Source organism: Cavia porcellus, unplaced genomic scaffold, assembly GCF_034190915.1.
Source record: "Cavia porcellus strain 051 isolate PalLab524CR breed Dunkin Hartley unplaced genomic scaffold, mCavPor4.1 scaffold_2, whole genome shotgun sequence".
NCBI classification, from domain to species: domain Eukaryota; kingdom Metazoa; phylum Chordata; class Mammalia; order Rodentia; family Caviidae; genus Cavia; species Cavia porcellus.
The window spans coordinates 42,846,660-42,918,748 of record NW_026947485.1 but is presented as its reverse complement, the minus strand read 5'-3'; the positions used below and the strand labels follow the sequence as shown (position 1 = coordinate 42,918,748).

Below are 72,089 nucleotides of genomic sequence, written 5' to 3'. Positions count from 1 at the left end.
TCAAGGTATATCCACTTTCCTTCAAATGTCTCAAGTTTATCTTTCTTTATGTCACAGTAATACTTTTTATGTAGAAATACCACATATTCTTTACACATTCATCTTTTGGAGAACATAAGGGCTGCTTCCAAGATTTAGCTATTATAAACTATCCTGCTGTAGACAGAGTACACATGTACAACTTTAATAGGATGCTTTTAATTCTTTCAGTGGATATGTAGGAGAATGTGTGAAAAGGGATTTCTAGTTTTAGTTTTTGAGGCATATGTTATTATTTGATTTCTTGACGATAGTCTTTTTGAGTAAGATGGAATCTCAGTATTTTAATTTGCATTTCTGTAAGTACTGGAAATGTTGACAATTTAATTATGTAATTATTGGCCATGTATACTTCTTTTGTGAAGTATCCATTTACTTTGTTAGGCTACTTTTTGATAGAATCTTTTAAATTTTGAGTTGTCATTTTTGTAGTGTTTGATGTTTCAGAAATGACTTAGCTGAAGATACTTTGTAAGTTAACCTAACCCATATTAAAAAGTTATTATTACAAATATTACAAAATGTTTCCTATAATATACTAAAACTGAGTGATACATTTGATGAATCATTTTGTAAATCATATGTCAATGAAATTCTTTTAAACAGGAAAGCTTGAATGAATATACCTGTGAAAAATTAAGAAAAAAAAACCCTAAACTAATGATCAGAGTTTAATATTTTTATAATACTTGACAAGTCTATGTGTTTTGGAATATGTCAAACTGGAAAATATATTTAGTAGTTTTTCAAATTTTAATTGAATATGTTGATGATCTGTGCCTTTAATGACATCAACAGCTATACTCAGTGTCTATCATCAATAATCTAAAAACTGATATCCATTGAAATATTAAAATTATTATACAGGAAAAACATATTTCATGAATTTTCCTTTATGAAAAAATTCACTGAAGAAATATACTCTAATTTAAAATGAAAAGTTGAAGATACATTTTATAAACTATTTAAAGCCTAGTAGAAGTTTCAGCACTCAAAGAAAATATTTCCATAATTTAAAACTGTCAAATTTGTTAATATTTTATATAAAATGACTATAAAATACTCTATTTCTAGTATGATTACTAAGTTTATTGGTAAAAGGGTTTACAGAGTCATCATATTCAGCATAGGGCATTCATGTCTGTACACGATATATCTTGATTTATCTTTTTTTCCCATTCCCCTCCCTTCACTTCCATCTTTCTTTCCCTCCTTAATTGCAAAGTGTTTTCATTTTTCTTTTTTTCTCATTGTTTTCTTTTTCCATCCCTCCTTCCCCCTTCCTCCTCCCTAGTTTCCATTTCCTTTTGGACAGTTTCTTCCTACTTCACACTATGTATTGTGCATTTTAATACTTATTTACACTTTCAGTTTCTCACACCAGAGAGACAATATAATATTTACACATGTATCCCCTTGATTTCACTTAAGAATATGATCTCAGGATGCATGCATTTACCTAGAAATTTCTCAAATTTATCCTTCTTTATGGCTGAGCAGTACTCTATTATATTTAAAAATTATATATATATATATATATATATATATATATATATATATATATATGTATATATTACTTATTCTGTAATCAATGTCTATTTGGGTTGTTTCCAAAATATAGCTGTTACAAACTATTCTTCTATAAATGTTGGTGTGCATATATCTCTTTGGTATGATGTTTTTAGTTCTTTGGGAAGAAACCAAGAAAGAGAATAGCAAGCCAAACAGAAACTCTAGCCCTAGTTTTTTGAGGAATCCTCACACTGACTTCCACAGTAGTTGCACCAGTCAACACTCCCACCAACAGTGGAGAAGGGTTCCTTTTCCCCAGTCCCACCAGCACTGTACATATTACTTACTGTTGTAAAAATTATAATTGCAAGATCTTACTCTTTTTCTATTGCTCAAATAATTCAAAGATTTTTTTCTCATTTCATTAGTATCATATTTTCTATTTTAGAACACAAACATCCTCATTTGTTTTAATATAATCCAGGTTGCAAACTGCTGTTCTCATGGAAGTTATTCAGTTTTTCAAAGAATAAGTGAGATTGATTCTTTAATTCCGTATTAATATTTCATAATCAAATCTTGTCCAGTTCAATAACTTAGCAGTTGACCTATATCTCTCTAATTTAATTTCATTTTTCCTTGATATTGTGAATCATTATTTTCCATGAAACAAAGGAATATTCCATTTTCATCATGAGCTTTTTTTACATAAGACAATTCATGTGATAGAAGGGGAATTAGCATCGTAATATAGAATTTTTAACATTTTTCTCTTTTATGGTCATTAAAGATTGTTATCAGTGAGTAATTTATTTTATCTACACATTGATTTTAGTGTAATTTTTCAAAAGCTAAGCAATTCTAACATTAGTGAGATTTCTTAATATCTTAAATATCTGAGAAGGCAAGTTATTTCTACTTAAGCAAGTACAGTAAGAACCCTCAGGAAAACACTGTTTAATTCATCTTGTTTTATACAAGGAGTACCCGAATTTCTAATTTTTTCTTGAGAATTTCTTAAACTAATATATTTTATATGAAACTTAATTGTAGACAGTTTATTGCACTGTAAGCTTTCAAATATTTTATATTTTAAACAAAAGTCTTACCTAGAAAAAGTGTTATCAAAATATACTATATTTATAAATTTGATTTTCAAAATGAATGACATCTGAGTTTTTACTTTTTTTAGATTTAAAAATTTATGTAATAATGCTACTATTACCATAGTGCATATTTTTATGGTAATTATACCCTTTTAATTTTACTAATTGTATAACTATGCTGTCTAGAGTTTTAAAACTCTTTCTTACTCATCAGATTCAGAATTTCAGGTACAGGAGCAGAAAAACTAGCAGCCCCAATTTCTCCTATAGAATTGGATTTATAGGGCTGATACTCTGTTAGAACAGTTGTAACTACATAGTGATGAATTTATTATAAACAAACTTATCTCTAGTAATTTTGTAAACCTTTTGTGATATTTGTGTCTTTCTTTCCATTGAGATATTTACAAGACCAGCTGTATATTCTTGGAAATTACCTAGTGTCTCAAACATTATTTTAAATTAGTGATATATGGTATAATATCCTTCACATTCTTCTCGCAATTTAATTACTATGGCTACAGTCATAGGATGGAAACACAGAATCTGAAAATAGCCTAAGCCCAAAGCTATTTCTAGGTAGACATGTCACTAGTAAAGCCATGGAGAAAGAAATTGCAGCCAACAGTTTAGCCAAGACCAGGTTACAGATAAGGGACAAATTCAGAATTTATTAAAAAAAAAATTGACTCATGAGAGGAACACTTGAGAGAGGAAAATATATAGCTGAACATCAGTAAAATAGGAGCCAAGACATGAACATTATTAGAAGATAATGCAACAAATCATGCCATACACACCTTTGTGATTTGGGGAATATTCTTCCTTTTTAAAGCATGGTTCAAATTCTTTCTGAAATATGATTTCAAGATGATGATATTCTGGATATCTGTTTTATATTTTATATAGGATACGCATATTTTATATTTATAGGGGGTATATATAACAATAATGGGAACTGGATCTAGTTATGTTGAAGATATCAGTCTAAATGCTGCAGAAGAAACTAATAGCTTCCGTTAATTTTCACTTTTTATGACTCCTATGCTCTAAGTATCATTCAATACACCACAGGCCCTGGCTTGCTCATTGTCTATTTGAGAAGTTTCTCTTGTTTGATATTTTTTGTCACGTAGATTTGCCCTTGTTTATCTAAAGGGCAATGAACATTTAAATTGTCCCCACTTTTTGTCCATTGTGAATAAAGCTACTGCGAATATTCATGTATAAGTTTTTATGTGCACATGTATTTTAATTTTTTTGTTAAATACTTAGGAAGAAATGATTGGTCTTAAGCAGCTATTTTTTTTTAACTCAAAGGAAAAAAAACCCACCAAAATAAACCTTTGAAGCAGTTTTCATTTTGCATTCCTAAAAAGCAATAAGTATTCTAGTTCATTTACATACTTTAATTATCATTGGAAAGATCTTTTATCTAAATCTTTGCGCATTTTTAAGTTGATATTTTTGTCTTTTTAGCATTAAGCTATATAAAATCTTTAATATTCTGAATATTACAAAGTCATACAATATATGATTTTTAAATATTTTCTCCCATTCCATAGATTTCTTTTTTACTTCCTTGGTTTTATCATTATAAGTACACTTTTAATTTTATCAATGACTAATTTATATATTTTCTTAGTTTCATAATAGCAGATTTCATTTCTTCTAGAATTTTAACTTCTTTGCTCTTACGCCTGGGTCAAGAACCCATTCTGAATTATGTTTCATTATAGCATAAACAGTGTAATTTTATATTTTTAAATATAATTATCTAATTTGTCTAGCACTATTTGAAGAAAACTATCTTTTTCCTATTAATTGCTCATATAAAATTTAAAAAAGAGGAAAAAAGGAGAAAAAAGAGCTAAATTAAAGCAGAAATCAATGAATGTCAGAACAGGAAATAATTAAAAAAAATTAGGGGAAGTCAAAACCAAAAGATAAGTAAGTCAAATGATAAATAAATAGTATGAAAATTCCAATTATCAATAGTGAGGGGAAAAAGTGCAGACCCCATTAAAGTAAAAAGATAAATAAAATCACACCTAATACATCAAAAGATTTTTAAAAATTTATTAAAAGACCAAAGTTATGTAAGCTTATTAAAGAATATAGTGAAATTTAGTTTTCTACATAAATCACAAACAATTAAAAATTATAATGTGAACCTAACTTCATTTAGAAAATTCATGGTACAGTGGACTTTACTAAGGAATTCTACCAAGCAATTGTGAGACATGCTAGTAATGCCACACAAATTAGGAAATTGTACTGGACGAAACACTTTTTACATCATTTTATGAAATCTATAGAACCTCTTTCCAAAAATCAGGCAAAGCCATTTTTAGAGAAGAAAATTACAGAAAACTAAGTACCTTTCATGAGTATAGCTGGAGGAGACACTCAGAAGAATTTTCTGTACAACTGTACCTGTTTTGCTGTCTCCATGATGGAGTCCTAGTCTGATTTTCCATTGGGAGTCAGAATCAATTAGTCCTCCCTTTTAGTTTTTTTTTGTTTGTTTGTTTGTTTGTTTTTTGTTTTGTTTTGTTTTGTTTGTTTTTGGTCTTTTTCGTTTTTATCAGTACCTGGGATTGAACTCATAACTGCCTGCTTGCAAGGCAGGCATTTATGTCGCTGAGCTAAATCCTCAGCCAAACCCTTTTAGTTTTTGATTCAAAAGTTTGGGTTGCTCTTTGAGATTTTCTTACACCCATGAAGCAGCTTCTCTGAGTCCTCAATAACTGAATTTAAGCTGTAGTCTGGTGAAACTCTTAGTATTCAGTTCAGTATAATCTGTAGTTACTAATCCATTTTCTTGTGAAAGCATTCTTCCTTTTTGAACTAAAACCATTAGATCCTAATTTTATTTGTTTCTATATGCCCTCAAATAGGCAATCTAAATAAGAAGTTTAAAAAATAACGATACATTTAAAGTAATATCTATTATGGTTTATATCTAAAATGTCCCACAAATCTCATGTACTGATAGATGTTTTTTTTTTTTTTTTTTTCAGGTGACCAGGTCACAGATGTGTGATACTGAATTGGCCAACTGATAGGTAATAGTTGAGTGGATATTTAGAGTTAGGATGAGATGGATCACTGTGGGTATGGTCTGGAAGATTCTATCATCTATCTATCTATCTATCTATCTATCTATCTATCTATCTATTTATGTATCTATCTATGTATCTATGTATGTATGTATGTATGTATGTATGTATGTATGTATGTATCTATCTATCTATCTGTCTGTCTGTCTGTCAGTCTATCTACCCATCTCTCATCTTTTCTTCTCTCTTGCCCTCTCTTCCTGCTTGCTACCTGATTTGCCAAGAACTTTTTCTTTGTTTCCATTCCCCTTTTCCACACATCCCTGGATTGGAGCCAACCAACTGCATACTGAAACCTCTTCAAATTTTGAGATAAAATAAACCTAACATCCTTTAACTTGTGAGTGTCAGGTATTTTGTTTAGCAACAAGGAAGTAACAAAAACAACATACAGAATAATAAAATACCTACGAATACATTTAACCAAGAGATGAGTTACACACTGACAAAAAACAAAACAAAAAACCATCAAATACTGGAAGAAACTGAGGAACAACTAATTAAGGAAAGACAATCTATGTTAATGGCTGGGAAGTCAGTGTATTTTTAAAAATGGTTTCAGTCTCAAAGCAAGTTTCTCATTCAACAAAATCACTATTAAAATTTCAGCGACCTGTGGCAGAAAAACTTGTTCTCAAATTCCTACAGAAATAGAAGGGTCCCTGTGTGGGACAAATATTAAAAACAAATCTGATAAACTTTGTAAAAAACTATAAACTCTGAAACTTTAGTAATTCAACTATATAAAACCATAAAACTTTAGTAATTAACTTTGAAACTTTAGTAATTAAAACAATATAACATGAACATAGAATAGACCAGATAGAGGATTAGAATAAGATGATTAGCTCAGAAGTACATTCAAACATCCATTGATGTTTGCCTGCAATTGATTTTTGACAAAAGTGCCAAGACTACTTAATGGGGAAAGGTTAAACTATTCATCAAATGTTTTAAAAGAGCTAGATAATAATTTGCAAAAGAATGGAATTAGACCATTATCTTATGTAGTAAGCAAAAGAACTTGAAGTGGACCAACGACCTAAACATAATAACTATAACTAAAAAATTCTTGTTGATTTTTATAGGGTTGCCTAGCTAAGAATTTACTTTCAGGAAATTCTTTGTACTGGTGTATTTTAGTAATACTGGAAGTGTTAAGACTTTGGTTTATTTTATGGATGCACCAAAACCATTTTGCATAATGAGCCTTTTGGAAGACTTAGTGGAATAATATGTTCAGATCTAAAATCCCCACCCCAAGTGTCAAGTGCTTATAGGTGAAGCTTTTCGAAAATGATTGAATTATATGGGATCACCGAAGTCATCAGCAGAATCACTGATTGACAAGTTTCTAGCTGTTAGGAGACCTAGCTCCTTCCTGAATGTAAAAAAAAATATATATAAAAAAAAAAACAGTTTTAAAAAGAAATCTAATATACTTCCAACATGCTTCCCCTATATGATTTCCTAATATGTCTCGCCCCTCTGTCACTGACCCTCCGTTACTCTCTCTTTCTCTCCTTCCTGCTGCCACAGGGTGCATGCATCCTGACCTGTACTGTGTCTTGCCACTATGTTATTTTCCCTGGGATCCAGCTGACTGTGAATAGTGCCCTCTCACTGAATCCTGTGAGAGTGTGAGCCAAAATATACCTTTTCTCATAAGGTTTATCAGTCCGTTTGTTCCATCAATATGAAAGTGACTAATACTGTTTCTTGCCTTCATTTTTAGTTATCTATAATGTATTTCCTGCTTATTTAAGTATTTATTCCATTAAAAGTTAATTTATGTTAAAAAGTGGTTTAATTTAGACTTATCACTTTATACTTTGTCTTCAGTTCATTCCTTGTTCTCCACTCTATCTGGTCTTTCTGCTTTCTTTTGGATACTTTGAATATTATTTTGCAGCTTCTATATATGTTATGTGTGGGACATTTAGTATCTTTGCTTTATAGAGACATTAATATATCCTTAAAATTTTATTTTTTGTTTAATGGAATTTTTCAGAAAATATATGCCTTATATATGTGCTAATGATTATCATATACATCTAAAATTCCTTGGATTAGTAATGTTGCAACAGAATATTATGACTTCAAAAGCAATCCATTATTAAAAATGAATTAAGAAAAAATCATGCTTCATACTTTATCACATATTTACCATTCTGAAGATTCAGAATTTCCAATTATATATAAATTTGTCTTTATGAGTCATATCCCTCTATCTGAAGAAATTCATTTAAAAATTGTTTTGTTGCCAGTCAATGCAAGACAAATCGCTTCACGTTTTCTTAAGTGTGCTAGTTTTATTTTTTTTTTCTTTTCATTCTTTTTTACCCTTTATTCTTGAAAGATCGGGTGTCTGGATTTACAGTCTTATTCCTGCATCTGTTTGGAGATCATTTCTCTGCATTCTAATCATCATAGCTTTAATGACAAGTCCACATTCAAATCATTGTATGCAAGGTACTCCTTTTTGTAGCTGTTATAAGAAAGAAATGCAGATCAGAGACACTTCATGCCCTGTCACTTTTCTCTTAGTCTGTCTCTGAGTTTGTTTCATTAGACGGTTTTCCCACACAGAGGCCAAGGACACAGGCGCACCTCTGGTGCTCAAGGCTGTGCCTTCCTTTGCCTTAGGGCTCCAGAGGCATAATGGTTCAGTCTGTAGGACTGCAAGTGCATCATGGAGGTGCCAGAAGCTTGCAGATAGTGGAAAGAATTACCTCAATTTAATATCATTTAAGGAAAAATTCTTTTTTTGTTTGTTTGTTTTATCGGTACCGGGGATCGAACTCACGACTCCTTGCTTGCAAGGCAGGTGCTTATACCTCTGAGCTAAATCCCCAGCCCCAAGGAAAAAATTCTTAAAGTCAATTCAATTTCTCCAATCCAGTCATAATGAGCCCCAGGTGCACACAGCGATGACCACCTGAACAAGCCACGTTTATTTATTTATTCTATTTTCTTCCACTTCTTATTTTGTCTGATGTCTTTTTTAAAAAATTTACTTTTATTAAAGCATGTTTGCAGGACATACTATTTACACTCTGTGTGTTGAGTTGATACTTGTAAATAAGACATCTTAATTCCTTTTTCATTCTCTTTCCTTCTTCTTCTGCACCCTTCTCCTTCTCTTGATTTGAGAAAGATCTCCCTGTATTTTTCCTATAAGAGAACCATTCAAAATTTAAATTCATAGGTTTGATTTATTTCACTTAACACTGTGATCTCAAGGTGCATCCAATTTCCTAAAAATGCCTCATATATCTTTTTAATGGCACAGTAGTACTCTACTAGGGTAAACACCACATTTTATTTTTTCCACTGGAGTTTTAGGACTATTTGCCAAATAATCTATCTGCAAGTAAAGTTTGTCATAGGCTCCGTTGATAGAGGATTTCAAGCCAACAGTGACTGGACTCATCTTGTCCCCATTTTGAAAGAATTGATTTAACACGAGAACAAATATATTCTGAGGCCCACTCCACCACAGGAGATGGGAGGTTCTTTTTTGTGTGTTATCTACTTGACCTCTGTCACAACACATTTGAAATATGTACTATGTTGTGTTTTATTTCTTTCATACAACATAACTTTTTTTTGGTACCAGGGGTCAAACTCACGACCTAACGCTTGCCATGCAGGTGCTTATGCCACTGAGCTAAATCCTCAAAGCTCATTAAATGCAACGTAATGTTTTTGAGATGAATTCACATTATCATGTTTATATTACTTTTATATGTTTGTATAGTACACCACAACAAAGATAAGTCATTATCTAAGTAGTAATTATGTTACTACCTGTTGGACTTTTGAATTACTTTTGTGACTAGTATGAATGAAATATCTATGGACCTTAGTTAAATACCTAGTAGAACAATTGCTATACTTAATAATATATATATATTTAACCTTTAAAGTATTTGTTTGATCTCCTCATAACTTGTGACTTTATTAGTCTTCTCTTAAAAATTGATGCTTCTTTTGGTTGGGAAAAAATGTAATGGTTAGTCAGTGAAAATTATGTACCAAAGTATATTTCACCAGAAAATAATAGACTCTTACTGATGAGACTTGAAACAACCTGAAGAGTAATGTTTTTCCCCTAGACTGTGCTATATAAATATGTATTTATTGCCAGATGCTGGATAAATATGCATTTGTCATGTACTTTTAATTTTTAAATATTTTATCATCAAATTATTGTAAAAGCAATCTCATGATAAATATACCCCAATGCACATCATACTACATATTATGTTAGAAAAATTTCAAAATGGTGCTCAGTGATGATTCTGAGTCGGTGTGCATGTCAATATGTGAGTTTCTGCGTGTGATTCCAAATTAAGTATATTCACATATTTTAATTGTTAGAGACTTAGTTTTGAAAGCAAAATTTTCTGAGGTTCTAAAGGTATGTGGTCTTTTATGTGACTATACTGATTCATAATGTAGTAGGTGAGGCGATCCAGTTCATGTTATGCCCATGTAACTGGGAAATCATCTCCTTTGCCTCACAATCCAGTGGTAACAAGCTCTTCTCTACAGGGCTGTGTGTTTTAGCTTATTAGCTGACCCTAGGAAGAAAGTGAACTGGGTGAAGTCTGTCTTCATTCCATATTTATTTTATTCCTTGAATTATACTTTCTCTCTTCCCTTTATGAAAACCTTTATTGGAGAAATACTATGAGGAGATTATCTCACTAATCTCCTCAATTATTATTCTACTAAGGGAAATGTTAATTTAACTGAGGTTAAAGGAATACAGCAGTAGTAATTATAGAATTTTAGTACTTTTAAATTAGTTGAAGATGCTTTCCTGGGTAAAAAGAGTATAAAAAGGGGGAAAGTAAAAGATGTCCTTCAAATGATGCCAGTTATAAAATTCCTCCAGCTGATAAAGCTTATTTAAAAGGATCATTATATTGAAATATTTGCTTTGATTTTTGCTTTTCCTTAAAACAAAAAAGACAAATCAGAATATATGAAAAATTAAATGAGATTCACAATAATTATACCTTTTTAAATTTGTCAATGAAGGGTCTTGAATCAGAAAGAATTGGCTATAGTATTTATGTTAGTACTGTATCTGTTCTAAGACTATTCATTCTTGATTCAGGGAAACAATGGACTGGCTATGACATTTTAGATATCAAAGAACTGAAAAAAATCAGAATGGAAGACAGAATCAGATCATAATGTGCTGATCCAACTCATTTTCTTCACCCCAGAACAATGCTATTTGAGAATAGTCTGACAAATATAAATACATGATTTTGTGTTACTTAGAAATATCAATATTGAGACTTCTGACAGTTCATTGTGGCAGAGAGAATAACTCAATGCAGGACTAGATAACAATCCCTTAAATTATGTTTACCAAACAATAGAGGAATGCTTGTGTTAATAGATAAGTTTTAATGTATCAGAACAGAAGGTGGAAATTTATAAAACTCCTGTGGTCTGTGTCACTCAGAGACAGGAGAAAAACTTGTTCAGGTACCAAGTAGAAGACTTGGTATGAGTATATTGAAAAATAAATTCTGGCATTTCATTTAACTTCTCTTTTAAAAATAATGTAAAATTGAGATGCATACACCTTCCAGATATGTATGGACTGACTGATCATCAGTAAATCTCCATGAGCCAGCTATAGAGTTTTTAGATTGAAAACTCTAAAAATTTTCAGCAAAAGTAAAATATAACAAACATATAACAATTTTAATAATATACATAAAAATTACACTTTATTACATATGAAATGAGTAAACTGCATTTATGTTTTCTTTGTCAATATACATGATAGCTAATTGTTTGACGACAGAGACAGTACTCTATAAAAAATTTAAAGACTGATTTAAATTTACTGATGTGTGAACTGTGAGACATTTGTGGTTTTCCTGACGTGTTAATCTCTTGAAGTCCAGTAGTGAAATGTATATGAAAGGAATTGCTGTTTATAAATGATGACACCTTGAAGATTAAATGATTATAATGACCAGTCTCTAGTCATGAATCACTTAACAAAAGAATTGATGTCTAGTCATAAAGTTAATGTATAAGAGATCAATATCGCCCAGACTTTTGCTTTGGTAGATTTTGGCAATAGTTTATTAATTACAAAAAGTCTATCTGTGGTAAAGGAATGACCCAAAGTATGACAATACTGTCAGTTCCTGAAGATCTTATAAGGGTGGTGTCTACAACATCTACATTACCTCATGCTCATTTTATACATGTGAAGATACCAAAATGGGTACTTAGCTAACAACATATGTGATTTTTTTTTGTCTTTTTTGAGACAGGAACTCTATACAGTTTGGGCAGGCCTTGAGCTCACTTTGTAGCCCAGAGTGGTCTCGAACTCACGACCATCCTCCTGCCTCAGCCTCCCAAGTGCTGGGATTACAGGTGTGAGCCACCATACCCAGCCGATATGAGATTTTTTTTTTTAAGTTCATTAGATTTACAGTGACTCTAAAAGGAAAAGTAGTAGACAAAATTCCAAACTTGGGCTTTGGAGAAAACAGATTGTCCTTGCTACTCTGATTTGATTGGTTTACTATCAGATTATTTTGGTAATAAAATATATTAGTTAATCTCCCCAGAAGGAAAAATCATGTAATAGTAGAATAATGCTATGTAATATTCAAATGTATTCTTATTTTAAACATTTGATGGGCTTGCCTCACACTGTCTGTATATTTATTGTCAGGACAGAGGAAATATAGAATGCAAGCTAAAATGTGTTCTGACTAGTTATAATTCACATGTATCTTGGCTATACTTCACTAATATTATAATTCTACACACAGAATGTCTACTCATCTGGGAACAGTCTCTAAGTTTGCACTTAGAATTAACAGTTCTGAATTAATTGCCTAATACTTCTTAGATACATGAGCTAAGACTTGATCTGTAGTCCTGATTATTGAATTTACCAAGAGTCAAACTAAGAAAATGTTCATAGTCTCAGTTTTCTCAGAAATATAGGTAATCCCCATCCTGAAGATAAAAGCACCACAACAGATTAGAAAAGTTTTTTGTACAGAAAGGGAATATGCAAATGTAAGTTTTTATCATCATCATGTATCAGCTGACAGGAACATTTCATGTCAGCTACTTAGTAGTTATTCAGAAGTCTCCTATTTCCTTTTAGTACTAATAAATTCTCATAGTCGTGGCATAAATTTCCAACAGAGACCACCATACTTGGGTAAAGACATTATGATATGGGATTTACTGTGTCTGGGTTTAGGCATAGTGTGGTGATATCTTCTGTCCTAAACAAAGAGAAGTGTGTGCCTTTTGTAGGGATGGAGGGAAGGCAGCGGGTATAAGGTGAGAAGATCCCAATGATCATCTGTGGTCAAAGGTTTTTGGTTATCTTGCATCTCAGTGGGCAGAGTCCTTGAAAGTGTCCATTTTAAGTTCTTGAGTGCCTCCAGATGTCTCCTGCGAACTCACTTGTCCCGTCGATGTCTTTTCCTGTGTTTGCCAAGGACAGTCTCAGTGTTGAGCTGAATTCCTTGCAGAGAGCAGCACTTCTGCTGGCAACCGGGCTGGTGGCTGGTTGAGTGAGGCCAGATTGGAGACTTGCAGCAGTGCATAACTTCAGGGACGTTATCTTTCACATGAGAGGCTGGGATAATTTCTTTGATGTGGCATGGTATGGTCTAATAAGTAATCTTTGGTTGGAGTCGACAAGCAGAAAATGGAGACATCCTCAGTTTCCCACGGTCTCAAAAATTGAGACTTTGCCTTTCTATCTTTAGTGTTGAATCCCTTTATGTAGGGAAAATTTGATGAAGAAATATGCTGAAGAGAAACTAGGAGGATGCTTAGCACTGATAATTCCTATTACAAAGTGTTACTTGCTTACAAAGTGTCTGAAAAAAAATCAACTACCCTGTATCTGTTGACTAGAAGACATCTGAGTAATGAAACCCATAGGTGTTGCAAGCCAGAATGAAGAACCCAATAACCTGTGGAAAGTTGAACTTTGCAGCCTTCTAGCTGGAGCAATAAGGAATCCCCTGAAATCTACTCGTTTGTTGCCCCAGAATTGCAAAGACAGTAGCCAAGGTCTTTTTTTTTACGTATTTCTGATTCATGTATAATGCTGAATCACTATTCATTTTTCTCCAATAAAATACTGTTTCACTTTTTAATTCCTCAAAACTAGATCTGTCAGAAATCCTCTCCATATTCTGCATCTTTCTCAACCATCACATTTCTGCTTCCTTCATAACTTGTATTTTGGCATACAAAATAAGAGTGCATGGGCTCTTGAGTCACGTTCCAGAACTCAAATCCTAGCTCATCTGCTTTGATCTCTGCTTATGAGATCTTTAGCACGTTACTAGTTCTGTGCCTAATTTTACTCATTTGTAAAGTACAAATAGCAGAAATGTCTATCTCATAGATTATTATGGACATTAAATAATTGAACATTTTAAAGCTCTGAAGAAGACAGCTCTTGTATATTAAGTACTCAATGAAAGTTCTTTTTTAAGGACCTATGCAAATTGACCACTAAGCATTAAATGTATTTTGAAAAAAAGTTATACTTGCTGACTGGAGAAAGAGAAGGTACTTTCCATGTATTGATTACATATATTGATCCTCTGTACTGTGCCAAGTATTTAATACTCAAATAGTCAGTTTCATCCTTTGTTCACAGATGATACTGTGAGCAACTATCTGAGATTATACAGTAGGCAGCAGAAGGAGATCTCAGGACCTCTGACCCTAAGGATCTAGGTGTTTTCTGATGGTGTCAGAATCAATGTTTGCCCTTTAGTTTTCTGCCTCATTTATTTTCCAGTAGGAATAATTTTAAAGTGCACTGGTTCTCATGTGATTGCCTAGAGGCGATCAGAGAGATATTCAGAAAATAAAAATGTGAGTACCTTCTTTCTACAGTCCTCTGCAAACTACAAAGAAAAACAGTTCTTCACAAACACATATATTTCTTTCAATCCTTAAATCCTAATAGTGGAAATTCACTAATCAATGCAAACATGGCATCTGTCACCTCATTAATATGCACATACATCAACATATTAGACACTGTGACTGAGGAGAGCTGACATATAACACCATGGTTGATAATTTCATGTGAAGTAAAGCTCAAAGAATATATAAAACCTAAACTTGGTTATTAAGGCTAGTCATGAAAATTTAATTTTGAATCTGCTTTGCTGCTTGAATTTTGAGAGAAATACGCAGCCGATAACTGCAGGAAGTAGGAATAAAAGTTGGTTTCTAGGGGAGACAATGCAGGGATTCTGTGTAGGGCAATGAAGCAGAAGAACAGACATTGCCTCCTGTCTTGAGAAGAAGCAATGGCAGCCTTAATAACTTCAAAATCTCCAAAACAACATCAGGAAAACAACTCCAAAAAGCTTGTCTGTAGCAAGATATTTTCTGATGTGGAACTGAAGTGTAATTTTTTGAGTAAGTTTTTTGCTATGGGATGAGGAGAAAGGAAATGTGGGTAAGAGCACAGCGCATCTGTGCACAGAGAGCTCGGTGAACTGTCCTGGCAGTCTCATCCCAGCAGGACACAGGGTATGTGAGTCTCAGAGCCAATGGCGCAAGCACTGCTATAGGAATCCAGGACAAAAATTAGCCCTCCTAATCATTCCTGCACCTTGCAGGTCTAACACAGTGGCCTTTTGGATGCTATCTCCCAATTCATATGAAAGAGCTTCTAAGAAAATATAACAATTTTCTGCACTATTCATCAACCAGAAACTAAGTAAAGGACAGAACTGGGTCAGTTTGATATTCCTCGGGCCCAAACGAAAATCAAGATTTTAAAAATTGTCAGTATAATGACTATACATTCAGAGACATTTTTTAAAAAAGTAAAATCACATCACATCACACATATATTTTACTAGCACTAAGGAGGAATCTTCTACCAAGATACAGAAATCATTGATGGAGGGCGATAGCCTTTATTTGAGTTTCAGAATGGGGGACAGAATGACATTTTACCATGAGTGGCTTCCTTTATGATCCTATGTATTTAATTTAATATAGCTAAAAATCAATACTTTTTTTTTTTTTTTTTTTTTGTCTTTTTGAGACAGGGACTCGCTATGCGGTTCAGGCTGGCCTTGGGCTCACTTTGTAGCCCAGGCTGGTCTCAAACTTGCCACAATCCGCCTTCCTCTGCCTCCCACGTGCTGGAATTACAAAAGTGTGCCACCATGCCCAGCAAAATCAATATTGTGATAATGAATCTATAGGCTTTATTCAACTCTCTACAAATAATAGCAAGAAATACATTAAGTTGTCTCTTCTAGGAGATCCTGCTGAAAACAGGAAGGCTTGGCAAGTACTATGGATGCACATAATATTTGGTAATGAGGAAGTCAGGATTTTTAACCACGATAGGCACACATCATATTAATACACTATTTCCTTTAAAATGAGGACTGTTTCACTGTAAGTGCAAGAGCCTTCTATGTTTTTTAAACGATTTTTGGTTCTGGGATGGAACCCATGCCTTCAATTATAGCAAGCATTCTCTCTACTACTGTATTGTGTCGTTATCTTTTTTATATGATTCTTTAGAATAGTGTGCATGCCATATATATTCTGATATCTCTTGAATATATATTGTAAAATGAATATTTTATTTGTTTCAAGTAAAACACTTTAAAAACATCACATTATTTGTATTAGCATAGTATTTGTATTATTACATTTGTAATAGCTCTCACGAGATGGTTAAAAATATCCGTGAGATTAATTTTAGTATGTACTATTTTTCACACATGTCAAAATAAGTTATATCAGGAAAAATAATGCATATTTCTCACCTCATTATAATTTCCAGGCTCATGTATCATCTTCAGTGAATACTAATTGCTACTAACTGGCATTTGATTGAAGCAGTAAAAAAGGTGTTTCCTTTCTGTTTTCACTAATTGATTCAAGTTGAATCATGGCCAAGTCTTATAACCTAGATGTCCAATAATAAGGAAATGATTCATTGAACCTTAGCATTTCCATATGACAGAATATTGTGAAGCCATTAAAATGGTATTTTAGGAGATTCTTTGGTTAAATTGGGAACTGCTTTTAATAAATTTACAGTCAGCACACAGAGAATGAATTCCAGGTTCATCATCCTAGACTTTAGTCTGATCATTACATAAATTATGAATCTTATTTTAAAATTCCCTGCTGTTTTGTTTTATATTTGGATGACCCTTCCCCCAAGCTTCACGCAATCATGGAGGCAGTTGAATCTAGCATTTGTGATTGATTTGTTGTCCAGCACTCGGATTGGCGGGGTGAGTGCTGCACTCACCCAGGGATGGTAGCCAACATACAATATAAGAGAGGGAAGAGGGCATGCTTTACCCCTTTTCACCCTTTTTAATCTTGTTGCTTGTGGCAATCATGACCAGCTGTCCCTGAGCCATGCCACCTTCCCTTTGAACCAGCTGAGTATGCACTGAAAGCTGTAAAAACTGTAAGCTAAATAACCTTTCCTTCATTAATTTGGAGTATCAGGTAATTTATCTCAGCAATGAGAGAAAAGTTACCAAGATGATCTCTCTCATACATTGCATCTTATCCACATGGTCTTTGTTTTACTCTGTCACATCTCAAAACTCTCACTATCAGAATTTACATCAGCTGATCCTGATGCCTGGAAGGCTCTTTTCTACAGTGTCACATGAACAGTGGCTTTCTGTCACTTAAGCAGAACTTTCTTAATTATCTAATCATTTTTATGACATCTTTTTATTATTACTTCTCACTGTCTAATGGTACCTTATTTATTTTAGTGTATTTTTCTATACTTCCTAATAGAATGCAAGCTCTTTGCAAGTAAGGACATTGTTTATTTCATTTACTATTTTATCCCAGGGCCTGGAATTGTACCTGTCATTTGGTGGAGTTCTAACATTTGTTTACTGATTGAATAAACAAATAAACAGATAATATTTTTATAAATAAAATAATTTTTATAAATTTTTATTTCAGATTTTAAAGCAGAAACAAGTAAAAAGGATTTTAAATGATCAATAATGACATTATTAGTCATTATGAGTAAAGAAAAAATTATAATTTAAATACCTATATACAAATATATAATGACAAAATCCAACATAAACCAGAATATATATGCAATGAGTCCCTGCTTGGTACAGTGATTTTTACACTGTGGAGCAGAGGAGAAATTTGAGAGGGATAGGGGACAATACAGAGAGACAAAAGAAGAGAAATACAGTACAGTGGAAGCAAGCCTTGAGGACAAAAGATGAATACCTGAGCTGTGGGAAACTGGAGCAGGGAACAGGAAAGAAAGAATGAAGCAGAAAGCAAAAGAATATCAATGAGAACCAGAAAGACTAGAGGTAATGTTCACTCACATGAAAATATCAAAAAGTCAAGCATTATAGTTGAGGAAAGAGAAAGAAGACAAACAGAATAAAACACAATAAAAACCTAAACAACCAAAACATGAGAAAAAAGAAGAAAGAAAGAAGAAAGAAGAAAGAAAGAAAGAAAGAAGAAAGAAAGAAAGAAAGAAAGAAAGAAAGAAAGAAAGAAAGAAAGAAAGAAAGAAAGACAAACTAGGCAGAAAAATGAGAATGAAACAAAGAGGGAAAACTTAATAAAATTCCTCAAATGTCCAGAGTTCTGTAGTTGTGTCCAGATCAGAACCCAAAACTGTGCTGGGGAATCACACCAATCTGCAGCATGATTAGATCTGGGTGTGGGACTGATTTGGCCTCCAGGAGTGGGAGTTGGCCAGCAGCAACTTTCTGTATATCCTGTGGCACCCCAAACAGATACAGTCTGGGGCTGCTTCCAGTCCCATGTACAGTTGGCTCCTGCTAGTAGACCTTGAACAGCCTCCTCTGTTTACAATTGTATCCTGTCATGCCACCTGGTTTGTCCTAGTGTAGGGAGGTTCCTGTCATGCTGCAAAGACAGTCCATGTCTTGTCTGTCCTACTCATTGCTCAGCAGCATCCCAGGCTCCTCTAGTCCTTTACATGAGCTTCCCTCTCTCTCTCAAGCAAAAATCCTCAGCAAGATACTGGTAAACAGAATGCAGCAAATCATCAAGATTATGCATCATGAGCAAGTGATATTCATATATGAATCAATAAATGTAAAACATCATATCAGCAAATCCAAAGACAAAAACCATATGATCATCTCAGTAGATGTGGAAAAGCATTTGACAAAGTCCAACACTCATTCACAATAAAAACCCTTCAGAAAATCGGAATAGCTGGTATTTACCACAATCTGGTAAAGCCCATCTATAACAAACCCACACCAACATCACACTTGATCAACAAAAATTGAAAGCTTTTACTGTAAAATTAGGAACAAGACAAAGATATCCACTGTCACTACTCCTATTCTATATAACTCTGTAAACATTAGGCATAGCAATTTTAAGAGAAAAAAAATAAAAGAAATATAGAAAGTAAGAAGATAAGTTATCATTTTATCCAGATGACAAGATACTATACAGAGAAGATCCCAAAAAACTTCTAGATTTAATAAACAAACTCAATCGCATAACTGGATACAAAGCCAACACTCAAAAATCAAAGGCATTTGTTTATACATAACAAACTCATTGAGAGAGAAATTAGGGAAACAATATCTTTCGTAAAAGCACTGAAAAATTTATTAACTTAGGGATCAATCTAACAAAAGAAATAAAATATCTTTACATTGAGAGGATTTTGTAAAAGGAAACTGAAGAGGATATCAGAAAATGGAAAGCTACTCCTTGTTGTTGGGTGGGAAGAAATAACAGTGAAAATGGTCATATTTTCTAAATTATTATGCAGATTTAACACCATCATAATCAAAATATGAATAGTACGCTTCACACAACAAGAGAAAATTTTCCGAAAATTCATTTGGGACCAGAAGTGAGACAAAAATAGCAAAAACAATTCTGGGCAACAAGACAAGGCAGGGGAGTCATAATGCCTGACCTGAAATTATACTACAGAGCTACTGTGATTTAAATAAAAACAAAACAGAGAATCAATAGAACAGAAGAGACTAGAAGATGCAAAAACAATGCCAGTCACCACCTTATCTTTGCCAAAACAGCCAAACATTCACTGGAAGAAGCATCGTCTCTTTAATGAATGGTTCTGGAAAAACTAGCTTTCCACCAGCCAAAGACTAAAATTAGACCCATGTCTTTTAGCATATACTATATTAAAATTAAAATGTATCAAAGATCTACACACCAAAACAAAAATATTAAATATGCAGGGAGAGAGAATAGGTAAAAGTCTTGAAGACATAAGTGTAGGAGAAGACTTCATGAGCAAAACCTTGATCACATGGAAAATATTACAAAATAAGTAAAAATTGGGATCTCATCTAGTTAAAAGTTTTCACAGCAAAAGAAATCACCAACAGAATGAAAAGAAAATCTGGAGTGGAAAAAAATTTACCAGTTGTTCATCAACAAAAGACTAATACTTAGAACATACAGAGAATTTAAAAACTCAGAACACCCCAGATTTAAATATCCAGTCCAAAAATAGTCATCTGAGATGAATACACACTTATTAGATAAAGAATTACAAATGGAAAATAAATATGCATTAAAAAATGTTCAACATCATTGGTCATTTGAGAGATGCAAATTAAAAGGACGCTGATATTCCATCTCACTCCAGAAACATTGGCTACTATCTAGAAATAAAACAATAACAAAATACTGGCAGGGCTGTGAGGAAAAGAAATCCCCTTTTCACTGTAGATGGGAGAGTTGATTGGTCCAAACACTGTGGAAATCAGTGTGGAGATTCCTCAAAAAATTAGAATCAAAAGTTTCATCCAAACCAGCTATTCCTCTTATTGGCATCTCCCCTACCCTTGTTTACAGTATTGTATAATAGCTAAATCTTGAAAACAACCCAAATGCCTACATACTATTGAATGGATAAAGATGTGCCGTCTTAAACAATGGAGTACTACTCAGCTATAAAGAAGAATAAACATGAGAGATTTCTAGATAGATGGATGTACCTAAAGACCACACTCTTAAATGAAGTAAACCGGGCATATTAGTAAACATCACATTGTATCTCTTGTGTGAGAATCCGAAAATGCAAATAAGGACCTAAATGTACAATAGATATTGTGAAATAAGAAGAAATTTTTCAAAAGAAAATTGGGGCTGGGGATATAGTTTAGGCTGAGGATATAGCTCAGTGGCATAAGCAGCTGTCTGGCAAATACAAGGTCATGAGTTCTATTCCCAATATACCTCTCCCCCAAAACGGGAAGTAGATCTAGGAAGGTGGGAGAGGGAAGAAAGGAAGGGAAAAGAAAAAAAATGAGAAAAAAGGATGAAATGGAATTAGCTTGTAAATAAGGAGGGAAAGAGGGATTGAAAGGAGGGAGGAGGAATGGGAAAAAAAGAATTAAAATATGCCTTGTATGGGTACGAATTCCCTATGATGAATGTGATGATTATGTAAAATGCACCAATAAATATAATTAGAAAACAAAAAACCCACAAAATATATAATTAATATCTTTCCTAACTCACATAAGACAGGTCTTACATGTTTATGGATTTACTTAAATAATTTAAGTATCCAGTCATAGAAATAGGAAATTGAAATGTGTCCTTGTTAATTCCTTGTACTGAAACTAAATATACCTGTTTTAAAAGACAGCAGTACTTGCTAAAAGGCTTTCACTAAGTTAAGTAGAATGGACCACAAGGATTCACTGGGCATGCTGGATATCCTGAGGGGCCTCGAAACAATGTCATTTCATATCAAGATCTTACCCAGATTTCTTTTTCTTGATAGTCATTCTGTATGACACCACTAAGATCTCTACATCAAATCTTATCTCATCTTGTTTAAACAATGTGCTTTCTCATGTTCCATTTTCCATAGTTCAAAGAAACTTCCTTCCTTCCTTCCTTCCTTCCTTCCTTCCTTCCTTCCTTCCTTCCTTTCTCTCTCTCTCTCTCTCTCTCTCTCTCTCTCTCTCTCTCTTTCTTTCTTGCACATAATCAAGCACTTTACAAGTAATAATTGGAAGTGGACCGATTTTTTCTCTATTTTCTATTCTATGAATTTCAACTTTCAGAATTTATTGGCTCTCTCTACACTGGTGTCTTCTCTGTTTTTTATACCTATTTTGAATTTCTCTCCTCTCCATTCTTATGACCATTCATTTAGTTTTTTTCAAGATTATGAGTTTATGTACATAGAAAAAGAGTTTTAAAAGGAATAAGGCAAGAAGCAAAAGTTGTGTATGAGTTAGACATTTCAGAAATTTAGTTTTAAAAGTGTAGAGTGATGGTGTGTGTATTTTTAGGTGACTTATAGCCTTTTGTAATCCCTCAACTATTTGTTGACCTTCACAGAAAATAATTAATATTTACATTATTATAATTAACATTTTTGTATAATTTTCACCCATAAAATAAGGAAGAACCAAAGACATGAAAAACTCTCTTTTTAAAAAAAAACAAACCTAATCCTGTTTTGAGGCTCATTTCCTCCCTAATTGCTGCTCAAAATCTCTACTAATTTTACTATTCCTATTTTGTGTTATTTTCCTGTTATAGTTATAACAAATTATATGAAATTAATAAATTTTTTAAAATGCAAATTTATTAACTTCCCCTTCCAGAAATAAGGATTATCAGATAGGTATTACATGATGAAATCAAAATGTTATCAGAGCTGTACTCCTTTTTGGCTTCTTAGAGAAGAATCTGTCTCTTTGCAGCTTTTATAGGTTTCCAGCATTCCTTTGTTTAAGGCCCCATCACTCTGATTTTTACTTTAACACTCACATCTCCTTCTCTGGCTCTGACTCTCCTCATGATTACATTGAGCACCACTGAAAACTCCATGATAATTTCCCCATCTTAAGAGCCTTAATCATGTACAAAATCCCTTTCTTATATGCAAGGTATTGTATTAACAGGAGTTTAGGACTGAGAAACAAGTCACTTGGAGTGAAGGGAGCATGCATTTGGTCTACTGTATACCTGTACTGTCAAGTGTAGATCAATTCTACTTAGTCTTCATTTCCTTTATATGACTTTTATGTCACAATTTTCCCATCTCTGAAAGGAAATACAGATACTAAATGCTTATGTGTCTGGAACATGTCATATACTTAAAAAATAATTATTATTGTGGTAATATATTTTACATCCACTTTCATGAGGTTATAAATTCTATTATCTACTTAGAATATCATGGAAAGTAGTGGCACTTTTGAGGTGATTTGTGAAGTTTATTAAGAAATAATATATTAATAATTGATTCTAAGAACGCATATGCTCAACTTATGAACAGTTTAGACTTCAATTCCCTTAAAGAATCAATATTTAACCACTGTAGAAGAAAATTATGAACAAACCATATAATGCCACCTTTGTTTCCCAAGTGTGATGAGGAGAAACTATTTACATTTGTATAGTTTCACTCTCCTGCCTTCTTTTGAGGCAAGAAAGATCAAGTTTTACTATTTAAGAATAGTATTCCTGTTCTCCATCCTCACTCACCTGTATGAGGGTCTCTTTTGTGTTACCTGTGCCGTAAGGCTTTTGTGATGCAACATCGTGCCAACACATAGAGACACAGTATAATCTAATCACACATAAGTATAATCTACTTAGGGTGAGTGAAGATAAATGTGCACATTAATTATTGACTATTATAGGAAGGGGCTTTGTCTACTCAAAGAGAAGAAAAAGAAAAGTAGCTTAACAAAAAGGAAACGGGCTCAGACTACCGTGAGGAGAGATTTTAAGGAAGGCAATTTAATTATTGATAATAATGGAAATATAAAAGTTTTACAAATTTAAAGCATTTATATCTTGGTTTTTACTCCTTGACATTATTTCAGAGATGCCAGAAAGTAGTGATTTCTTTTCAACACTTTCTATTGCTAGATTCTGTTTTGTTCAATCTGTATCCATGCTTGAAGCAGACACAATCCAGTAGATAGCATGCTGTATTCTTTTTAAGTCTTGAAAATATTTTCTGTGTCAATCATACTCATCAAACCATTTACCATCCATCTGTGTTTTGCTCCAACAATGTTTGTAATTCCCTATCTCTCTTCTCCCTGAGGACAACTTGACTCTTCTTCTGTTCAAGTTCACTTTTTCCAACTGCTGTAATGACAATCATTCTTATCGTCAATCTACAAACATGTCTTCAAAACACACACTTACTCTCATAATTTTTGAACGCTGCCTTGCTTGCAAACTGCTGCCAAGGGTCCAAAAAACCACTCAATTTTCTTTCTTTTCCAATTTGTAATGCACCTCTATATTTCTTATTTAATACAGTGAAAAATGCACATCTAGTACCTGATTTCTATTTATTTAATATTTTATGTCAATACTGATCATGTGTTTTGTCCTTCGCTGTAGAATGCAATTTATATTTTACTCTTTACCTCCCTGGTTATTTTTTCTGCTCTACTCACAGCTATTACTGAATCGTGTTGTTTCATTTTGACTATCAAACATTACACAGGAGAAGGCTGCAAATTGAACCATGGACTTCACATGCTAATCATAACTCTCCCATCGAGGTCCACACCCACTCATACTATTACAGCCCCATATATGGAAACAGACACTGCCAACTAAGCAAAATAAAAAGACCAAACTAAATTAATCTTTAAAAGTCTCTGTGTTTACTACTTCATTATTAATCCATTGGTGCTATTATTCACTTAAGTGTTCAAATCTGGCAAATTAAACATCAATGATATGCCTTCTTCAACTTCATGTCATGTAGCCCCCATATCAGCAGATATTAAATTTAAAATTCCTCCACTCCCTACATAAATCTATCAATTCAGACTTCCTTTCTCAATTCTGTCAACAATTTCAAGTCACTGAATTAAGCCTTCTTGTAAAATCTCTCATTCTCTGAGTCACTTCTTCTAACAGTTTGAACATGGCATGCCCTGCATCAGCACTTGTTCTAAGACTATGCCCACAAAACTAATAAGTAAGACCTTTAAAACATGAGCATTGCTGTGGACTCAGTGTTCCATTTGAAATTCATATATTGAGGCCCAAATTCTTATGATGGTGATGCCTAGAGGTAAAGTGTTTGTGTGGTAATTGGTTCTACAGGAGCAGCATCCTGTGATGAAATTAATAGTGTTAGTGACATTAGTTCCTTAAATAAAAAATAAAATAAAATAAACAGTATTCTTTGAGCTTTGTGAGGATTCAATAGGAATGTGATTAACTGTTCATATGACAGGAAATGGGTGTTTTCCATGTTGGCATCCAAATCTCACATCTCCAGTCCAGCTCTAAGAAATAAAGATTTGTTTATATCACCCAGTATGATATCTTGTTAGAACTGTCTGAGTAAACTAATGAAATCACAAACTTCTTTTGTTCCTTTACCAAACCATCTCTTATTTTTAACACTACTAATTTATTTTTAAAATATATACAAAATATATCCAGAGATACTTTGGTTGTAATATCAAGAAGAAACTCTAAACAAAAATCCAGCTTCAGGCAGTCTGCCATAGCTGCAAATGTTGGAAAAATGCTTTAATGACCAAAGCACTTCAGCACAAGCAGTAGTGAGAGGCTGCTGTCTCTGTGGCCCTCTAGAGACGTGTTCATGAAAGTTTAACAGTAAGGATGGTGGTGCACAGAGAACCAACAGTGGAAAATGCTATTTGGCATTTATAAAAGTTCTATTTCCATGTTTGAATTTCCATTTCTCTCTCCCTCTATCTTTTGCAATAAATATGCACAATATCTCTTCACTCAAGCGCTTATAACTTGATGAAGGGCTTTTCTACTAATGGCTCACCAAAATAATTTCTAATTCTAAATTTTTGCTCAGACTCATATAGCCTAAAAGTATATGTATGCAGAACAAGTAGAATAATTGTGACAAAATACTCAATAATAAGAATGCACATCTTTTTAATGTTTCCTATGATAACTGGTATTTCTAAAGATAGTAACACATAGGTGACATCTCATGTTCTTTTCTAGAACCTTTGCATGCTCACACTGGAAAAAAAAGCAAGGTATATCATATATAATACAAATTTCCTATGATGGATGTTATCATTATGTATATCTAAAATGTGCCATTAAAAAGAAAGAACCCAGGTACTGAAAAAAAAATAAAGAAGGGCTTGTAACGCACCTGTACACATAGGGTAGGAAAACAAAGGTAGGAAGCCTTTGGTGCCGGCCCTAGAAGGCTCTCACTCTTCTTTATGGTGGAGGCGTTCATCTTTGCAATTCCAGGTTTCTGTGCATGAAAGCTTAGCTGGTGCAGCTGTCTTGCTGTAAGAATCCCAAGGCAGCCTGTAGCCACAGGGACAAGTCATAGCTTAGAGAGAGGGAAAAATACATTATTATGGTGCCAGGGAGAAAGGGAGGGAGGGAGGGAGGAAAGGAGGAAAAGAAGGAGAGAGAGAGGGAGAAAGAGAGAGACAGAGAGAGAGAGACAGAAAGGCAGAGACAGAGACAGATAGAGAGAGAGGCAGAGAGAGAGAGACAGAGACAGAGAGACACAGAGAGAGAGACAGAGAGACAGAGAGACAGAGAGAGAGAGACTGGCTCTTATCTGACCAAAATGGTATGAGATACCCTAAACTAGAATCATCCAGATGACCTCCAATTCCCTATCCAAAGAAAATATGAGAGATATAAAGAAGGAGATTATAGATTAGTTCATGTTTTGATAATTGTTTATATATCATAACTGAAATACTTTCCAAACTCACTTTAGGATCATATGTCCACTCCTCTTTCTTATATTCAGAATAAATTTTGTTTTGTTTATATCAATTTAAGTTATCTAATTGTACATCAAGTTTAAGAGCAAGTACATTTGAAGAGTGATTTAGTTGTCAGTAAGACATGGATTAATATTTCTTGGGGGTCTCTGAAAAAAGAATTGCATGTACAATAAAATTGTATTTTCTTTAACAATATATTTCCTTAGAAATACTGCTAGTGCATAAAAGAGACACTATGGGTTTCAGAGAAAAAGGCAAATATCAATATGAGATCCCTGACAATTTTAATCATCTTAATAAATTTAAATAGCCAGTATGTAAGTACACTACCTCTTGTATATAAAAGAACATTTTCTGGTTCAGTTAAGAAATGTGACTTCATTCTTCTCTCATTTTCTCTTTAGATCATAACTTTGAAAACATTGCAGTGTAAATCCATATGGTATTAAGAGATTACAGTGTATCATTTTAATACAACTTAAGAGTAACAGTGTTCAGAATAAGCACAGGAAAGAAAAACATGACTTTGGAAAAACAATTGAAAATCAGTGAAGATAATTGGTATAGAAATTTAGAAGCCTAAAAATTAGATATATAAAAAAATCACGACCATAATATCTCAAGATAAGAATTTTTTTAATTAAGAAAATCATTGGAATTATCTTAGCAATTCGTTAAGGACATGGCTTTTCAGAGGTTTCAGGTCATAACCAATGCCAAAATCAAACAGATATACAATAAAGGCATTGGAAAAGTCTAACTCAAGACATTTTCCTCAAGGTCAGTGTTGATCCACTCTGAACTGGGTCCACTCAGAAGAGGAATAAAGTACCTATTAGTACTGATTATATAAGCAGGCAATAGTAACTAAATTAGACCAATGCTTATTTTGACTTAGACATTATTCTAAGGATTGGACACTTAGAAACTTCAGCATGTGTTAGTTCCTTATGAAATTTCAGATAAAAACAGAGAGGCTGAAGAGTTTGTTCATGGTCTAAGAGTTGTAGGTATAATTCTGAGTTTTAAACTTGGGATGTTACATTCATTAAAACTATGTTCCAAATTTTATATTTGTTCTAAGGCTTGTTTTGCACGATGAATTTGCAAGAACTCGTCTTGCTATTCCAGGTAAGGCTCAGAAGCTACTAGTGGAAGAAATTAATATTGGGGTTATAAATGCCATGGTTGAAACATGTAAAGAGCTAAGACTCCCTGCAGAGAAGATAGATTAGTGATGACATGTCAGGAGGATTTTCATCAAACCATTTTAACTTATGTGCTTTACCTAAAATAATGACTAGGTTGTAACAAGAATTTTGATATTAACATTCCTGAATTCAATTAATAAGCAACCTATGCCAGATAATTTATTGACATAAGAAACATTTGAGAGAAGTTTCTTGCTCCCTTAAGCCTCACATGGGCAGGCAGCTGTCACTAAAGGCAGCTCCTGCTGGCCTAACCACAACACTGAGGTATGGTTAGTGTGAGGTTTCAACTACTCTGAAAAATAGATAATAATGGCCATAACAGCATCCTCAAATGCCTCAAAATTCAGTTTGATCAGAGGCATGAAAAGGGGATGATTTGTGTGAGTAAATCGCTTAACTTTAGAAACTAGAGATACAAAAAAAAAAAAAAAAAGTCCTGAAGAAAATGAATCTCCTGAAAGAACAGAAAATAAGCACTGTCAAGAAAGATACAATTTGGTGTATCAAAAAGTCAGAAAGAACTAGAGCAAATAAGAACAGAGCCGTAAATCTTAGAAAAATTAACCCTAGAAACAAAAAGTTTGAACATGCTAGAAAGAGATGAAAATTACAGTAACAGAAAATATTTTTTTTTACATTTAAAGAGGGCATTTCTTCCTCACATATTCACTCAAAGACAAGCTCATGTAGGACATCTGTGCATGGTGTCAGCAAAAATCAACCAGCTCCTATCAAAACCAGGAATAAAATGCAAAATAATTTAATACTGAGCACTTTATGTTGTCCAGATTTTTTGAAATTAAAGTTTTTCTCTCTTATATTTAAAGAGAAAGAAACCTAGAATAAGAAGTTGATCTTTAATTTTATAATGTACCTTTGCATTCAATATTATATAATTAGGGCAATCATAAGTTTTAGGAGTTTCTATTAACAAAGAATTTTCTGTTAAATGACCTCAGGTCTTGGCATAGGAATGAATCCTTTTTTGTTTGGACAGTACAAAATCCCTGCTGAGCATTTCCATGAAATCTGATTATTATTGAAAAGGAATATTCTCATCTTTATGCCCAGAGAGAATCGGGCAGGGTAATTCCAGCCAGAAAAATGTTTCAGAGCATCCAAACAGATGAGGCAGAGAGAACTTTGTGATTCTGACACAACTTTAGGTTTAAGAATTTCATGGGATTTTCTTCTGTGTTTAGATGTTTAGAATCATCTAGCAAATTCAAGGAAGTCTTAAGGATGGTAGAAGTAGTCTTCTCAGTTTTCTCTTGGGTCCTGTAAAAGAGGAATACATGTCTTATGCTTTTTTGAGATTATGAAATATTTTGATTATTACTGAAGTTGTTAAATAATGTATTGGGCTATAAGAAAGAAAAAAGCACACTCAAGAAAACAAAAGGTTTAGCAACCTAAAAGAAGCTTGAAATTGACATCAAATCCAAAGTTACATGAGTTAAAATTTGAATGCAACCTTCTCTTTAGAAGAAAATACGAACCAACGAAGATGTAGTTGATTACTAAAGTAGTTCACTGCCAATCTCTTTAAGATTAAAGAGAAAGAATGAGAAAGGAACATCAGTCCTCACACACAGGATTGAAAGGACAAGTGCCTCAGGGCATACCATGGACAAGCATCAGATTGCAGCATCACTGCAATATAAAAAGACCACTTTTACTTTAGTTGTGGAAATAAATACTCATTTTGCAAAGTGTTATACAAGGTTGCCTCTTAAACAATTTAGGATCGTGAATCACTTTCCTAAATAGTGCTAGCTTAGTAACAAATTCAATTATTTTCTATTTAATTGCCAATCCTAACTGCTTAGCTTTGAGCACTGAAATCTTGAAGACTTCTCCTTCCCTTGCTTTAGACGCACCCTTTCCCTTTCTAGGTATCTTCCTGAAAGAGTTAAAAGCATTGTATTACAGAGTTGTGTGAATACTCATATTACAGCAGCACCATTCTTAATAGCTAAATCTTGGAAGCAGTTTATGTGTCTATCAGTAGATGAATGGATAAAGAAAACGTGGTATTTGTACAACAAAATATTATTACTCCACCATAAAGAAAGATGAACTTCAGTCATTTGTAAGAAAATGGATGCGCCTGGAAACCTTAGTGTTGAGTGAAATAAGTCACACACACAATCATAAGCATCACATAGATTCTTTCAAATGAGAAACTTACAAGAGCAAAACAAAAGATAGACCGTAGGGGAAAAGATAGGTAATCGGAAGCAGGGAGATACATCTTTCTCACATGGGAAGAAGATCAGGAGATGGAGAGAGGAGAAAGAAGGGATAAAAAAAATTAAGTTGTATATGCACATACACCAGCTTCACACAAGGAATATAAATATCATGTCCTCAATGTAAATAGTAATAAAAATAATAACGATTTTATCATTTTTGAGGAATGTGCTACTGGATATATCAGTAATTTAAACTTTTTCATTTGGAGAAGTAGAAATAAAAGTTCATCATATCCTTAAGTGCATAATAATATTATCATATGATATAAAATTTATAAACTAAATATTATATAAATGATAATTTTATAATTGGCTCTCGTCTTCTGTTTGGCTTCAATGTCAGAAAAACTAGAGCATATTTATTTCATACATATTTTTGATACAAAAATCAAAATCCTCTTTAAGTAGGTTCCAAACAAAAGCCCAAGTCAAACTGACCTTTCATATATAGTTAGCAATTAAGTTCATACACTCAACTTTCTGAATTCCTGGTATTATGCATTCAGCATTATAGTATAAAAAAAATCCCATGTGCTTTCCCTGTTCCTCTCTCCCTTCTCACTGATAACGCCCTGATTTTTTACTGACTTCTAAATTTTTCCCTTTCCTCTTGCTTTGCACTGCAGCTGGAATACAGAGTATGTATCCTTCACAGGTTGGCTTCTTTCTGCTAGTAATTAAGAAACCTAAACTCTTATTAATAATGAAACTTAAGCATTTAAGTTTCTTCTATGTCTTTCTTTTCTCGATAGTGATTTTCTTACATTGAATTTTGTTTCATTTTGTGGATATGTACCTCAGTTTATTTATACCTTTGCCTCCGTTGCTTCTACACTTTGTTAATTATAATTAAGTATACTATAAAAGTATGCATAGCTTTTATTTAGCTGAATATTTAGGAGTGAAATTGGTGGAAGATTGTTATGGTAGAATATGCATATCTTTGTAAGAAATTACAAACTGTCTTCTAAAGTAGCTTCACTATTACTAATCCTCACAATCAACAAAGGCTAATTCTTATTGATCACAACTCTATCCACACTAAATATTGTCAGTATTTTAAGTATTTGGCATTCTAATAGGTCTGGATCAGAATCTTGTTATTTTCATATGCAATTCCCTTAGGCATAGTGTTGGATTTCTTTTATACTTATTTACTACTAGATATCTTTTTTTGGTGAGGAGCCTATATAAGTATTTTGCTCATTATTAATTTTTAAAATAATTTTTTGTGTTAAAAGTAATCTTTGCATACAAGGCCTTTATTAAATACATATTTTGTAGATATTTTCTAAGAATTTGTGATTTAATTTTCACTTTTTAAAAGTATCATTTATAGAGCAAAACTTTGAAATTTAAACAAAGTTTTATAAATAGTGATTTTTGTGTTACTTCTTACTTTTGAGTTAATAATACAAGTAAATAGCATTAATGATAACATCACTAAAAAGTAATTACTGGCTGAGCAGTTACATAATCAAACTTTCTAGTTAGTAGGCTCCCTCATTTAAGTAACTATGTACCATTAAATTATGAATTTATGTGTCAATTAAGGCATACTATTAATGGACTTTTTAATATACGAATAGTTCACTTTTAAAGTACCAAAAATATCTACCCAAAATATTGTACAGAAATTTTAGGTTTAAAAGTTTTCTTCTTTCAGTTTCAACACTGAAAATTTGGTGTCATTTTGCAAGAAAAAACTTGAAAACTAGAATCTGTAACTATTTTTGAACACATTAGAGAATTGTAGTTGCTGGCAGAGTGCTTGCTACTGTAGTGAATCTGGCCTGTCCACACTTGAAATCAGGTACTAGGGAGAGCAGAGATGGTAGGAACAGCCAGATTCATTTAAGGTCAAACATCATGGAACATAGAAGGGCTTAAATTCACAGTTCCAGTCTTGGGGTCCAGAAGTGCATAGAACTTTCATAGGGAGGGAAAGAATGAACGCATCAGGAAAGTTACATGCTGAGCCGTATCTTTATCATCTGGGGCATGAGTCCCTTTCTTTCTTCGTGCTATGAACTTTGACCTCCTTGGGTAAATTGCCATAGCTCTTTTAGCCATATATGTATTTTTAGGCGGGGAGAATGTCAGCAATTGAACTCAGGATTTCATGCTTGCCAGGCAGGTGTTATGCTGTTGAGCTGTCCAGCCCTTTCATATTTCTTTACAGAAAGACATATAACTTTAATGCATGATAAATTTCACATCAGTTTGCATGCTTCGTGTTAGTTAATACACAGAGCTAGAGACAAAGAAGGGATGTTACACAGGTACTGTAATGGTTGATTGATTGACTGTGTCATTTTGAGACGTTTAAAAGCTTAACTAAATGGGTTGAGCAACTCTACACCCAAGCATGTAGAAGACCCAGCCTAGGGTGGCTCATTGCCTGGAGGTATAAAAGGGAAGAAGGCAGGATAAATGCATTCCGTTCTTGGGAGAAGCTCCAGTCTTCTTCATCTTTGGTTTGGACATGTCTTCTAGCTTCCAGTATAGACTCTTCTGCTTTCCAGCTTAGACTCTTCACCCTTTCATAGTAGAGCCTTCAACCTTCTGTCACAGACTCATCAGTCTGCTGGTGGGGACTTGTAAAAGACACTAGGTGAACTCCAGACCTTAGATTGAATCCTTTGACCTCCAGTATGTAGACACCCTTTGCATGCTTCCTCATCATACTTTGTGGGTGACCATCATGAGCCAATCTTGTTGTTTCTGTTACATCTGTATATCTCATGTTATATCTATTCTCTCTAGTACAACCCTGACTAATACAGATTTTGGTACCAGGAGTGGTCCTAGAGAAACAGGATTATAATAATGGCATTTTTAAATGGCCTTAGAGGTTCCTGGAGTTGTCTCTGCAATTTGGTGAGACCTGAGGACACTAAGGTTTCTCCCTCTTCTTCTGTGGAATATACTGAAAATCCTTGGCATGAACTTTTTAAGCTAATATGTCTCATAGGTCCATTTGATTATCTTAATGGATTATGGAGATATTTGGGAGAATTCTGAGGAAATTGAAGATACTAAGTTTCTGGATGCTAATGAAGTTATTTTGCCAGAGGGAAAGATTTCCTCACCTGAAGTGGCAGAGGCATCACCACCTCCACCCCCTGCAGTGTTGGAGTATCCTATTGTACTTCAGGAAGTTAATCCATGTTGATTGAACAGGATTATGCTGATGCTCCTCAGTACCTACCCTCAACACCCATTTTTGCCTCCAGCCCCACAACCAGGCTCAAATCACAAAAAGTTCCTAAGGGTGAGATATATAGTGTGACCCATGAAGAGGTTTGCTATATTCGCAAAGAACTTCTTGAGTTTTCCAACTCTTGTAGGCAGAGGCCTAATGAGCAAGCATGGGATGGGATTTTACAAGTGTGGGATAATGGCGGCAAAAACATGCATCTGGATCAGGCTGAATTTGTTAACATGGGCCCATTAAGTAGGGATTCTTAATTTAATGTCATAGCTCCTGGAGTGAAGAAAGGTGTTAATGTTTTTTTGGATGGTTGGCAGAGATATGGATCAAAACATGGCCTACTGTAAATGAGTTAGAGATGCCTGACATCCCATGGTTTACTATTGATGAGGGGACTCAGAGGCTCAGGGAAACAGGAATGCTAGAGTGGATCTGTCAAGTTAAACCTAACCCTCCACATCAGGATCATCCAGAAAACATACCTTTCACCAGCACCTTGAGAAACAGATTTGTGAGGACAACATCAGCATCCCTGAAGGATCCTGTTATTGCTCTTCTTTGCATGCCAGACCTTACAGTGGGTACCATGTATACCCAATTAAGACATTTAAGGGCAATGAGCTTGACTGGGTCCTGGAGTGGCAGAGGTCAAGTGGCAGCACTTAATCACCAAAAGCAGTGTCCATGTACTTACCATAATGGACAGCAGAGGCGGAACAATAACCAGAATAACCTGACACCTGCCGACCTTTGGCATTGGCTGATTAGCCATGGTGTTCCTAGAAGAAATAGACAGGAAGCCTACAACATTTTTACTAGATTTATATAATCAAAAAAATTTAAGGGCAAATGAATTAACCTTGCTTCAAATCATGGTAACAGGGAATCATGGCCCCTCAACCAGTTCCCAGATTTGAGCCAGTTTACAAACCTAGAACCCCTCGAGTGATGGGGAGGCCAGGTCCCTTTGGAGGATTCTGATGCACCAAAAATTTACACTGTTAATCTTTCTCCCATCTTTCCCCCGAGATCTAAGGCCTTTTGCCTAAGTTACTGTCCCCTGAGGGAAGAGGAATGGTCAGACATTTGGGGAACTACTGGCCACTGGTTCTGAACTAACACTGATTCCAGGGGATCCAAAATGTCACTGTGGTCCTGTGGAAGGGTAGGGCCCTATGGAGGCCAAGTGATGAATGGAGTTTTAGCAAAGGTCCGCCTCACAGTGGGTCCATTAGGTCCTCGGATTTACCCTGTAGTTATTTGGATTGATATACTTATTACCTAGGAGAATCCTCAGATTGGTTCCCTAACCTGTAATGTGAGGGCTATCATGGTTGAGAAGGCCAAATGGAAGCCACTAGAGTTACCTTTGCCTGGTAAAATAGTAAACCAGAAGCAGTATCACATTCCTAGAGGGATCCCAGAAATTACTGCCACCATCAAGCACTTGAAGGTTGCAGGAGTGGTGGTGCCCACCACATCTCCATTTAATTCCTGCATTTGGCCTGTGCAGAAGACAGGTGGGTACTGGAGAATGACCCTGGGTTACCGTAAACTGAATTAGGTGGTGACTCCAATTGCAGCTGCAGTACCAGATGTGGTTTCCTTGTTGAGCTGATTAACACATCTTCCGGTACTTAGTATCCAGCTATTGATTTGGCAAATGCCTTTTTCTCCATACCTATCCACAAGGATCATCAGAACCAATTTTCTTTTAGCTAGCAAGGCCAACAATATACCTTCACTGTCTTACCTCAGGGGTGTATTAACTCACCAGCCCTATGTTACAATTTGGTTCTAAGGGATCTTGGTCCCTTGCTTTTCTCTTCCACAGGATATCACACTAGCCCATTACACTGATGTTATGCTGACTGGGCCTAGTGAACAGAAGGTAGCAGCCAAACTGAATTTGTTAGTAAGGCATTTCCGAGCCAGAAGATGGGAAATAAATCCAACAAAATTTCAAGGTCCTTCTACCTCACTGAAATTTCTAGGAGTCCAGTGGTGTAAAGCATGAGAGATACCCCTTCTAAGGTAAAAGATAAATTGTTGCATCTGGCTTCCCCTACAACTAAAAAGGAGGCACAATGCTTAGTGGGCCTATATGAATTTTGGAGGCAACACATTCCTCTTTAGGTGTCTTACTCCATCCCATTTACCAAGTGATTTGGAAAGCTGCTCATTTTGAGTGGGGCTCAGAACAGGAAAAGGCTTGAGAACAAGTCAAGGTGGCTGTACAGGCTGCTTTTCCACTTGGGCCATATGATCCAACAGGTCCAGTGGTACTCGAGGTGTCAGTAACAAGCAAAGATGCTGTTTGGAGTTTCTGGCAGGCCCTCATTGGTAAATTACAGCGAAGGCCTTTAGGATTTTGGAGTAAGGCTCTGCCATCATCTGCAGACAACTACTCTTCCTTTGAGAAACAACTGTTGGTCTGCTACTGGACCCTAGTGGAAACTGAATAAAACCTGAGTTGCCTAACATGGCCTGTGTATTATCTGACCCACCATGTTATAAAGTTGCACTCACACAGCAACAATCTATCATTAAATAGAAGTGGTACATTCATGATGGAGCTAGAGCCGGCCCAGAAGATACAAGTAAATTACTTGAGGAAGTTGTCCAGATATCTATGGCTCCTATACCTGCTATGTTGCCTTCAGTTCCCCAGCATGCACTTATGGCCTTGTGGGATGCACCATATGATCAGAGGACGAGAAGGCTAGGGCCTGTTTTATGGATGGCTCTCCACAGTACCCAGATACTGTCCGCATGTGCACAGCTGCAGCATTACAGCCCCTTTCTGGGATATCCTTAAAAGATAGCGGTGAAGGGAAATAACCCCATTGAGCAGAACTTTGAGCAGTGCACTTGGTAGTATATTTTGCCTGGAAGAAGAAGTGGCCAGATGTGAGACTGTACACTGATTCATGGGCTGGAGCCAATGGTTTAGCCAGATGGTCAGGAACTTGGAAGGAACATAATTGGAAATTGATAACAAAGATATTTGGGGAAGAGGTATGTGGATAGACCTCTCTATATGGGCAAAGGATGTAAAAATATTTGTTTCCCATGTAAACGCTCACCAAAAGTTAGCATCAGCAAAAGACAACTTTAATAATCAAGTGAATAAGATGACTCCTTCTCTGGACAGTGGCCAACCTCCTTCTTCAGCAATTCCAGTCATTGCCAAATGCTCTCAAGAACAGAGTCACCATGGTGGCACAGATGGAAGCTTAGCATGGGCTCAGCAACATGGAGTCCCACTCAATAAGGCTGATAGGCTACAACCATTGCTGAATGCCCAGTATGCCAGAAGTAGAGGCCAACAGAGTCCCCAATATGGCAGCATTCTGGGGTGATCAACCTGCAACTTTGTGGCAGGTTGATTATATTGTACCATTTTCATCATGGAAGGGACTGCGTTTGTCCTCACTGGCACAGATACATGTTCTGGATATGGCTTTGCCTTTGCCACAAGTAATGCTTATGCTAAAACTACCATCCATGGACTCACAGAATACCTTATCCACCATCATGGAATTCCACATCGTATTGCCTCTGACGAAGCAACACATTTTAAAGCTAAAGAAGTGAGATAGTAGGTTCATGCTCATGGTATTCACTAGTCCTGCCATGTCCCTCACCATGCATAAGCAGCTGGATTGATAGAAAGATGGAATGGCCTTTTGAAGACACAGTAACAATGTCAGCTCTGGGCAACAGTTTGCAAGGCTGGGGTAAGGTTGTTCAACAGGTTGTATATGCTTTAAATGAATGTCCATTATAGGGCACTGTGTCTCCCATATCCAGGATTCATGGGTCCAGTAATCAACGGGTGGAAGTAGGAATGGTGCCACTAACCATCACCCCTAGTTATATACTAATAATATTTTTGCTTCCTGTCCCTATGACTTCATTTTCTTCTGGTCTAGAAGTTTTGGTTCCAGAGCGGGGAAGGCTTATACCAGGAAGCACAGCAATGATTCCATTGAACTGGAAGTTAAGACCCAACCTGGTCATTTTGGTCTCCTCATCACTCTGAGGAAACAAGCTAAAAAAAAGTCACAGTGTTGTCAGGGGTGATTGACCTAGATTACCAAGGGGAAGTTAGACTACTTCTGCAATGGAGCAAAGGAAGAATATATGTGAAGTGAAGGAGATTCCTTAGGCACCTTTTAGTACTACTATGCCCTGACATTAAGTTAATGGAAAATTACAGCAACCTAATCCAGACAAAGTGACAAACAGTCCAGAACCTTCAGGAATGAAGTTTTGGGTCACTCCACTAGGGAAAGAACTGAGACTGGCTGAGGTTCTTGCTGAAGGGCAAGGACGTTCAGAATGAGTAGTGGAAGAAGGCAGTTCTAAGACCCCTTACAGAAAAGAGGATTATGATTATGATTTCTCCCCAAATATGGTTTTAATGTAATATAATGTTATACTTAATGCTATTTTTGGGAAATTGTTAAACTTCTGTTATAATGTTAAGGTTATAAACTAAAAGGTGTAAGCTTCAACCAAAGAAAAGTTACATTATGTATTCTGGTAGGGGAATCAGTGCTTTTCCATTTGTACAAAGGAAAGTTGTAACATCTTAGGTGCAATATATGCATGTCTGTGTATCTGGAAGTAGTTTAAAAAAATGTGTCTACACTGGTAGACACTAAAAAATTTACAATGGGTGGATTTCAGTGGTTGATTGATTGTGTCAATTGGAGACATTTAGAAGCTTAACTAAATGGGTTTAGCAACTCTACACCCCGGGATGTAGAAAAGACCTACCCTAGGGTGACTCATCACCTGGAGGTATAAAAGAAAAGCAGGAAAGACAAATGCGTTCCATTCTTCACCTTTGGTTTGGACCTCATCTCCTGGCTTCCAGTGTAGATTCTTCAGCTTTCCAGCATAGACTATTCACTCTTTGATCACAGAGTCTTTGGCTTTCTGTCACAGACCTATCAGCTTGCTCATGTGGACTTGTACAAGACACTAGGGTGAACTCCAGACCTTGGATTGAATCCTTTGGCCTTCAGGGTGTAGACACCCTCTGCACGCTTCCTCATCTGACTCTGTGGCTGACCATCATAAGCCTATCTTTTTTCTTTTACATCTGTATATCTCGTGTTATATCAGTTCTCTCTAATAAAACCCTGACTAATCCAGGTACCGACTTTGTGTTCTATTATTCTAAAGGAAGAATATTTAGCAGTTACCATCTTAACAATTTAGGTGGGCTTCTATTTAGAATTTAGAATGATGGGGAAGGGGTAGAAGATGTAAAAGTATTAGGAAGTGAAAAATTATGTAAAGAAAAAGAAATAGCTCTGCCAAAGGTAACTCAAAAAGAGCATCTCTGGTGTATACTTTCCCTAAATTTAAGATTTGCTCATCTGGATCAGGAATTGCTTAGGCTATAAAATATTTCCCATAACTCTTATAACATTCCTGACTTTCAACAAAATGCTACAAGTCATACCAAGAAAAATAGAAATAATAAGTAATAAAATTTTATAAATGGCTCTTTGAATATATCAACCTAGTTATTAACCTCTAGTCAAGTAGAAAAAAGGAGAAAGTTTATGAACTATCAATATCAGGAAGGAAAAAGGAATGATCATTATTGATCCTACAGGCTTTTTAAAATTTTAAAGATAATAAAGCCAAGTAAAATAAAACAGAATAGAAATAAACCAGTGTAAGTGACACACGACTTTGAAACAATAGCTTTAATATGATTAAGGATTAATGATTATCTCCATAGAAGAAGGCATCAACATTGAAAAGGAAAATTTCAAAAATTACCCCAAAGCTCCTGAAAAAACAAACTTAATATCACTTGTTGAGGAAAGATAGAGGCACAGTCTCACGGCATGAAAAATATGTTCACTAAAATTGTAGAAAATTTTCCAAAAAAGTTGGATATCCAGGTAGATGAGACATTTATTACCACATATAGAAGAAATGACTAGAAAGGAACCTCTCTATGATACTATATAGTCAACAATACATTAAATTCAGGACAAAGTGCAAGTATTAAAAGCTATTAGGTATCATGTGAAATAATTTAAAAGAACAGGCTCATCAGAACAACAGCAAATTTCTAGGCACAAACCTTAAGGGTGTGGAGAGCTTGACGAGAAGTTTCTCACATCTGAGAAGAATATATTTACCAATCTAGATTACTACACCCTGCAAAATTATCCTTTAAAATTGATTGAAAAACAATGACTTTTCATAGTAAAGAAAAGCTGGAGAAATTCATAACTATCAAACAAGCATTTCAGAAAATAAGAGACGTCCACATCACCCAAGGAGATGATCCTATTCATTGACAAATGTGTAGTTCATGAAGGGATGCAAAATTTTGCTCAATGCTTCTGTTTATGAATCAGCTTGCAAACAGAGGTGTCCTGTGTTGAGGTATTAATGTACAAATATGAAAGGAGTACGTCAAATTATATCTATTTGCAGATATAATCTAGTATACAGAACACCCAAAACCTTAACCTGAACGCCTCAAGTTGATAAGCAAATTCAGGATACCAAATCAGTACACAAAAATCAATAGTGTTCTTGTACTCAAAAATGAACCTGCTGAGAAAGAAGTTAGGAAAGCAATATCATTCTTGAAAATATTAAATATCTAGAAATCAATCAAATCAAGGAGATTATGCTACATGTAATAAAGACTTTAGATTTTTGAAGAGTCTGAAGAGAATGTTAAAAATGGAAAAACATCCTTGATAGGCAGAATTAATATCATTAAGTTGTTCAGAAGTCATATATATATATATATATATATATATATATATATATATATATCTTAAAATACCAACATTAATTTTCTCAGAACCAAAAATAATAATACTAAAATTTATATTGAACCAAAAGAGACACAGAATAGCCAAAACAATTCTGAGCAAAAAGAGCAAAGTGGAACACATCATCATTCTGGATTTCAAACTGTACTAGAAAGCTATAATAACAAAAGCAGCATAATACATAGTGCATATTAAAACAGACATATAGACAAATGGAATAGAAAAGAAAACAAAACCAACCCAGCACCTTCAGTCATCTGAGTGTTGATAAAGGGGCCAAAAATACATGCTGGAAAAAAAATTCCAAATGAAGAAGAATGAATCTAGATTCGTATTTATCACCCTGTATTAAAATCAAATAAAATGGAGCAAATATCTAGATATAAAATCTAAAGCTTCTTAACTGCTAAAAAATAACTTAAGAGGAATACTTGAAGCCATAGACCAGGCAAGGACTGCCTGAACAGAAGAATTTCAGCAGCATAAAAAGTAATTTCAGGGATCAAAAAATGGGATTGTATTAAATTAAAAACTTGTGTACAGCAAAAAAACAAAAACAAAACAGTCAATAGGGTGAAAAGACAACCTGCTGAATGGTGATTTTTTTGCCAGTTGCTCTTATTACAGAGTATATTTTTCAATATTTTTGGCACATGGGACTGGTTTTATGGAAGACAGGTTTCCATGGACTGGTGGTGATATGTTGCTGGATATTCATCTGCGTTACACTTGCTGTGCTTTTTGTTTCTAATATTATAACACTGAAATATAGTACAATAAAATAGTTATAGATTTCACAATAATGCAGAATCCAGTAAGAACCATGAACTGTTTCCCTGTAACTAGACATGCCTATCTTGATGTGATAGGAAACAGTGGCACATGAAGTGTGATTTCTATGTCGGGTCTGTTCCAAGATCTTGTCTGGTTCCTGTCACTGCAGAAAATCCTGCTTCCAAAGATAGGATTTTGAAAGGGAAGCAGGTGTTTCAGTGTTTTGCTGTTTTCAAGGTTAGGATTTTCTACCTTGACTTTATTCCAGCAAGTATATATAATTTTGGGGCCATCATTATTTGCAATTTCAAGTATTTAATCTTAGGCTGGACCAAATTAATTGCCCTGGCTTATTTACAAGTGAGTACACAGTGATTCCTTCCCAGTGTTGAGGACTTTTATGATTGGGAAATAATGCCCAAACTGTTATGAATGCTAAAAGAAGTGATCTTGTACCAGTTTTATGAGACGGTTTTGACTCAGCTTCTCTCAAAATCTCTGGAACGTTTGAAATGTGTCAAAACCCCAGATTTCACTTGTCATTCCCAAAATTCTGGTTTGACTTTAGGTGCAGCACCTTATCTGCCAGCTCCCAGAACTTTATCTGTCACAGTACTTTTCTTTCTTGAAGTGATATTATTCACCTCTTTTCTTTTTTTAACCCCTTTTCAACTAATACCTGTGATGACAGAGTTTCAAAAATTTTGAACATGATATTAATAAATCAAAGTCAAAATTTCAGGTGAAAGATACCATATGTTAAGCACAGAATTCTAAGAATGACAAATATTAGTTACTGTGCATGAGAGCTCATGTGTATAATTTTAGCACTCTGGTGGGATGAACCCAAGTTCTAACCTACCTTAGGCAACAAGACAATGTAGGTAAACCTTGTCTCAAAAAATTTTTTTGAAAAGATATTTGCTCACTATGAAAACCCTGGACTCAGTATCCAGTATCAGAAAGAAAGAGAGACAAAAGGACAGAGACAGAGAGAGAAGGTGAATGGTCAATATTTACAACAATTACAAAAAATCTAGAAAAGAATGGTTGTTTTAAAATATCAAAACAGGTTTTTAAAACTCTTGCTGTACTTAGTTCCCCACCATATTTTAAAAGTGACTTTTAGGAGTTAGCAATACTTTTCTTTTAATTAATAATGAAATAACAGGCCATCTTAGGAAACTTAGAATACTCAGCATATTTTGAGGTAAAATATTACAAGTTTCTCTTCTCTTTTGTCATTTCCCCATCCCAGTTCCCCAAAGTGCACAATGAAAATGATAACTCTGCTCACTATTATCACTATTTGCCATACTATAGGCTTTAGCTAGTACCAAGTAAAAAGAAAGGATAGAAGCTACGTGTTTTGGGAAGAGGAAAATACATTTTTGTTATTTTTTCAAGTGATTATATTACACACAAAAAATTTAAAATTATGCACTGTAGTAAATAAATTTAGTATAGTTTCTCTATATGATTTTGAAACAGAAAAGTCAATTGTGTTGAAAAGTTTAATAAATAATACAGCTAACAATAGAATGATATAATGTTATATACTCAGCAATATATAAAATATATATAAATCTCTTATGGTAAAACAACAAATATTGGTAAATATTCAAGACAATATAAAAAATTGGGCATTATCCTGAGTTTGAGGGATTAAAGTAAGAATTAGAAAGATTCCACTAATATTTAGAGTGTATGTTTCTGTGTCTGTGTCTATGCGTGTTTTCCACTGTGCCTACTTTTGCTGTAGTAAGAAAAATGCAAAGAGTGTATTCAGGGGCACCAGTGTATCAGTTTTTGGATTCCCTGCCAGTGGTTAGCTGTCATGAGACCTCCTGAAGCCAGATCAGGATCTGAAGTCCAGATAAACTGTGCAGTTAAGTAACCTGGGAATATCACCCATCTTGTTGCATTATAAATACAAAGTGATGAAGTTCAACATTCACAGTGCTGGAATGTATTCTCATATTTTAAAAATAATATCAACTCTATCACACTTGAAGTGTAGACATTTTATCACCTTGATTTTGTATCAGCAGGGGAGAAGATGGTTTGGCAGGAGCCTAGAGTCTGATTTCAATATTTTCTAAATAGTGGTGATTCTCTTTCTGGCAAATGAGCCTTTTGTCTGTTTAATAAAAGTAATCTACAGTATATTTATCTCTCAGACATTCATAGAAAAGACTTCCCAAGAGGGAAGATGAATTATTTTCACACCACCACAGTGAGAGTTAATGACTTTTTTAATAAAGAACAGGATCCTGTTTACACATAATAAAGTCATACTATTTACAAGATTTCTGGTTTAGATGTGCAAAAATGCACTAAAACAAAGAAGAAAATCAAATCATGATTTATAATTATTCTACTACTATTTCTGAAACTATTCATGATAGGAAAGGTTAGGGACTGCTCCTGGCACTCTAGTAGCAGAAAGTTAATGATTTTCTTGTCTTTTAGTAGAGTTAGACTGTGGTTCTTGTGCAAAAACATACCTCAAGGCAGTGCTTTAAGAGCTTAGCTCATTTATCTCTCATCAGTTAGGTAAATGAGAGGCAAAAGTGGTGCCTGGTTTCTAAATAACTTTTATATACTACTAAAAGCCTTACAGAGTCCTAAAATGTTTTCTCGTATTAATAAAATTTCATTCATATGATATGTTCCATTCCTTAGTCTAGATTCATTTTTTAAAGCCTTCAAGCAGAGTGTCTATTTCACACTCAGTGTGCTGATTTACTTGCTTCTATAGGAATGATTTCAAACTATATGCACTACAGATATGCAAAATATTAACAGCAAGGGTAGCTGAATAAAAATCCTCAAACTTAATAAATCTGAAATTGTTTGAAAATAAAAATTTAAAAACACCATACACTAAAATATGCTCATTTTCTCCAAAAAGATGAATATCTGTTTGCTCAGGATAAGTTTTGAAATGTTCAATCAAGTAATGTTTTACAAAAATCACTATAAAATGCAGTGCCTATTCTGTGGTCATGCCCTAACATTCAAAATGTCATTCAACATTTCTTTCTCACGAATCACTGTCAAAGTAATCATAATGGAAGGAAACACAGTAAGTTCTTTCTTTATCTTTTATTGTATTGCTTGTCCTCAGTGGTTTAGTTTTTTTTTTCTTTTTTTTCTTTAGTTTTAACAGAAAAAATCTCTGAGAGAGTAGAATTGTTTTCTATGTCCCACACCCACACATTCTAGCAATAAAGGAAATATTTAAGAAAATAATTTTTTGGGTTAGGTAAATATGACTTTAACTGGTTGAGCTATAGTTTCAGGAAAAATAAGGTACATTTTCAAATCTGAGACTCAGCATTGTATGGAAGTTTTGATGGTTAGTTTTACGTGTCAGTGGGCTATAGAAAGCCCAGGTGATACTGTTGATTTTGTTTCTCTGGGGAATTTATATTGGGACAGAGGGCAAAATAATTTGGATTACTATTGATGTTGAGTACATTACATCTTGAAGGATGCTAAAACATCTCTGTGATAAACTCTGTAAGTTCTTTTAATTTTTTATTATTTTAACAAGAATATTAATTGCATGATATTTATATTAAATATTCTAATATTTATTGGCAGACACATAACTATGTGCCTCTGGGACAAGAGGGAATTTAAATGTCATTTAGTATATTTGAGTATTATGAATCTAAAACTATATTAGGCATTAAATAAAATTAAATGTAATTTTATCTTTGAAAAATGGTTCTTTAAAAAATGAGCAGTAACATTGATTCAATTAAAAGTGGAACTGACTTATAATCTCTGCGCACAGGATTTTGACCCATCCATCTTTGAATGAATTATAAATTACTTCAGAACTATGCCTCAATCTCTTGATTTATTTTATTTTACCCATTTCCTCATAGGGCATAGTTATAGCTAATTAGTTTTACCAAGTCACATATTCGACTCTAAACCTACATGGACTGTATTGTTAATTTCCATATGGGGATCTGATATTCTATAAATGCCTATCTGGATTACTGAGTGCCCAATTCATTCATTCTGTTGCCTCATGAAATCCTGAAATTGGTTTACAATTTATGATCTTGATTATTATACCCAGCACTTCCTTAATCACCTGACTTTTCCTATCCTTTCCTGAAAATCTTCCCAGGAGTAAGAACTTCACAGACTTGAGTTGAAACACAGAATCCAGAGTTAATGTGAGCCTGTATCAGGATAATTGGAGGTGAAAAACTAATGGCAGACACAGAACTATGTGCCCTTGGGACAAGAGGGAATTTCAAAGTGGCAAAACCAAACGAAGTGCAAAAGATAAAAGCAAAACGTGGTTTAGTTAGATACAGCAACAAAGGACTTTCAATGATGTTCAGTGAGGTTTACCAGGAAGGATCAGGGCTTCATATAAAGTTGATTCTTTGAGAGATTTCCTGACAAAGGAAGCCACTTATAAAATGCTTAGTTTCTTACTCATGGGCAGTAGAAAAGAATTAATATGTGCATCCTAAATTATTCTACAAAACACTGACCCTGCTAAGATAGATATCAAATTCTAGTTGTATATTAATTCAAACTAATTGGATGCATTTTTTTAAACAGTAATAGATAAAATAATGAACATAATTAAAATCATGTGGGAAATTATAATCAAAATTATACAAGTATCTATAATATCTTAGGTAATTTTCCATATTCAAACATTGAATAAAAGTGTAAAAAACTATTTGAATTATTTGATAATAGATCCTAATGAGGAATAGAATGATAGCATATGCAAAGTATGGAAGATAATTAATTTAGGAATTAAAACATTATTGTTTTACCTTAAACTAATACTCATGACTCATTAGTAAAATCTGTCATTGTGTTTAGGAATGTTAAGCGACTATAGCTATATTTTAACTTACATTTATTCACATATTACAATAAGGTTAAAAATTAAATTCATAATAATTTTTAAAAAAATATAGATGACAAATTTATTACAGATGGACTGCTATTAGAGTTTTGGAATTCAGAGTAGAAAAATATCCATGTGAAACCCTTAAGTTTATTTCAATGTTTTAAAGTCTTACAAGCTTCATTATGTAGCTATTAAAAAGCAGTATTTTGTCCATATTACTTTGACCACATCACCTTTGGCCCCTTCTAAGGGTGTTATCCTGCCAAGAAACAAATTAAGCATTTATTCGAGGGCCACTAAAGCATCGTTACAGGATAATCGGTCATATACAGGTTCTTGCCATTATTTCATTTATTACCCTCTCTGTCTCTTACAAGCTTTACAGAATCATGGATTTTTAATAAGCCTTATGCTCGGCAGTTATCCCAGGTTGGGTACTGCTCATAGAATTCGCTTCTTTTTAGTTTTCTACAGAACATTGTACACAAAATGCTAAGTTCTCCTTGCTACAGGCCTATTAAATGTTTTGAAAGATACAATAAAACAATACTGAAAATAAATTTTTAATCATAGTGACTCTGTCTTCTCTGTGACTCAATCTTTTTTTTTTTTTATCATTTTACAATATCCAGTATCAGAAGAATTGTGTAAGGGTACAGTTAAACAATGGTGAAGTCTGAGCACAAGGTTGTCAATAGGTTCATTCTCTGAAGCTTCTTTAGGTTATCTCCAATAATGTTGCAATACAGATGATGTTCAAAATGGAACTCTGTCTATTTCTCACTACCAAAGGCCACACCAATCACTGAGACATGTGTGTGGGAATTCCTGTAGTAAATACACTACATCCTTGTGCTAAAATAGAAACTAAGGGACATTTCATATTGTAGTAGTATATTGCTTTATTCACTATTCTGAAAAGCAATTTCATTGACTTTGTTTTCACACACAAGACAGTTATTATGAAGCTAATTTTTATATGATGGTGATTTTCTTACAAGATAGTCAAGCATATTTGCATACAGCTCTAAGAAAATGAGAAAAAACTGTTGTCTACACTCTCATTTTCTAAAGCATTAACAATATTGTGTGACAAATAGTGTCATTGTATATAAATACTGTAATGCATAAAAATGATGTTTTAATGAGTTCCTCTAAACTTCTTGGAATGTGAAAATGGCTATAATGTAAAAGGAAGCCAAGCATGGCTAGAATTATGGGTTTATCATTACAATTCTCTGTTATAAGGGAAATCTGTTGCTGTGCTCTATATTTCAGAACATCACACACAACAATGCTGGTCATGTGAAGTTATGAATTATGCCCAAAAGTTTGCTTAGAAAGTCTGTTTTTCTTTTTCAGCTAGAAAAGTAAACATACTTGTATCAAAACATGCATCAAAATAGTGTATGTGGTAGTCATAAATGTCATTCATCAGTTTTCTTTATGTGTCCTTCTTGTCCACTCGACATTGCAAGGACATACGAGCTGCTTTGTCTGGACATGTGAGTGGAACGGATTTGTGTCACTTAATGTGATGAGACTTTGAGGTGAGAATTTGATCTATTATACTATCTTTCTCCTACCATAGTAACCAGCAGTATTCCAGAAAATGGCTTCAATGTCAGCCTACAGTGACTCAGAGTAGAGTTCCTAGCAAGTCGACAAAGTACTTATAATGTGAATGAAAGATTAACATTCATTGTTTAATTAGTTAGTAGTGTGTTTTGTGTCCTAATCTAGTATCTTAAATGATGAATAAATGTATGATCCCATAAAGAGGTATAATTAAATTTGTGTCATTTGTTTAGGATCCAACTAGCAAGCTGTACAACGACTGTATGTTGGAAAACATGCCATGTGTGTTGTGTAGTGATAAAAAGTTGGCAGTTGTTCCCTCGATAAATTTGAAAGTAGATCAGTACCTAGTGGACTTGTGTCTTTAAAGAAGAGGTTGCAACTTGTAGTTTTAAGAGCATTTGCCTGTTGCTGTTGGTCATACTTGACAATGTGTTGAAGAAAGCAAGAGATGAGAAAATACTTTAGAAATTTCTAAGAAATGAAAAGGAATATAAAATCCACAAAACCAGGTGTTAGCAGAATTGAAGTATCAAGTATTACACTAAAAGTTATATAAAATATTTAACATAATTTGAAATATTGAGATACACCATTGAATGTTGTTTTGCATGAATAATGTTACAAATAGCACATTTAAAAATAAGATACATATATAAACCACAATAAAAATAATTTGGATATTGAAGCAGCCTTGCTTCACAGATCATATTAATGCTAAGAACACAACATAGTCAATTAAATACTTTAAATGGATTAAAATGGAATCTTCTAAGTCTATTCAATAGGACAAAATGACACAGAAAATAAGAGGACAAAGTATAAGTTTCTACTCTATTGCTATTATAAATAATTGCCACAAATTTAGTGTCTTAAAGCAACACAACTTTGTTTAGTTTTCGTGTCTTTAGAAAAGCAAGTACAGATGATCACAGCTCTTTGTATTCTTTATATTAAATCCAAGCGATATAAATAAAGTAGCACTCACACTCAGTCCTAGTGCCTTTTACCCTAGCATTGAACCATGACTCAGTTTTAGTGTCAAACACTTTAAAACTATCCACCTCTGAAAAATTCCCATTTATGTCCACATGAGGTTTTGGAGAAAGTACTTCTAGAGCCAACCTACATCATGTAGCTTCAGCAGGAGTCAAAAATGGATCTCAGAAGAAAATGAATGTGTCAGAAAGACTGCATTTTCTAAAGGTTCTAAAGGTTCTGTTGAAGAATCACACATCTTGATCACAGATTTAGATATTGCCAAAATTCCTTGGCTTGGCTTGGCTTGGCTTGGCTTGGCTTGGCTTGGCTTGGCTTGGCTTGGCTTGGCTCAGTAGTGTCTTTCTTCTTAAAAAACAATGATCACTGGAGTCAGTTCACATTACCTTAACCACTGTTTTCCTCCTCACATAAACCTGCTTGACTGTGTGTTTTCTATCCCCTTCTTTTACCTTTAAAGATTGCATTAGACCTACTTGTAACATTCGGGATAATCTTTCCATTCCAAATTCACAACTTAACTGATACCTCAGAAATCCATTTAATTGATAAAGCATTATAATCAAAAGTTCAGGCATTATAATCAAAATGATATCAGGATGCATATATATTTGAGAAGTCATTATTCTGTCTGGCACAGTCTAAACTTTCATATCTGTATATCTATGGCCATCCCAAATGCAAAATGCATTCATGATTTTCCAACATCTTCAAAACACTCAGTACATTACAGAATCAACTCAAAATCCATGTCTTTGAAATTATATCAGATGAATATTTCAAATCTCATGATCTAATTTGTTTAATTTATATGTGGATAAAATCCACAACAAGAATTTATGACTATCTTTAGAATTATGATACAAGAAAATATGTTATCTGCTCCTAAAATACAATTTAAGACAGAGATAGACCATGGGTCACAGACAGTCACATTCAATAAAGGAAAGATGGAAGTTTTTGAAAAAAAAAAAACAAAACAGGTAACATTTTGAAAAATTTCAAAATCATCATGTGATTTCCATTGAGTGTAAAGTCCTAGCTTTCATGCTCTCAGGTTAGTGGCTCTGTTGGTATGGTTATCTCTCCTACTTTATGAAGAATAGGACAGTAGATGAGAAGTTTAATTATCCTGTTTCCTGCACTTAGATAATTGAAAAGTAACAATCTTTCTTCATTTGTTTCTCTTTTTATTCCTTTTAGTCATAATTGGCATGTGTTTATGATGCTATGAAATTCTCAATATGTATGTGGCTTTCCTGTGCATTCATGGACATTGATATCTTTAGACAAGTTCTTCCTCAGTGCTTTCCTTGCCATTTCAGTCTTTATTGCTGAACGGGAGAAGGGATCTGTTAGGCATACATTGATCTCTACCTCCTGTGATTAAACACGACAACCTTTCATTCCAACTCAGACACGTTCTCTAAGAGGAGCTTGCCTCACAGCAACTCTCCAGATGCTACCAACCTTTGCTACCTGAAAAGAGAGAGTATTTGTAAAATCAGCAAGTTCTTGTTTTCTCTTTAACTGTATAATTCTCAAGTCTCTCTTCACTTACATTTTATTATGTGGACCAATAAAAAGCTATTGTACACCGTTAGCACTTTTCTTGAACTTTTCAGGAAATATTCATTATTATCACTCATAAATTTTGCTTTCCAAGCAATAGGATGATGCAATTTGGCTACATTTTCCACCTCTCCGTTGTTTAGAGAGCTAAACAATGACTCCATTTCCTCCAGTTACTGGTAACATTTTCATAATGTTTTATAAAATCCTAAGCAATATTTTAAATTTCTCTATTTCTATTGATAGTCTTGTAATGATCATTTAAATATTTTTTAAGGTGACACATGGTTTCTTTGCCATGCTCTTCACTTTCTTCTGGGTTCTGAGCATACTAAGCAACCAACAGTCTTTTCAGGATAAACCTAGACTGTCCTATTATGCTATTTAATATTTTACAAGCCTTTACTTTTGGGCAATCTCAAAATAACACCAAAAACTACAGGTATTTGTTACTGGAATAGCCTTCCTTTTATACTAAAATTGTGACATTAGATTCGCTTGGAAAATCTAGGAAAATCTTCACATCTCCAAGCTCTTCACTAGATCTGATTTACAAAATCCTCTTTTGTCCTGTAACATGCACAAGTTCTGAGAATTAGAACATAAATATCTTTAGATGGTCATTATTTCATCTGCCACATCCATCAAAATATAACAGGCTCACCTCACATAAAATTATTAAAATTATTAAATTCAAGTAGATATAAAACAGAAAAACATAACAAATGGAGGAAATAAGTGTATGAAAATATTAATTGGGATTCCTGAAATAAGGAACTCCTGGAATCTTATATCCTTGAATTAACTGTTTAGATTTGGCAAACCTGAAAATCAGATCACCTCAGAGGTGAGAGCCCAAGGATAATAAACTAGTGAGGGCTTTCAGCAGTGAAAGCTAACACCTAATTGTAATATATCCCATAACCTAGTGCAGGGAATTTTACAACATATGCAAAGAGGATTTTCTGTGAACAACTGATTAAATAAAATATTTGTCACAAGTTTCCTTCCCTGCTTAATATTGTATATAAACTATATTGGGAGTAGGTAAATGGGATTTTAGTTTATAGATCTTTATATCAGGAAAAATGATGTCAAAACCAAATCAAAAGAGCAATCACTCTCAGATCCTAGACTTCATGCTGGGTGTAGAGATTAAGTAGAACTTTTCTTTTATACTGTGCTTTTAAATGCACAAAGATGTATAAAGTTCATGTTTTCTGACTCCAAGGGCAAATTTGTTTTCTTCTTTGATGCTGTAGACAACAACTCTGCTCTTTTTCCTGCTCACATTGGTAAGTTGTATTTTCTCCCTTCCTTAAGTTGAGAATAGCTACATTGGTTGATTTGATGAAAACTAATGTGTGTGCCAAAGACCTTAGTAGCCAGATATAATAGTTTCATAAATGACTTTAGATATACATTTGAAATAATTCAGGACCTTAAAAGATCACTCAAACTTTAAGAAATGTTTTGCTGAATTCATGACAAAAACTTTTTAAGCTGCATTCAAAATTGAAGATATTCAATCTTTTTGTATGGCAGTCTTTTTCTATTGCAGAAAATGGATGTAGAAATATTTCCCCCCATTATAATCACAGATCATATGATGAAGAGTTGCAAGTCTTAGAAAAATTGAATCACATAAAAATCGTTCTTACTTTACATAAACATAGTTCTTATCTTACATATATTATGTTAGAGCTATGTTCAAAACATACTTTTTAAGATACTAATTGAGAAGTAAAATTGTGTGTTCCCAGAGAAGGAAAATTATTTATGGCATCTGGTAGGCAAAATGTTATTTTTTTCAGTATTTCCTCAGACCATTAATGTTCCCAAAGTTATTAATACATATCCCAAAGAAAACCACAACTCAGTAGGTAGAATTTCCTTGATTAATTTTGACTTGAATATAATTAAACAAGTTTTCTTATTGTAGGATTTTTCAGCGACGTTAATACTGATGTTGAAGTATGCATCGTACGAATGTGCTATGATGTATGAATATAGTGAAAATTCTTACCTCTTTTAAAATCCAGCAGAATAGTTAATCATCTTTTATGGTTAAAAAAATACAAAGAGACCACAGTGGTCAGAAAAGGGGCAAAGACACAGGAACCAGCCTATGATGCTCAAAGAGAATCAGCTACTATGAAGGTAGCAAGAATAGGATCACAGAACATCATATAATGTGTTTTGGGAGATAAGAGTAATATTTGTAAATAGACAAGATTTGATACTTTTTGTGATTATCTATAGTAATATTATTTGTTGTGGTTATATAAAAGACATTAAATTAGAACTAATAGTCTGAAAATGGCAGAGTAGTTTAGAATTGGCCAACTTGAAACTGTCACCTACTAATTATATGACTTGAACAGATTTTTAAAATTTTGTCTGGAGATTGAAAAGCTGATTTTAAAAGTTACACATAGGTTGTATTCCTTTAAATACATTTTTGACACTAAGTGTCCTCAAAAATACTTGATGAAATTATTGGTATACAGAAGGCTGTATGTTTAATTCTGAGACTATATGAAAAGATGCTTTACTTTTTTTTGCAATCCACTTGCAGTTATAAAACCAGTTCTTTCTCTATAGCAAAAATGTTTGGTTTATCAATTAACTTAATAGTAATTATCTTCCTACCAAACACTGTAACTTTAACAAATAATTTAAGTGTAATTTCTATAATTAAAGATCCAGGAACTGATGCAAGGAACTGTTTTAAACTTTCCAAAAGGTGCCTCAGATTCATTCAGCAATTATTAATTATATTTTATAATATGTGTATATATGTCTACATAAAATCTAAAACTCTTATTTTATCATAGTTGGATATATATTGTTTTCAGTTTATGAAACCAGGGGCAAATTCAGATACCATCTCTTAAACTGAAAAATAACCCATCACATGTAGTCAATTTTTTGTCCATTACTATAGCCCAGTATAAAATAACTAAATGATATTTGTAAACCTCTAGTAAATTCTTAATCAAACTATGATATTCTAATAAATAAATTAACTTTCTACCTTCTGCTTTGACAGTTGAAGCTATTGTCATAATGGCATTTTGTTAAAGATAATAGGAATTCAATCAGAATATAATATATTAGAATATAAGCCCATTTGTAAACAAATAAAAATTATGTTTATTTTGCACTAATTCTGTGACATTGTAACAGGGTGTTGCAAATTTGGAGCATATATAATTCATATTATTATTTATATTAGTCATCAGATACCAGGAAAGGCCTGCAGGGTTAAAAGACATACTGAAAGTTAATTGGTTATAATCATCATAAGGCATTGAGTTGGAATTCTAAATGCATTGAGTTGCAGTCCAAACTCAAGTGATTTTATTTAAAAATATATATTCTGCTATTATCCCTTGCTACCTCATTACTGCCCCCAAATAAACCTTAACTTTGAAAAAAATTAATTTGCAATATTTTGGTTTTGGGGGCTTTTGTCATTGTTTGTTTTTGTTTTTGAGACAAGATCTCACTGTATAGTTCAGATGGATCTTAAACTCACTATGTAGCCTACGTTGACCTTAAAATCTTAGCAATCCTCATGCCTCAGCTTCTCCAGTGCTGGAATTACAGGTGTTTGTCACTGTGCGTGGCTCTTAATTTACAATATTATCAATACTTTAAGATGAAATGCCTACCATATTATAATTACAACATAAAAATTAGGTGATCTACTCATATCGTAACAATACAAAAACTTACAAGCATTTACTTAGTAATTAATAAGTGCCAGGTTTATGCTATGTGATTTAACATACACTCTCAATTTAACACTCCGGATAATTACTTGAAAAAAGAAAGTGATTGTTTTAATCCCCATTTTACAGATGAAGAAACTGAGTGTTAAGTGGGGGAATACAAGACAGGGCAAAACTTGTACATGTTTAAATTTAAAATAATTTATTACAGTAAAAAGACACATTGTCATTAATCCCTCTTAAAATACTCCCCATTCCTTCAAAAATACTTTATGGCATTCCATATCAAATAACAACCTTACAGGGTATCATCATCAACCTTGTTCACCAGATCTGGCATTGTGTCATTTCTGACTCTTCCCTGAAGTCAAAATTACCATGAAATATAAATATTTTAAATTGATTCAGCACATAAAGGAGGCCACAGCTTCAAGAACTACTTCAGAAAATGACAAAAACAACTAGATAGCTGTGTAAACGGAGGTAAAATATTTTGAGTGTGGAGTAGTGTAGTAAATTTGAAAAATTTAAACAGTCAACTTGTTTCTTGAATACTTCCTATAAACATATGTCTGCAAAACAGAGTTAATCCTGGAAATTTTTAGTACTTGAGTCATGAGAGTCACCAGGATAAGCACATCTTCTCTTTTCTTCTTGTCTTCAGATAATCAGTTTTTGTCACCAGTGCTGCTCGTCTTCACCACTAGCAAACTTTCAAAGGCAGTACTTACAAGGATTGGGGCAAATACCTCAAGTTGTGGTTAAAATAGGAAATCCTTTTAACTTGTCTTCTGATGTGTTTGTGTCATTACATTGCTCAACCTTATAATTCATTTGCATACTTTTTTACTTAGGGTTGATTTTAAGCTTCTGGAAAAGAAACACAATGTATTTCTTCCATAGTTTAATAATGCTGTTCAATATGACTCATCTATAAGTGAATAAATAAATTATTTCTTTTCATCTCTTGACAGCTCATTGCTGAGGACTATAACAGCATTATTTCCTATGTCAGAACACAAGGGCAGTAACACCAGTGCTAATTATCCAGTTCTGACACAATCATTTAGTGCTTTCTATTTATAGGATATGTGAAGCTGTTCAAGGCTTGATCCCAGAAGCTGTGATATGTTACCTTACAGAGCAAGGCAGATATTGCAACTTTTGTTAAATTAAGGAATTTGAGATAAGGAGGTGATCCTCAACTCAGTGAATCACAAGGTTCTTCCTAAAGATGGAGACTTGGTGAGGTTGTAGTGTTGCCATTGCTGCTGGGTGGAGTGGAGTGCAGTCATGCTGCTGGTTGGAGTGGAGACATGTGACGGCCTCTATGAACTGGAAAAGGAAAGGAAGCGTTCTCTGAAGGAATCTCAATAAGAAACCAGTCTTGATGAATCATGGATTTCAAGATTTCGAATCTTCAGAGCTCTATGTGTGTGTGATTTTAAATGCTAATTTTGTCGTAATTTACTTCACCAAGCAACAAGAAACTGATTTCAAAAGTTTGTGTGTATGGGTGTTTTAAAAAAGAAGAAAGATGAAAGAAAGAACAAAAGAAAGGAGGAAAAAATAGAAGTTGAAATAAAAATGTTTTATAATTAACTCTCTGAATGGTACATATCAGAGAAACAAGGGACATATACTGAAAGAGTAGGTTGTCATAAATGATGAGAGACAGAAAATAATCGGAATTGTTGGGAGTAACATTAAAGCCATTACTTTGCGTACTTTCTCAGAAGTTGTTAGAAATACGAATGAAATTATTCAACACTTTACTTCACTTTAAAATTGCCGGTATCATAAACCATGAACAGTTTCTTTTTATAAAGCCAATCTTGCAAATGGAGAATACAAGTTTCATTTATGCTATCAAAAACCTGTACATACCTGTTTCTATTCATGCTTCCGCGCCCCTTCCCACCTTTCTGTGTACGCTGACTCTTCTTTCAGTCACAGGACTGGTGTTGGGGGAGTGGCTGAGGAAGATCTAAGCCTGTGGGGGTTGACTGAATAAAAGGTCTGCAGAAAAACTGAGCAGAAGCTTTTCTGGCAGTAGGCAACACTGTTCCCCATGTATTTTGCATCCAATTTAATTTGAATTAAATAGAAATAAAAACTATTTACCACTGAACCCTAATGACTGTAATTTTCTCTCAAGCTGTTACTTACTGACACAGTATGCTGAACTTTGGAAAGAAATTTCCTGGCTCTTTTTTTATATATTCCCAAGGGTAATGTCTTGAAAACTAACTTAGTTCTAAAGGATGAGTTTAAGTTCTGTGAATTAATAAGAAATATGAACCCTACTAAATTCTCCAGAAGAGAAATTCTCCATTTAGATGGCTTCGTTTTACTGCAGTTATTACAGCCCATTCAATGATAGCACCCAGTTTGGTTTCCCCGATGCTGTGATAGTCCTGTCAGCATCTCGGTGTGGAGAATTTAGCTCACCACACAGCTGTAACACTGATTGCCAGAACCAAAATGTGTCTATTGTGACTTCAAGTAGCTCAACTCTCTGGTGCCAGATGGTCTACAAATTGATCCCTTTCCACAGATACAGATGTCACTGTGCTAGAGTTTGTTAGAGTGTCTCCATCCACTCCTGCTGGGAATATAATTTGGTAGAAAAACTCTTTGGCCTACCTGCTAATGATCTGAAGAACAGAGATTTGTTTGAAGACGGCAGCTTTAAAATATGTACCTTCTATACATCTGGATGAAAAAGAACTAAGATTTAGAACTGGAAATAACTGCTTTTAAAAATCTTTGTTAGATAGAACATATTCTAGAAAGAAAGAGAAATTTCTCCAAAAACTTACTATGATTCATGAAAGGAAAGTTTGCCAAAGAGAGCTCTAATTTTTCCTTTACTCTTTCCCTTACTGTAAACACTGCCAAAAAGAATAGCAAATTATGCATAGCAAAAGAACAAGGGAGCTTGTTTCCATTTAAGTATTGTCACTTTGATATATAAAATAAAGCGTAAGTAGATCAATGGAATATTATTGATAACAAATGTTAATTGAATTAATTAAGAATTTTGTAAGATGAATAGCTACACTGATATAAGTTTTCCCTTTGCTAATATTGCACATTTGTATACAACTTCAAGGAGTTTTCACCCAATGATAGAATAGGACTATTTTTCTGTTTCTGTTGTCACCCTATCACTATACAGTTTATTAAACTGATCATATGCTTAAAGATTAGAAGAAAATTTTGGTCTAATACAAGTACATCTGGGAAGATAAATATGTTTCAGAAGAAAATTATTTTTATTATAGTCCACTAAAATTTTTCAAAAATTGGTTGTAATTTAAAATTGTCATCTTTTTTTTCTTAGAAAAGTCCCCAGAGCAGAATAAAAGTCTAGATTATACTCAATAAAATATATTGAATATAATCTTGGGAAATAAAATATCAGTCTACATAGAAATCTATTATATTTTCTATGCTATTTTTTGTTTCCATTGCTGTAGAGGTCCTGGAAAACTTCAAGCATGAACAAATACAAATAAATAGTATATCAATGTTATGTAATTCATCAGCCTACCAAATTATTAATATATCATCAAATATTTTTGAAAGCATCCTATAGAAAACTTAAGCATTGTATTATACACCTAAGTTAATAGATTGGTTTGTAGGCATATGTTTTGAGCATTTTGTGTCCTAATCTGAATTTGATGTGAAAATTTAGCATTTTATAAGGAACAAAATTTTATGGTTGCATGTAAACCCTAAAGTAGAGCTATTATGAAAAGTGTATCTATGAAGAATTAGCTCAAAAAATAATATTATATTTTTAATTATGAGAAAGCAGTGTTCTTTTAAGGGTTTAAACTACCACACTATTGTGCCAATAAGCGAAACTACGATACCTACAATGCATTTTTAGTAACTAAAATTGATTTAACAAATAAGTGATAATTAAGTTAAAAAGTTGAATTGTTTTCCCATGGTAATCCTACTATTTGATGAAGTAACAAGTTGTGTATTCAAACAAATATAATTCCTTTTGATGGGAAAGCTAATTATTTGATTCTTACAGTAAGATTGTAGGGGACCCTTAATGTACTTACTTCTAAGTTGCAGCAGCAGCAGCAGCAGCAGCAACAGAAGAAGAAGAAGAAGAAGAAGAAGAAGAAGAAGAAGAAGAAGAAGAAGAAGAAGAAGAAGAAGAAGAAGAGGAGGAGGAGGAGGAGGAGGAGGAGGAGGAGGAGGAGGAAGAGGAAGAGGAAGTAAGGAAAGAAAAAGAAAGAAAGAGAAAGAAAGAAAGAAAGAAAGAAAGAGAGAGAGAGAGAGAAAGAAAGAAAGAAAGAAAGAAAGAAAGAAAGAAAGAAAGAAAGAAAGAAAGAAAGAAAGAAAAAAAGACTACCTGAAGGAGTTGGTAGGCACAGGATACTTGGTGATTTTTCCACTCTGATGATGTTGGTGATGATGATGATGATGTTTAGTGTCACAGGTAATCAATGTATTTTGCCATATTTAACATATTATCAAATCCATTTTAATTTAATATATAGTCTAAAAAATTGAAATGAAATTTTTAATAGTATCATCAAATCCTCATTAACTCTTCAAGTTCAATTTGATGTAATGGTTTTTTGCTTTTCTTCTTGCTGTTTCATTGCTACATGTATTTTCATGACTTCTGGATTCTGTGAAAATGAGGTGAATGACTAATCATAGGCTTTCTCATAGGATATAGACCTGTCTGGGAGAAAACATTTGTAAATTTACATTGTGCCTTCAGTTTTTACATTTTATTTTTTGTTTAGTGTCCTATTTTTCAATGTACTATAGTTACATAACCTAGTTACTGTTCTTTGAAAAAATTGATTTTCATATTCTGCCTTGAGCTCTCATCAACTTATCTTACAACTGATTCTTTGCTTATAAATGTAAAAGAACTTTTTTTTGTATTCTAAGTAGTACATGATTGATCTTATTATCAACAGTTTCATCAGTTGCATCCAGATACTTACTTTTCTTCAGTTTTCTTGATATTATACAAAGGGGCATTATTAACAAAAAATATCCAAAATCTGATGCTTGCTTCCAAGAATTTTGAATAACTACTTTAATTCTTTCCAGTATTCCCTGTCAAATTTGTAGAGATCTTAATTTTTAAAAATTATTGCTATAATCAACAATAAAACCACTAGGATTTTATTAATTTGGAAATTATAGATAATATAACATGCTTATTATGTTAATAGGGCTAGTCCTGAAAACCACCATGGATTCACAGAAAACCACCATAGATTCTCTGTATCATTTGATTGTAAGATAAGGATTTGTATCAAATGTTAGTATATGTATATCATCTATCAGACAACTAGAGTAAGAGTCTGAACAGTTTTGTACCATCAATTTATAAATAATATGAAATAACACCATTTCTTAGTCTGTGTCCCTTTTACCTGTTAATATTGTCATTGCTTTAAAACTGAGGATTTGGAGGCAATAGAGATAGATGTTTGTTTGTGACTCTTAAAATCATGCACTTAAGAATCAGGTCCTTAACATCTCACTCATACAAAGATGAACTCTGCAAAGCTATTTCAACACTTATTCAAGTAAACATCTATGACTCCATAATGTAAGTCATTAAGAAATGTCAGCTAATGAATGGAGACCTGTGATAAAAACTCATTTGAATATAGATACTTCCAGATTTGCATTTAAAATTGTTCTGTTTTGTTTTAATACCAACTCAAACAACATCCACAATTTAAAAGAGAGAGTTAATTTGGTTCATAGTTTCAAGGGTCTCAGGCCATGGTTAGATGGCTCAGAGGGAGTGACATTACGGCAGATGGGTGTAGATATCCAGTTCATGGTGTCCAGGAATGTACTCAAGGAAACAATGGCAGAAGAGAAGAAACAAAGGACCAGATATAGACCCTATAGTCAGATTATTCAGGGAGATCTGGTGACTCTGAACCTGAAGACATAACAAAAGGATTGATTTCCATCAATATTCCTAGGCTTGTCAGCCTAGCAAGAATATAGGATTCACCCAATAGGCCCTGCAGGGTAATTCACGTGACCAGACCACCTCTTCATTATGGGGCTCAGCAATTGGACAAACATCAACATTACAGTAGGATCCTAAGATACACACTACTAACATCTGAGACTAGTGGGATTGAAAGGCCAAATATTAACCCAACAGGGGAAAATGGCAAAATGAGAAAACAAAATGCAATCTCAAACATCTAGTCCACCAGGAGCAAGTACAGGAGACACTGAAATAGAAGACTTGAAAACCCCGTACTGGAAATCTCTGAAAAGATAGTGAGTGAAAAAAAAAAATCTATAAAGCTATAGAGGAAATCAAATGAGAAGTAATATCTTATGTAAAGACAGAAATAACAACCTAAGTAAAGGAGTTACTCAGAGAAGCAAGAGAACAAATAGATAAAAGAGTACAGGATCATGGGAAACTGATTGAAACCTTGCATGAACAATGTAAAAAACAAGCAGAATCCATGAAACAAACTCCAAGAGACATACAAGAATTCTATTGAAAGCTGGCAAAACCATTTAAATGAAGCTGAGGATAGAATTTCAGAACTTGAGGACAAGATCATAATTAGCCATCATGAAAGGATAGAACATTTAAAAATAACAACACAGCATGCAATGATAATCAGGGAGCTTCACAATGATACCAAGCGAAACAATATAATACTAATAGGAATCAGTGAAGAAGCAGGAGTTAATGCAAATGGCATAACTAAACTAAACAGAAGTAAGAGCAGAAAATTTCCAAAACATGGGGAAAAATTGGATATGCAGATAATTGAGGCATTTAGAATGCCAAACAGTCACAAGTAACATAAATCTACACCCAGAAATATAATAAGTAAGATCTCAGACATGCAGTATACAGAATACTAAAAGCTGTTAGAGAAAGGAGACAGCTCACTTATTGAGGAAAGCACATTGGAATCACTGGACACTTTTCAGCACAAACCATCAAGTCAAGACAAGGTTGGAGTGAGATATTTCAAGCCCTGAAAGAAAAAAACTTTCAACCCAGAGTGCTGTACCCTGAACAAATTTCATTCAAATTTAAGGGAGAAACAAGATACTTCCATGACAAAGAACAACTGGAAGAAATTCATGTCCACCAAACCAAGGCTAGCAAGAGTATTGAAAGACATACTCGATAGAGACAAAAATGATCATGATCTCCAAAACAACAACACAAAGAAACCACCAGGTAAAACAAGCAATTAGACAAAGGGAAAAGCAGAAAACGGGCACCTAGAACATAACATGGCAAAGTCAAGCCAGTACATATCATTTATATCCATAAATGTAAATAGCCTCGATTCACCTATCAAAAGAAATAGGTTGACAGAATGGATCAAGACACAGGACCCCACAATATGCTTTATACAAGAAACATATCTGACCCAAAAGGAAAATCATAGATTAAAAGTCAAAAGATGGAAAACAATATTCCGTGCAACAGGAACCCAGGAAAATCAGAGGTAGCTAATCTGTTTAAAGACAATGGGAACTTCAAACCTAAAATGATTAAAAGAAATAAAGAAGGTCACTACATACTTTTTAGGGAAAAAAAGTCTCAACAGAAAGAACAAACATTTTTAAATATATATGCACCAAATACAGGAGAACCCAACTATATAAAACAAATACTAATGGACATGAAAAACCAAATACACAAGAACACAATTATAACAGGAGACTTTAATACCCCGTTGTCACAAGGAGTTAGATCAACTAGACAAAAAGTCAGGAAAGAAATAATAGAACTGAATCATGCCTGTGATGGACATAGTAGATGTTTACAGAGTATTCCATTTGACCACATCAGAACACACACTCTTCTCAGCTGTATATGGGACATTCTCCAAAACAGACCGTGTATTACCAATAAAATATTCTTAAGTAAATGCAAAGAGATTGAAATTATCCCATGCATAATATCTCACCATAGTGCACTGAAAATGGAAATTAATAGCAAAAGAAATTGCAAAAATATACACAAATATATGTAGCTTAAATAACAACCTTCTAAACAACCAGTGGGCCACAGATGAAATTTTAGAAGAAATAAAGCAATACCTACAATTCATTGAAAAAGTAGAAACAACATACTGTAATCTGTTAGATGCAATGAAAGTGATCTTAAGAGGGAAATATATAGCAATAATTTGTCATATCAAGAAAACAATGAGCAAAGATAAACAACTTAATGCTTCAACTCAAGCTTTTAGAAAAAGAGCAGGTAAAATGCAAAGCTCAGAGAAGAGAGGAAATTGTAAAGATCAGGGCAAAAATTAAAGCTATTGAAACTAAAAAAAAAAAACAATGAATTTAAAAGCTAGTTGTTTGAGAGAATAAACAAAATTGACAAATCTCTAGCTAACCTTGCCTAAAAAAAGAAAGAAAAAACCCAAATTCACATAATAATGACTGAAAAGAGGGAAATTACTTCAGATTCCATGGAAATTCCAAAGATCATAAATACCTGCTTTGAAAATCTCTACTTTCATAGAGTGGAAAACACAGAGGAAATGGACAGATTTGTAGAAATATATGAACTACCAAAGCTCAACCAAGAAGTTATAGCAATTTTAAATAACCCAATATCAGCTATTGAAATTGAAAACATAAAAACTTACCAACAAAGGAAAGCCAAGAGCCTGATGGATTTACGGCTGAATTCTACAAGAAATTTAGAAAATATTTACACCAATACTCTATAAACTCTTAAATGAAATTGAAAAAGAAGCAATCCTCCCTAAATTATTCCTGGAAGCAAGTATTACTCTGATAACAAAGCCAGAGAAAGACCCTACTAAAAAAGAGAACTCTAGATCAATCTCACATATATCGATATAAACATTTTCAATAAAATACTGGCAAATAGAATGCAACAAATTATCAAGAAGATTATACATCATGACCAAGTGGGATTCATTCCAGGAATGCAAGGATGGTTTAACTTACACAAATCAATAAATGTAATGCACCATATTAACAGACCCGAAACCAAAAACCACATGGTCATCCCAATAGATGCAGAAAAAGCTTTGGATAAAGCCCAACACTTGTTCATGATAAAAATCCTTCAGAAACTTTGGAATACACAATGCCTACCTCAATCTCATCTATGGAAAACTATCATCCAGCATTATAGTAAACGGACAAAAATTGAAAGCTTTCGCCCTAAGATCAGAATAAGATAAGGTTGTCCACTATCACCACTCCTATTCAATATAGTTCTGGAAATATTAGCCAGAGAAATCAGATAAGAGAAAGAAAAAAGGAATAAAGATAGGAAGGGAAGAAGTTAAACTATCACTATCTGCAGATGACATGATACTCTATGTAGAAGACAAAAAACTCCATTAAAAGATTACTAGAGTTAATAAACAAATTCAGGAGTATAGCTGGATACAAAGTCAATGCTCAAAAATAAATAGCATTCTTGTACACACAAAAAAAAACCTCACTGAAAACGAAATTATGGAAATATCACATTTCACAATAGCATCTAAAAACATGACATACTTAGGAATCAACCTAACCAAGAATGTAAAGAACTATATGCTGAAAATTATGCTATGCTATAAAAGGAAATTGAATAGGATATTAGAAAATGGAAAGATATTCCTTGTTCTTGGCTAGGAAGAACGAACATTGTGAAAATGGCCACGTTCCCCAAACTGTTAATGCAATCCCAATCAAAATACCATTAACATACTTTACAGATCTAGATAAAATACTCCTAAAATTCATTTGGAAACAGAAGAGACCTATAATAGCAAAGGTAATTCTGGGCAACAAAGGTAAGGCAGGAGGCATCTCAATTTCTGACTTGAAACTACACAACAAATCTACAGTGATAAAATGAACACGGTACTGACAATGAAATAGTTCTGATTGGGGCTGGGGATTGAGCTCAGCAGTATAAGCACGTGCCTTGCAAGCCTGCAGTCATGAGTTCGATCCCTGGTACCAATAAAAAAAAAAAAAAAGTCCTGATGATCAATGGAACAGTTGAGAAGATGCAGATACAAGTACAAAGACACTCAGCCACCTGATATTTGACAAAGGCCCTAAATATGTTCACTGGAAGAAGGAAAAACTGGCTCTCCACGTGACGAAGACTGAAACTAGATGCATGCCTATCATCATGCGATAAACTAAAATCTAAATGGTTCAAAGATCTAAATATTAAAACAGAAGCACTAAATGTACTGGAAAACAAGGTAAGTAGAAGTTTTGGAGACATAGTGGTAAGCTGAGAATTCATAAACAAAATGCAAACTGCACAGAAGACACTTCAAAGAATCCACAACTAGGATCTCATATTATTGAATATTTTTTGCACTTCAAAAGAAATCACCAACGAAGTGAAAAGAAAACTCACAGAATGGGAAAAAACTTAAGCAGCAACCCCTCAGACAAAGGACTTATATCGAGAACATACAAAGGATTGAAAAACATCAAACCTCAAAATTCAAAAACCTTCTCCAAAAATGGGCATCTAAGATAAACACACGTTTCTCAGATAAAGATATACAAATGGCAAATAAATACATGAAATAATTGTTCACCATCACTAGTCATTTGAGAAATGCAAATTAAAATAGCATTGAGATTTCATCTCATTCTGGAAAGAATGGCTGCCATCAAGAAATCAACTATAATAACAAATGTTGCCAAGGCTGAGGGGGAAAAGGAACACTTCTCTACTGTTGGTGGGAGGGTAGACTGGTGCAGACACTATGGAAATCAGTGCGGAGATTTTTTAGAAGACTAGGATTGTAAATTCCATTCAATCCAGCTATTCCCCTCCTGAGTATTTTCCCAGAAAAACTGAAAAGGTCATGTCACAATGACATGTATGCACCCCTGTTCACAGCAGCACAATTTGTGATAGCTAAATCTCAGAAACAACCAAAATGCTCATCAACCACAGAATGGATGAAAAAGATGTGGTATTTTTATACAATGGAATATTACTCAACTATAAAAAAGGATAATCTTGAGGCCTTCATAGGTAAATGGAGGCAACTTGAGGCCATCCATGTAAGTAAAAAGAATAGGAATCATATTTATAAATATCACATTGTGTCTCTAGTATAAAAAGTAATAAGAAATGTAAGAGTAATAAATCCCAAAATATTTAATTGATACTGTAAAAAAGAGATGAAAAGAAAGTGCTCTAAAGATTGTAACTACATGTATGCTTAAGTGTGTAAGATAGATAACCATATCACTAAGTTTTTGTTGGATCATTGAACAGAACTGTTTGGTTTCTCACTGTTTGAATGTCCTCTTTTTATGCTTTAATTTGGAAACTTGAGCAACTATTTCTAAGATGACAATATGTAATTGATCAACTAATAGTTTTTTAGTGTTTATTTTTTGGAAATTCTCATCATTTCTACCCTTTTTGTGTTTCGCTTTTTTGTCTTTAAATAAAGTTTTAAAAAGTTTAGAAATATAAATGTTTTTCAATTTTAGATCATTGTTTCAAATGCCTAAACATATCAATAAAATCTCTAAAACATTTGATATTATTTATATTATGTATAATATTGGGTTTCAAAAATTAAAATATATATTTTAGTGCTTCCATAGGAAAGAATAAAAGTAGATGCCTATTTTGACCCATTTTGTTGCTGATTTCTGAATATTAAATTGATACTGAATATTTTGAAATTGATATCTTCTGAAATAAATTATTTAACAAGTAAAAGACATGACAAGAAGTTAGAAATGAGTTTATGAAGGGAAGCATTGCTTTTTATTTCTCACTGGACACTTTATAAAGCATCCTGCTTTGCAGATTTTTTGTTGATAAATTTTACAGAAATGTGAAATAAAAGCCTGGGAGAAGCAGGGTCAATGAATACATGTCTAGATTAAGTTATATAATTCAGTTCTGTCTTTTGTTACAATGATAGTTTTCATAATTAATCTTGTCTCCTCTCAGTTGAGTTGCTTGTGTCTACAGAGTGAATCAATATAAGAATGCTTAGTTAGCCACAGTAAAGAATAACAGATCTGACATCATTTTCTGATAATGTACTCTTCCCAGGAATTTCCAGAAATTATTAGACAGTTAAAGCTGTTTAAGAAAGAAAGCAAAAGCAAGAGGAAGGACAAAGGAGGGAGAACAAATATAAAAACAATGAGAAAATCTAGCACAAATCTGCACTGTGATAAAGTATTAATCGGGAGGTTTACTTTAAAATCCTGAAAAAATAAGGTGCATCTATGTAACAGCTGTAAGAATTTCTGATGTGAAGTCATATACTAGGTGACTTGCAGAAGTCTAGTTAACTAAACTCCAAAAGACATATTCCATGATTCTATTTAATTGGGCCAAAGAAATCTGAAATTTTAAGTAATAGAAAATACTTTTTAGTAACTTTTTCATAGGCTTAGAACCATTTCAATGTTGATGTATTTTAAATATGTTGTTGCAATTATTGTTAGACTTGCTTTATGAAAAAGAAATTCATGTTCAGAAAAATTAAATCATTTGCTGAAGTTCTCACTCAGGAGTTTTTGAAGGTTTTTCATGGTGGCTTTCTGTTCTTTATAGCTGTAGATTTTGTAAATTTATTCCTTTAGCTTCATATTGCTCATTTGGCAGTTTTAACTGGTGTATCTCATTGCACATGTACACATGCGAAACCCCTACATTCTAACCCCAGGAACTTTGAAAATTCAGAATTTGATAAAACTGAAGTATTTTCATTTGTGAGTTTTCCTTCTGGTGACACTTTGAAAGCCAATGCTTCAAAACAAATTTAGAGACCAAATTTCCATACTATACTTGAATAAGTGTTGTGAAGATATTTAGCTCTCCTAAATCTTTCAGTGTTCAAGCTTGTTATCAATTTGATGCCTGATGACTCCATCTTGAAATAATAAATTATTATTTTAAGAAATAATAGATAGTGAATAAATTCATTAAAGATATTCTGATTGTGAGAGCCAAATGCTAGCTTCATACACATACACACAAGATGTGCTAAGAATATGTAAAGCTAAGGAAATATTTTGTCATGAACTTTTTCCTGTACTTTTCCTCCAATGAAGGAATCAAATGCATTATGTGTAAGAAATACATGTCACCTCTAAGGATCATCAGAAGAAACTAGATGTGTATCTTCAAATTTACTTTTTTTTTTTTTCGGACATCAAGTCAAGACTATATAATCAGGTTGTATTTTTCTGTTTTCGTTCAACATTAGTTTCTCTCTTCTGTGAACTCATGACTTTACTGTCAAAATCCCAGGTATTTTTGCTCTCTCTTTGCTTATTTTCTTTAAGGGAAATTGTAAGAAGATAAAAAATACATAAATATTTGAGCAAAGTGCATTTAACCCCTTGAAATTCCATTGTACAGCAAAGAAAATAGGATTATATTGGTTACAGTCGTTAAGAATAACAAAAAGTATCTATTAATAGTTTAGAAATATTAAACAGCACTGATTTATATAATAGTCTTGTTAACCTACAATGAATGTGAAGTTTTAGAAAGTTTTCTGCCTCATCAATCAGTTGCTTATGTTATGATGGAATTGTCTATGAATCTAAGGATGTCTAAGTAATGTCCTGATCTGATTTGACTTAAAGAGATTAATGATCCCATTTTGTGTGGTAATTAAGATGTGATGGAGGCCAAGACCCTATTTTAAATAGACATTTGAGATGCCAGAAAATCTATGGTGTGTAAAGCTTAAGGCCGTATGAATACTGGAGTGGATTTACCATGTGAAAATTCTTTTCTTACTCCCAAATTTTATTCCCTGAGAGCATTCAGAAAACTATCTCTTCCTTAAAATTTAGAAAGATGTTTTAAAGAGCACATTTTTGCATGTTGGCAGTGTGATATTACTACAAATTTGGTGGCTTAAAACAACAGAAATCAAATCTTTAATAATGAGGGAAGCTAGAAACCCAAATCAAGCCATCAACAGATCTGTGCTTCTTCTGAAGTCTTTAAGAAATTATCATTGTTAGCCCTTTTAGTTTCTGGTGTTTTCCATATTCCTTGGCATTTCTTGCTTTTTGGCATCATAATTGCAATGTCTGATCATCTTCCCATGGCTTTGTATAGTTTGTGCTTTCATGAAGCTAGAGTAAGATATTTGAAAATCTTTAGAGCTCAATACTAAAGGACATAGGTATTCTACTGTATTGTAAATTGCTACTCTTCATTTCTAAGCATCTCACTCTTTGATGAACCCAGTCACTCAGTTCAGTGTCCACACTAATGCAGTATGATCTCATCCATCTTAGTTACTTTCTTGTTTCTGGGACAAAAATACCCAACATATTTTGAATAAGGAAACATTACTTTAACTTACACTTTATGGTGGCATCAATCCATAGACGACTGGCTCTAAGGTGAGGCAACATGGCAGACAGGTATGACAGAGGTACAACAGTCCATGACATGGCAGTCAGGAAGCAGCCTGAAGAATCAATGGAGGATGAGAGAAATATATCCTCCAGACCACATCTACCTTAATTCATCTCTTTCCACCTCAACATCACACCCAGCCATAAACCTTATCCAGTATCACACATCCACGATCCAGTATCATACAGATACGATTCAGTCACATCCAAAAAGCTTTACCTGTGAGCACATAAGCCTTTGGTAGGACTTCTAGACCCAAGTCATGATATCAATTTAACTCAATAACCTCCACAAGGTCTCTATTTCCCAATAACATCACACTCAAGCTGCCTTGGGATAGGTTGCATCGTATGTTTGGGAAGCATACAATTTTACTCACACAATGCCTTAATCAATTTACATTTTAAGTGAATCACAGTGTCTTTTCCCTTCCAGCACAGGATGACAGCAGAACATAGTGCAATTAATACAAGACCAAGAAATTTAGGGCATAACAGAAACCTGTAATCGTGGGGAGGAAAAGTGCTATTTAGCCATTAGCAACAACTAAGTATGATGAGACTAATGTGCAGCAGAACCAGAAAAGTCTTATGAATGCTTTGAACCACAAAAACCTTGTATAGACTTTTGTTATTATATCCATTATCAAAATTGAAAAAGATAGTGGATCAGAATGGCAATTTGTATACTGTGACTTTAAAAATAATTATTTTAATTTTGGATAACTATGTTGAACTTTGTATTAAGTCTCATAAGAAACTGTGGACTTAAACTTTTGAGTGATGACACTGTATGCTGACATGGGGAATTTTGGGTCCATTTTTTTTCTTTGGTCTTTTTCCTTTTTATCAGTACCGGGAATGGGTCCGTTTTTAATTTGAGATGAATATGAACCTTTAAGGTCCAGGGAAGAATGCTACAGTTTGATGGTGAACATTCCCCAAAAATCTATTTGCTATAAGTTTTATTCCTAGAATGGCAATATTAGGAGGTATAAAAGAAATTAAAGAAGTGAGATTTCATGGAAAATCCTGACATCATGAATATCCACGAAGATGATTATGGTATTTTGATCTTACTCTCTTTTTTCTTTTTTGGCTCATGAGATAAGGTGTTCATTACACCATGATGTGCTGCCCTTGGCAGAGACCTACATCAATGGAACCACTTGATCTTGGACAGAACCTCCTCAATCATGAGACAAAATAAAGCTTTTCTTTTTATACACTGTGATTCAAGTATTTTGTGATAGTAATGGGAAGCCAACAACAGATAAATATTCTTCTTAAGAACTTCTACAAACAAAAGGGCTTAGATATCAGTTATGATTCCTGATGCAATTATGGTTTTAGCAAATTCACAGGCCCAGGCATCATTTTATAGAATTCAGTTTCTTTAGGGCTCAAATGTACAACAGATACTGTGTATTGGTATGAAGCAGTGCAAAAGAGAATCTGTGATGAGGGAAAGGAAAAAGGAAGGAAGGGAAAAGGAAAAAATATATACACATAAATACAAAATATTTATGATAAGCATACTAGTTTCTTTTAGTTTATTGAAAAGAAAGGTTTGTGTTAATGCCGTTTGGACAAGATATCATACTTATATCTCAAACCCTGAGTAGCTACTCTGAAGATCATAATATCACAGTGTATTACAGTGTTATTCTCTATCACATTGTTTTAAAACTGTTTTATTTATTTTTCTTCTTAAAAAAGAATACAGTGCCAATTATTTGCCTAACTTTCTCTAAATAGACTATAATTTTTGGATTACAGTGTATTGGATGAAAGATGACAGTCATTTGAGGAAATTATCGGGTAATAATTTTGAATATTGGATAATTGGATAATTCCTAACAAGACAAAATACAATTCAAAAAACAAATACCACTGCTGTCAGTTTGAAAGACAAAGAAGAAAGACAGAGTGACATAGAGAGACAGAAAAACAGAGAGAGAGAGAGAGAGAGAGAGAGAGAGAGAGGTTTAGTCATAATATTTTCTATCAGAGTCCAAAAAAATGGGAGCTGAGATGGATATAGAATCAGTTTTGACTTTCTGTTTTATTGAACTACTATGAAAGCAGCAGAATTACTGTACTGATGTTGCTTTTCCAAGGTTGTCGACCCCATTTCTAAAGTATATATGATGGCAGTCACACTGACAGTTGTACATCTCTCTCCCATGAAGAATGGGAAGTATATATTCCATAATCCTCATGCTTGTATGGTTCTTGCTTTGAAGTTGTTAATGAAAGAAAATTCTGCAAGATTTTGAAGTTGAAAGTGTAATGGAAGCTGTTGTTCTCAGAAGGTTAAGAAGGGCACAAACTGTAATTCCATAGAGTTTTATACAGAAATTCTTTCATATCTTTCACTTTGTAGCTTTGATAAAGCAAAGAGATGAAATCTCAAACATTTCCTTCTCCCGAACTTGTGGCTATTAGCTACTCGGATGACTTTTTCTAATTTTAGCTATAGTCTCCCAGAGTCTCCTGGATCCTTTTCACATTATTTATAATTTTAAAAATTTACTGAGTACATGCCAGCGATTCATGCAGTTTACAGATGTCATGGGAAGTGGTTGCTTATACATTTTAAGAAGATTGTTTCTTCTTTTTTGTTAATCCCCTTCACCTTCCCTTCTTCTTTTCCCTCCTCCTCTGCCACTACCTCCTTTTACGTACTTGTTGACATTAACTGTCTTAGACCATGTTAGGGCATTAATTTGGGTTATTGGGTTCCTGTACATGGAGCATCTTTATCCTTTCAATTTCTGCTTCCTTGCCTCCTCACCCCTCTGCCTTGTTTCCTTAGATCACTTTCCTATTGCAGCAGATCCACCTGTTTTGTCTATCTATTTTTAATTTATTTTTTGTACTTTGCCTCACTCAAATGAATTAATACATATGGTATTTAAACTTGCATATCTGGTTTATTTCACTCAAAATTATATTTTCCAGGTGCATCCATTTCCCTACAAATGTCTCATATTTCTTTATAATATTCATATATATATTACATATTATTTACTTAATCATCTGTTAATGGGTATATAAGTTGTTTTCAGAGTTTAACTATTGTGAATTTTTATGCTATAAACATTGGTATATATGCATCACTGTAGTATGATGGTTTAAATTGTTCTATTTGAAAAAATTGCAAGTATCAATAGAATACACTTAGATAAAAATCAGAACAACACACAAATAATACATAATACAGTTGATTGAATAATGTGGCCCCATAAGATACAACCTCAATTTGTGACCTTATTTAAAAGTAATGTCTTTGTAGATATTAACAGTTAATGACTTTAAGACTAAATCATCCTGGATTCAAGGGGAGACTAATTCTAAAGAGTGTGTTCTTATAGAGGTAGTATAGAGACTACAGGCTCAAAGATGATTAGAGTATGGCACCTACAAATCCACAAATGCTAAGAATGTCCAAGAGACAAAATGAAATGGAAAGAATTTAAAAGAATTCTTCCTTTGATCTTTAAAGAAGCTTGGCCTTAGTAACATCTTGATTTCAAGTTTCTATTCTCTAGAACTGCACATGAAGAAATAGGTATTCTTTAAGGCCATCAGATTTACGATTAATTAATTTATATCAGCCCTAGGAAAATAGTGTAACCCATTTGAAACAAAACTGCACAGAATTAGGTTCATATAAACAAACTTTTTTTTCCTATATTTCCCTTTCCTTTGTGCAGTGTATACTATGTGATAAATATTTGATGGCATGTATTCTGGAACATTATATTATGAAGATAATTTTATGTATTCCATGAAAGGTTTGTCAAATCTTCAATATCTATTACACAAAGGGTAGAAAATAAAAATAATCTTCATATATATATATATATATATATATATATATATGGCTATGGATAAAAATGTTTACTAAATCAGAAATTGGGCTGAGCTAATGATATACTTCTGCAATCCTAGGTGATCAAGATCACAAAGTTGAGGCTAGACT

At 33.7% G+C, this 72,089-nt stretch overlaps 1 pseudogene; it reads left to right on the top strand.

Moving 5' to 3' along the window:
* Positions 1-33,636: 33,636 nt before the first annotated feature.
* On the top strand, positions 33,637-37,323 carry LOC101787965 (uncharacterized; annotated as a pseudogene).
* The last annotated feature ends 34,766 nt before the right edge of the window (positions 37,324-72,089 follow it).